Source organism: Mixophyes fleayi, chromosome 6, assembly GCF_038048845.1.
Source record: "Mixophyes fleayi isolate aMixFle1 chromosome 6, aMixFle1.hap1, whole genome shotgun sequence".
Lineage (NCBI taxonomy): Eukaryota > Metazoa > Chordata > Amphibia > Anura > Limnodynastidae > Mixophyes > Mixophyes fleayi.
This window is the reverse complement of record NC_134407.1, coordinates 164,079,968-164,140,915: the sequence shown is the minus strand read 5'-3', so window position 1 is coordinate 164,140,915 and position 60,948 is coordinate 164,079,968. Positions and strand designations below refer to the sequence as shown.

The 60,948-nt window shown below is 42.9% G+C and overlaps 2 protein-coding genes and 1 pseudogene across 4 annotated transcripts; 2 read left to right on the top strand and 1 right to left on the bottom strand.

Annotated features, from left to right (window-relative positions):
* The first annotated feature begins 7,266 nt into the window (after positions 1 to 7,266).
* On the top strand, positions 7,267 to 25,975 carry PCGF2 (polycomb group ring finger 2). Of its 3 annotated transcripts, XM_075177046.1 has the most exons (11): positions 7,279 to 7,383; positions 7,530 to 7,607; positions 16,629 to 16,774; positions 17,093 to 17,189; positions 17,975 to 18,030; positions 22,143 to 22,193; positions 22,463 to 22,574; positions 22,689 to 22,731; positions 22,886 to 22,984; positions 23,476 to 23,556; positions 25,036 to 25,975. In XM_075177046.1, the coding sequence occupies exons 3-11, from the start codon at positions 16,663 to 16,665 to the stop codon at positions 25,342 to 25,344; spliced, it is 960 nt and encodes a 319-aa protein (XP_075033147.1). In that variant the 5' UTR covers positions 7,279 to 7,383; positions 7,530 to 7,607; positions 16,629 to 16,662; the 3' UTR covers positions 25,345 to 25,975. The 3 variants fall into 3 exon arrangements, with proteins under 3 accessions (XP_075033146.1, XP_075033147.1, XP_075033145.1); XM_075177045.1 differs by lacking the exon at positions 7,530 to 7,607 and having other exon boundaries at positions 7,267 to 7,383; XM_075177044.1 differs by lacking the exons at positions 7,279 to 7,383; positions 7,530 to 7,607 and adding an exon at positions 7,467 to 7,529.
* A 7,108-nt stretch (positions 25,976 to 33,083) lies between these two features.
* CISD3 (CDGSH iron sulfur domain 3) lies at positions 33,084 to 39,240 on the bottom strand. Its single transcript, XM_075215339.1, has 3 exons — positions 39,024 to 39,240; positions 36,099 to 36,212; positions 33,084 to 33,609 (listed from the first exon to the last, which is right to left on the bottom strand). The coding sequence occupies exons 1-3, from the start codon at positions 39,132 to 39,134 to the stop codon at positions 33,442 to 33,444; spliced, it is 393 nt and encodes a 130-aa protein (XP_075071440.1). The 5' UTR covers positions 39,135 to 39,240; the 3' UTR covers positions 33,084 to 33,441.
* Positions 39,241 to 40,991: 1,751 nt separating this feature from the next.
* On the top strand, positions 40,992 to 42,473 carry LOC142095368 (uncharacterized; annotated as a pseudogene).
* The last annotated feature ends 18,475 nt before the right edge of the window (positions 42,474 to 60,948 follow it).

The window sequence follows — 60,948 nt, the reverse complement described above, 5'->3', positions numbered from 1 at the left end:
ACTGAGCTAGGTACAGCTGATATTGAAAAGGACTAATACAATACCACTAAATGTCCTCTATGGAGATGTAACAAGCACTGACCACTTTACCCTAATCACTTTTCTGTATTGTCTTGTAGTTAATACTATTTAAACTGGTAAGTAGGTACATCATAATTTCAGTTTCAGCTGACCGCATCTTAAGGTTAGCATAACACCAATTTGGCTGTACTACAAAAATATCTATAATTTAAATTATTTAATTTTTATGTATATCACAAGATGTGGATACAACAGGCAAATAGAAAGGAAAGGCCATCGTTTGTAAATGAGGAAAGATGAGACTCTTGATGGTACCATCTTATGAACTGATACAGTAGGTTTTCCTGAAAATCTACTTGCGCCATTGAAGGTGATTGCAGGCAGAGTCAGGCTGGCAAATTTTAAGACTCGACTCAGCAGTCTATTAGGAACATTTAAAAGGGAAAAAAAATGCAAGTGGCCCAGTGATTTAGCCCAAGGTAGCCCACTATGAGACCAGCCTGAGGGGCAGATGCCCCCTGCCCCCCAGCCCAGCCTGCCCCTGATTCCAACAATTCAATTTACTATGGTAGGAAAGCTTTAAGCTTTTCTACCCTTGTAAGTTGAAAACCTCGATTTGCCTTAATGATTTTAATTGGCTTGTTGCATGTATGAAGCACTATCCTGTATGAAGCACTGAGGTACTGGGTTTCATCTTCCTGAGGTGGCTCACAAAGGGGGCAGTAAGAGTGTTCCTACTTTATGTATATTGAGGTGGCTCATGAGGGGGTCAGTATGTTTCTATGTTCTGTATACATGATCCATGACCTGCATTCATCATATATGCTCCTTTTTATTGAAAATACTTTCAAAAATAACTTGTAACAGGAGAGCTCCCACTGTAAGTAAAGGCTTATTGTCTGATAGGTGTGGTAGCATGCAGATGTGACTAGTTTGTTTTACTTCATACAAACCAGATTTTTTTCCAAATGTTTTGTAAATTTTGAAGCAGGGGCACAAAATAAAACTGAATGTCTGACATACAGTATATCTCTAAAATGAGTGTATTACGCTGGCTAGCTAATACTTTAATTATTTCTTCAGTAACCTATTAATAGGAATCAAGTGACTTTTTATTTTCATAAAAATATGAATCCAACCCCTCATCCAGGCCCGGCGCTCCCATTAGGCAAGGTTAGGCACTTGCCTAGGGCGCCGGGCTCTGGAGGGCGCCACAGTATTCTAAAATACTTTAAAACTGTGCGGCGACCGCTGACCATACCTGTCACGGCCGCCGCACAGCATTCAGATGGACGGGGAGGGGGGGGAAGAGGCTATTTTGTCACCACTGCCGCCTCTCTGCTCCGTCTCCTCCCCTCCACTTACTAGTGTCAGTGAGTGGAGGGGAGGAGACGGAGCAGAGAGGCGGCGGTGGTGAGACATTTTAAAAATGCCTAGGGCGCCGTGGACCCTAGCACCGGCCCTGCCCTCATCCCATCCCTGTCTAATGGGAAATAAAAATCAATGTATTTTAGGAATATATTCTGTTATTATTTTTATTTTTAACATTCATTTTGTAATGGGTGCAACTTTCCTATCGAAACCCATTGTTGGTAAAAAAAAAATGCTGTGTGACTTTGCTGCACATTTATATGCACTTTGTGCTGCTGAAGTCATGCAAACATAATTTTCCATGCTCAAGCACGGGTTGCAGTACCAAGAGCTTAATAAACACTTTATTTGTGTATTCTACCAAATTTCCAGGCAAGACATTAGAGAATAACTTACATTAAAGTTTTACAAGAAAACTAACCACAGAATGAAAGTACGGTATGTTAGAATAACATACTGGAATATATGAGACATACAGAAAATGAATGTGTTAAAATAGCTCCTAGTGGTAGAACTCAATGGGTGCAATAAGCAGATATACTGTAAGCTATTTTTACTGCAAGTGTAGACCTGGAAAATAAAAAGAGTTCAGATAATGTAGCCCTTTGTAATATTTGTCATTCTAGTACACAGCAACCAATCAGATTTTCATTTGAAGTAGCAGAGCTGACCAAAACACACCTGATTGTTCCTGGAGGGCTATAAATAAGCTATTTGTTCCAGGATTAAAGTTTGTCAAAATTTGCATTAGTACATACAGTACATAAATCCATAGAGAATGTTCTCCATAAGTACTGAATATTGAAAACACATATCCAATGTAAAAGAAGCACTGGGAAAAATTGAATATATATATATATATATATATATATATATATATATATGACAAAACCATAAATAGACAACGGCGCTCAGTGTGACAGAAAATAAATAGATAAATGTGCCCCAAAAAATTATAATCACATACAGTAGGCTGCTTAATTCGGAGTTAACATCCAATTGCAGATGTATGACCTAAATGCATAGAAAAGAAGAAAAAAGCGCCAAACATAGTGTGATCTTGTAAATACAAATATAAATTCTTTAAGTGTGCAAATTTGTCTCGTACCACATGTAGAAAATATTCAAGCACATCTCACAGAGGTCCATATCTTCTCATGAGTAGATTAAATAATAAACAGGTGTGACAGCAGACATGCAAATCCTTGGAGAGCTTTTCTTTTCTTCTTATAAGTTAGATAAAACTTGTTTTTTTGTGTGGTTTAGACACTATCTCGTCCTTTAGTACAGAGAGACTGTGTGCTGGATAAAGCCATACATGCTTAAGATTTATTTTGTTGTTTATGTTATTTATTGAATGCTTACTAATTGGACTATCCAGTAAAACTACCTGTAAAGGTGTACAGCATGTATGACAAGAGTTATTGTGTTCACATAGCTTTTTATTCTATTTGTAAGAATACTTAGTAGTGTTTTTATCTATTGCTTTGACGGTGGAAAAGGATGCTTTCCCCATTTTCCATGACTGGATGCTGTGTTTTCTGGGTAAAAACATATTTATTATGTGTTTTTATCTTCATAGATGTAAATGAAAATTAAAGACAACTGTTGCAAATATGCAAAAAAAAAAAAAGTCTGTGTAAATGAGCCCAAGCCCTTAAGGAGAACTATGATCCACATATGTGTTTTATAGTGTATAAAATTTAATTGAATTTTGTTCTCTGGAATAGGGTTTTACAGATGTTTTGGTTTTTTTTGTAATTTGTAGCAGCGTGCCTAAAATATACTGTAACAGAATACTAAACTAAATTATGGTATATATATTTTTTTTAATTACCCACACTGCCAGGCATTCCCTACTTAATTTTATTGTTTATCAGCACTGCTCATGGGGTCTATATATTATGGAGTGGCCATTTCTATCAGCTTATCACAGCAATAGAAAATCTAATATCGCCACAGTTTACCATTAAAATTTTGCTGGGAAAACTGAGTGATATTCAGCTCCCCGGCGATACTGGGTGGCAGTAGTAAGAGGACACCAACCACTTCACCAACAAGTCCTGAATGCCTCTGCGCATGTGTGACCTGGCTTTGGTGGTTCATACATACGCAGTGGAACTGGACTTGGTTTTCCAACAACACCATGTTCCTATTACTGCAGCTAGAGCTACACTTGTATCCAGTGATGGGCAACAGACGGCCCTCTGAGGCTTCTCCTGAGGCTCCCGGGTTATTTTCTGCTCTATTGTTAGATTTGTTTGTTATAGTTTGTAGCACTTGTTTGAAATGCCTGCTGATATGTTATTACAGATAGGTGTCTCGTTCTTTCATTAAATATATTGTTTTAACTTACTACTGAGGTTAAGCAAACTGTGTAGCCTTTTTGAAGATTAGAGGGCCGCCCATGCGGCCCCTGAAGTCGTCAGGTTGCCTATCACTGCTTTAGTCTATTAATATAAATTGTAAGCTGTAAACAAGAATATAATAAAGCACCATAACATAGTAACAGATATAGGGACAGATTAAATTCCAACACAGGCAGCGCACTATTACCGTTACTGCGGTAATAGCTGGGTATTATTACCGTTGCAACGATAATTTCAATGCTAATTTTTGCTTGTGGTACAGTAGTAACAGTAATAATGCACGGCTATTACCGTAGTAAAGGTAAATTTGCAAGCAACTACATATGCAGGTATTCTGTGTAAACTATTACAGTGCTATGGAAGATATCAATTAAAGATAATCTATCTTTTAAATTTGTATAATTACAGTTTATACCACATTAACCCTAAACCAGGATTAGATTAAAAGCATCCCTAAGTAAAGTGCTTTAGTACATCTCAACCTTGCCTACAATGGCTAGGTTTGACAGTAAAAGCTAGATGATATAGATATCAAATGGGAATGTCAAAGTTGGTGTAGTCATTGGCAAAATGCCTCAAAAGGTGCTTTAATGCATACAATGACAGAGCATTGCATCTTTGTGTTGCAGGAACTAACGCAGTGGACTAACGTAGCACAATGGCGTTTTTGTAAATGAGGCCTAGATGTTTGGAATAAATGATAATGTGGCTTAGACTAGAATGGCCAAAGATGCTGTATGTGCTTTAGTTGGAAAAGTTGGGGGACCCAGATTCCTGGAAAATTTGTAAATGTTGCATCACACTTTCTACTATATCCTTACCATTCTATTAGATTATAAGTGGGATTAAACTACCTGTCCATATGCTGATTTTGGCTATTAATTTAGTTGTTTCCTGACAAAAAGGCATACAAATGGCACATGAGTGGACATCAAAACGATTGTCCTAAACAATCAAAATCCAGTTGGATTGGAATCAGAAAATCTTGTCTGCCAATGAATACTATTTACGTCAGGCCAAACCTCTCACATAAATTCACAATAATACACAAGGCTGATCTAATTATTTAGGAAACACAAAGACATTACACGCCAGTCTGTTTGCAAAACATAAAGCTCAATCCAACAATGTTTCTGGAAGGGGGACTCAGCATCTCTTAATTGTTGATAAATGAAACTATTTGTTTTGCATACAGACCGGTTTAACATATACAATAGCTGCAGTTTTAAGCATTGACACAAGGCAACATACTTTGTTTGTGTATAAGATTAAATTGTCATTTGTAATAAGGAAATAGACACTTCAGGGAGTCAATAAGATGCTCAAAAGAACAACATAAAATTCACAAGAGGAATAATACAGAAGGTTTAGAGGAACTTTGCGTCAAAGAAGGACACTCAAAAAGAAAGGCAGTTTAGATGGATCAATGCTTTGTGCATTAGAATTTATGAACATAATTGCTACCTACGCCTGTCATAATAATATGAATACATTTGTCCTAGCAAGATTATTCACACTATAAAACATACCGAAAACATCAGTTGTCATGACTGTAGGGATACTAGGACAGCTATTTAGCATCACATGCTGAGTTGCAGTTAGTTAAGATTATACTTACCCACTATCCCAGAATGTCCGGGAGACTCCCGAATTCTGGGTATATCTCCCGGGAGAGCAGGCAATTCTCCCGCTTCCTGGCCACGTCCTAGTGAAGTGGCCAGAATGGAAGCGTTAATGATGCGGTTTGCAGTGAATCGCGTCTTTTTGAGAACAGGAGAATTATGCGAATCCCCATGCTCCGCCCTCCAACTTTACACCCCCCTCCGAAAGCGTCCGGAGGGCAAGACTTCAAAGTTATTATGTATGGTTATGGTGCATTCTGCCTGCGTCTAGCTATTAATATGCAGGCTTGCATCTAAGGCCATCAAGAGGAATTTCAGGACCCAGCACAGCAACTACTTGGAGCCCCTTCCATAGGCACATAGTTACAGCAGATTAATGCACCCCCCTCCCCATTGCTGAGCCCCTGCTTGCGTCTGAGCTAATTTCTCTGCAGCTTGTGTAGTTCTTTAGGTCCTATAATGTACTTTAATGCACGGTAAGCACAGCTTTTAATGCACCTTGGAAAAGGTGCACAAATGTTTTCTTGGAAGCAAAATGGATCATGCACTTGCACTATTTTCTTGTCCTTTTGGCATTTACTCTGAACACTTATGCGCACTGTTGGAAAGATCATCATATGTTTTGAAGTGGAGGTAATACATGCACAGCTTAGACACAACAAAACAATTACCTATGTGGCTAATACATTTTTAGATTAAATTCTTGCTGTTCATGCCTGCATTGGAAAAGACGTTGGTAGAAATCTGTATTTCATTGCACCATGTGTACCAAACCACAGAAACCAATCAGCCACTGGCTTTCAATGTCTAACCTAATTGCTGACCTCTGGCTGTGGATGAGTGTAAATGATGCACCTCAATTCGATGTTAGTAAATGAGGCTGTGAATATATTTTATATTTCTCCAGCTCTTAAAGACTAACACAGAAACGAAAATGTTGTGAGAAATAAAAAGCAGGAAACATACACAAGTGTCTGGACTTATTTGCACCATCTGGTTTTAATGCCCTTCTTCATGTTAGTTAAAGCATGAAAGGCACATCAAACATATTATGACTGGATTCCAATGATGGTACTCTATTGTGTTATATATAATCCTGATATACTATTCAATTTTTCTTGTGTTTTTTTTTTCACTACCCCCCCCCCCCCCCCTCCTTCCCCAAATGAGTGTCAGGAAATAAAACTAAATTTGATGCATTTGTCATGTGCTACCCTTGAGTTAAACTCAATTTGAGCATCTTAAAAAATTTACAACAAAGACTATGATGAACAATGGCAGTGTACACCAAGGACATTAGATTAATGCATTGACATAAAGTTTAAAAAAAAATGTTTTCAAAAGCATGTTATTTTTTCATGCACTGCAATACAGAAATACCACAGATAGATGTGAAATAGCTCTCTATTGTGTACATGGATGGATAACTTGCAGAGGTGGCAAGAGAAGTGCAGTAGGTATGCTTAGTATAGCACTGTAATTCTAATTCACAATTTAATTCAGGTCAGGGACGGATGGTTCTGGAAATGTGGACAGGTTCGTGAGTGCTTAGTCCTGTTTTTCTACGTCTGGTGTTGTAAATGCAAAGAACAGTGAGGTATAAATCTAGAGAGACACACACAGTCTGGCAGTGTCTCACTCTTTGTCCTCTCTACACATCCCATCTCCTGTTTTCCATCCCTCTTCCTCCCCCTTGCTCAATCCCCAGGGAGGAGGTCACATGATCGGGGGCGTGGCCTGTCCTTGTCTGCAAAAAAAAAAAAAAAAAGCCATTTTGAGAGAGAGAGAAAAGCCAAAAAAGAGAGAAAAGAGAAGAAGGGAAGAGGGAGACAGAGACAGAGACAAAGGGAGGGGGAGACAGGGATAGGGGAGGAGAGCAGTGGTAGACTGGGCTGGTGGGAGAGGGGGGCACAGAGACGGAGGGGGAGGGGAAGAGCCATTTGGAGAAATAATCTTAGAGACAGGCGGACCACAGAGGGAAGCAGACCCAGCATCATCAGGTAAGGCGCCTGGGGGCGGACCTACGAATGATGTTCCCCTTGTGGGGGGGTTGTAGCTGACCGGGGGGGGGGGATTATTTTGGGGGGGCTCTACTGACCCCCTCTAGCACCTCAATATGAATGACTAGAGTTCCGCTTCGTTTCAGGTAAATACTGAAGTATCAGCCAGATGTGATCATTTGCTATAGCAACACCTCGTTTTTCCCCAGCACCCCAACATTCAGGTCTGTCTGTCTGTCATGGGGGTATGATCACTCTTTTCTTATATGTCTGCGTATTCAGTGCTTCCTCTGGGTGGGCTCACGTAGCACTAAGAGCCCTCTAAGCCCTCCATTTGTGTTAGCACTTCTCTCCCCTGGATCCCTGGGCCGTGTTGGGGGGATTGATGGGGGTGGTATGTAAAACACTGTTGTCCCAATATTCACCTGGAAATCTTCTCCCTTGCTGTTTTTTTTGGGTTGTTTACCTACTGCACTTTTATTTACTAAACCATCGCACCCCTCTGCCTTGTCATTTTGGGGGGTGTACAAAACACAGAGCCTCTCTTTTAGGGATCAGATAAAACATAATAGTTGCCTCTACCCTACTCTCTGGGTCTGTATCCTATATGCATTATTTTATTTCTAGATGGAGGGGTGCATTGTGGTCATGCAGGGTGTCAGCTGTGCACTTTTGTTTCCTAAATATTATTTTAAACATTTCATAAACTAGTAGGTGATTTCCTGTAAGGAGTGCCTTTTGTATCACACATTTATTCATAATTGTGTTACTACAACTTATATGTGTGTCTTCCTATGCTGATGGTGTGAATTCTCATGTGTCAGACTGTCACATTTACCCAGGACAGTGACAGAAGTGCTATTGACTACATGCAGTCAACTTACTTGATCAATAAAAGCATCCTAGAGGAACAATGACAATACCAGCATGGGACAACTGTCAGGTCAATTTTCACCAGATACCAATAGTGTAAAGACTGTAGCAATACTAATTGACTTCTGTATTTACTTTTGTGCATCCCACCTTCCACTCTGTAAATACAGTCCTCACACATATAGTTTGCTGTTGTAAGCATTGTGTTGTCATTCCAAATTATTTCTACAACTCGGCCCTATATGTGACATCTCTAACAGAGTATTGTAAAGGCTGAATAATATTTGTATATACATTTACCATATACATTTTAAGGTATTGTGTTGCTCTACTTACATGCACGTGTTAATTGTGTGTAACTTTCAAACACCAATATGATTGTTATTCATTTACTCTATTCTACAGTGCTACCACACACAGAGAAACTGATGTTATTTTATTTGAAATTGAATTAACATTCGTTATAAGGTTTATACATTTTCATTCAGTTGGCAATACAGTTAACAGTGGGTTTACATCCTGATTTAAATTCAATTGCTGGTAACTCCAGGTTGCTCTATCATAATTATCTGGTAGTTGCAGGATATTGAAGCATTGCAGGACTCCTCATATATGCATTTCAACTATGAAAACTGTCTATAAGAAGTCTAATGTTTTGCCTTTATTTAAAATGAACTCATCAGGGTACAACTTAAAGAACAACTAAACACCAACATTGAAAATATCAGCTATGATATGAACCATAAAGGTAGACATTCCACTGCCGCTCTAATTATAAAAAAAAAAAAAAAAAGTAAACAAAATTCCTCCTCACTCCAGTCCAGACCGCTGAAGCCCCTCCCACATATTTAGGACAATGTTATGATGGAATATAATACAGGTGAAATAGCTGTGAATGTTGTCATTTGAGTTACTGCATCATTGCTAGGCTTGCCCAAGTGCATGAATCCACATAGTGCATTCAGCACAGAAAGTCTACCAAGCTGCCACTCACACTCTGTCTTGTCATCTCTCTTAACATGGCCACTTGGGGCAGTGGAGTCAGTATGGTTCACATATTTAGTTAAAGCTGCACTACCACCTATTAAAATGTGGTAGAGCAGGCCCCTAACAGGAGCCCATAGCTTGTAGTATGCATCAATTTTTTTCCATGACTACATTTACAGCCTCAGTCAAAAAAAAAAAAAAAAAAGGTGAGTGGGAGTACCAATCACAGGCCACAATTGTGTTCACCCATCCCACTCGCACCACTTTTTTACTGCCATTTTTAGTTTGCTAGAAAATTTAATTTGCCGATTGTTTTGCCTGGGAAAAAGGGTTGCATGTAGCAGTCCTCGTGGCTCTGGCTAGGAGGGGGGGGGGGGGGGGGGTGGACCCTGGACTACTTGTAAATTCCTAAGTGTGTAATGCAGCCTTAAGTATAAAGCCTTCATTTATTTCATGTACATTATTTAGATCAGTAATACACAGCTTTTGCTCTGTATATTAATGTTAAATATTATTAACCATTCATTATATAGTGCTAACATATTACACAGCTTTTTAGAGAAAAGTGACTTTACTTGATTTGTAAGCTACAATTGGCTACAGATTGTTCATTATAAGCTTTGAGTCTAACTCATGCTGTATGTTCAGGCACTCAAATTGAAGAGCCATTTTTTTTACCAAGTGCAAAATGTCTTCACAATGCAACAATCTTGTTGGTTTTTGTATAGAGGATACTAAAGGGGATACGGGCAGCACAGTGGCCTAGTGATTAGCACTTCTGCCTCACAGCACTGGGGTCATGAGTTTGATTCCCGACCGTGGCCTTATCTGTGTGGAGTTTGTATGTTCTCCCTGTGTTTGCGTGGGTTTCCTCCCACACTCCAAAAACATACTAGTAGGTTAATTGGCTGCTATTAAATTATTTTTTTTTAAAAAATTGACCCTAGTCTCCCTGTCTGTCTATCTCCCTATTTGTCTGTCTGTGTCTGTGTAAGTGTGTGTCTATATTAGGGAATTTAGACTGTAAGCTCCATTGGGGCAGGGACTGATGTGAGTGAGTTCTCTGTGCAGCGCTGCAGAATAAGTGGCGCTATATAAATAAATGGTGATGATGATACCCAATTTATAATAGACCCTACTTTCTAGGTATTTATCTCTCCTGTTTAACAGATCTGGGGTCCCACCCATGAAGCCCTCATTATTACATTATAATCGGCACCCATAGTTTTGAAGCCTGGAAAAAATTAATTATTGTAGTCATGGGAGAAAGATGCCAGCAGTAATTACAGGGTATTGGTGTAGTGAGGGTCATTGGCAAGCATCAAGTATGGTATTAAACTAGACCATCCCTTTACTCTTGGGAGGCGAATGTTTGGTGGTCCATTGCCCTAAAAATGGATTTACTTCATTTTATTGTACTCATTGTCCAGACACTATGGAGGAGTCGTTTTGCGGACTCAACCATTATTCATGAGAAATTGGGCTCTCCATTCACTAGGACAGTGTTGGCTAACCTGTGACACTCCAGGTGTTGTGAAACTACAAGTCCCAGCATACCCTTCCAGCAATAAATCGCTATATATTGGCAAAGCATGCTGGGACTTGTAGTTTCCCAACACCTGGAGTGTCACAGGTTAGCCAACACTGCACTAGGAAGTAGTGCTATTGCAGTGACCTGAGACACGTTCAGCCCATGAAAAGGCTACCTTCAATAAAACATATGGATATGTTATTCTGCATAAACCATAACTAAATATTTGCATGTATTAATCAGCATGAGCCGTCATAGGATTTGCTAGGCTATATAAATTGACATATGGTCCATCCATACTGAATGTCGGCATGAAGGTCACATGGGTACAAATGTCTTTGTAGAGAAAAACAACACATCTGTGGTTACCCTCTCTTTGCTCTGACATAGCCTGACTATGCGAACTGACCATTCTTTTTCAGTGCTCTCCCCCAAAAAAATTTCCAGCTGGATGGCAATAAGGAGTAGCCAGGTGGGGGCAGTGTAATACTTTGCAGTAATATTGAAAAATGGTGGAGGTTATTGCCCACACCTGCCAGGACTGGTCTAACACACACTGCTGGCTGTAGTGATCACATAGTGCCTGTTAAAACAGGAGAAACAATGGTTTATTGTATTATAGGGATTGGGCAGGCTCCAAGAACTGGATGGCTAGTAAAAATAGCCACGTGGAGCACCTGGGAAATAGATGCTGGGGAAACACTGCTTTTCATGTATCTCCATTTTCTCAGGCAGTTTTGCCTCTGGATATTTACATACTTCCTTCTATAATTCAAATTCACACTGATTAGCAGGAATGCTATTTATAAACGACAATATCTGTTTATTTTACTTGGCATCCAATGGAAGCAAGGAGTAAAAGTTTTCATGTCATATGAATATTTGGGTTTTCTGGAATCCCAAACTTTAAGCTGCATACCTGATTGATCCTTACATTTTCACTGAACTGCTTCTCATTCTTCATAAGGATGTGACCGTTTGGACTAATGAGTAGTCACAAGCATGACGCTTCCTATTAATCCTCACACTCACACAAATTTGCAGTGGCCAATTTAGAATGACAAAAAAAACAAAAACTTTATAGTAAGTGCAAAAGCCAAATCTTTCTCTATTTTATGTTATAGAAGCACCCATTTTAATATTCAGGCTATCCATTCACTAAGAACTGGAGCACAATGAATTGTCATCGATATCGAGTAGGGGATCGGTATAGACTTCATCATTCAGTGAAAACCACAGATGTATCTTCTTGATTTCTGTAACACTCTATTGTACTGGCAGGAATTGTGCCAGAACAATCCACCTGCATAATGGTGCCATGCCATATCCTTTTAAAGTCAGCAGTTGCAATAAGTCTCAAAAATCAAGTGTGACCTAACAATGATGCAGCAAGCTGCGCACACTGACTGCTACGAAGTAAAGCGTTTTATTAATTAGTGTAGCTGATCCGATACTGTGTAACTCGGAGAGCATGTTGCTTCTCAGTAGCGATTTATTGCAGCTAAGTTGTTATTGTAGTGTAGCTCTTACAGTTGTCCAGTAGTCGTTACCGAGTGCCTAGTAGGTGTAGGTCTGCAGTGTATGTGCATGCAGGAAACTACAGAATCCACCTTTGTGCCCTCCTTTTAACTGACAGCAATGCACACTTTTAAGTGTTAGCCTCGTTTGCCACTGCTTCCTCTATTTAGAGTAAGAAAACAAGTTGGGAGATTTTTGTTTCATATAGAAGTGGTTTTGCCACCACAATCTTCCTGCATCAGTTTTACTGGAGCCTCATATTACTACTCTGAGTTGTTGGAGGACCATGCTCCATCCACTATCAAGGTCTCAGTCTGTGGATTCCTTGCCTGAATACATTTCCCATCTCACATCATGACACTTACTTTAACACATACAGCGTTGTTCTCACTAAAATAATCACCTACGGGCCTCCCTATAGATCAGCACACACATCCTGAATGCTCAGTATTGCTATGAGCATTCTGATGGTCTGATTGACCACAAGTTGTTCTATCCATTTCTGAAGAGCATGTGATGTTTGCTATCACATGCTCCTCTGTACAAAGTAAACTAATTTCAAAGTGCCGATTGTTCATTAGGTTTGTTTTCCACTAATTTCACCCTGCATCACATTGGACCATCCCACAAATATCAAATGTTTGCTTCAGAGTCCACACTCAAGAGTGCCAGCTCTAATACCCTTTCTGTCGCAACAATTACAAGTTCCCTGGACTGTGACAGATGTTCCAGACATTAAGGGACATTACAGTTATTATTTACGCTACTCTAAAAATATTACCAGCTTGTTTTGTTGAATAAAAATATGCCGTAGCTGAAAAGTGCTTTATTGAAAACCCGGTGTCAGACATTCACTAGATGGCACTGTTCTTTTGGTGATTTGTGATGTACCTCAGCAGAGCAAGCAAGTCTAGTGTACATACAATGGCATATTTGAACAGGTGCCTGCCAACTGCCCCTAATTTCAAGTGAGAGTCCCATGTTTTAAACATTTATTCCTGAAAATATCCCTATTTTCTTATGTTACTCAAAAGCATTTGGGCACGGTGGCTTAGTGGTTAGCACTTCTGCCTCACAGCACTGCGGTCATGAGTTTGATTCCAGACCATGGCCTTATCTGTGTAGAGTTTGTATGTTCTCCCCGTGTTTGCATGGGTTTTCTCCCACACTCCATAAACTTACCGGTAGGTTAATTGGCTGCTATTAAATTGCCCTTAGTCTCTCTCCGTCTGTGCTAAACACAAAGCCACCATGCTGCCCATTATATTATGTTTTCTTATTCATAGGCTTTTTAATGTAATATTTGATGTTGGTTCTAATGTCCTTTTTTTTTATTGTAAATAACCAAGATAATAAACTTTACATGATCAGAATTGTTTTGCATCAAGCTCCTCTTAGACAGTACCAAGCAATGTGCTTTGACGCTCCAGCTTCATGGAAACTATTTTAAAATGGTAACAACTATGCATCACTTGTGCACCTTTATGTACTATAAAGCCACATTCAACATTCAAAAATATGGTTATTGTGTGTGTTAACTCCAGGTCTAGAGAAATATCACATCCTGAGGTTAAATTATCTGATGTCATATCAGACATTTTGGTGCCTGGTCGGATCAGGGTGCTGGGCTTCCCCCTGACAACATGTGTACATAATGATACATAATGTATCATTTTCCATCTGAACTTCTGGGTGATCACCAGTATCACAAACTGGTGTGTAAAAGTCCTTGGACTCAGGACTGCTTGAAAATTCTGCCTGCAACTATTACCTGCTATATCTTGTGACCAACAAATAAGAGCTTACACTCTAATCCGTTCCCTGGCTGTCCTGTGTTGAACCCAGCGTCTGTGTCAACACTCTGCCCGCTACCCAGCAGTCCTGATCCATAGTAAGCGGTCAGGAGATACCAGCCAGCCCACAGCAAAGAGGCATAACAGCAGCCATACCAGCTACCCCAGAAGTACGCTGTTGCGGGTGCCGCAAAGGACCCCGGTGGTGGCAGCCGAATGCTCCTACAACTATTGCACAGATGGCGTTATTAGTTGCCGAGTGTCTGGTGGCAAGGTGTCACCTGTAGTAGCGGTCAGTTGGTTACTGACTGTGAGAAGAAAACCAATATAAACTGTGCAGGAAGAACATCCCTTCTTTCCTCCTACAGACTGGCGAAGTAAGCCCATCCAGTCACAAGGCTATTAACCAAATGTAGGAGTTTAGGGAAAAATTGCCGGGAGGAGCCTCCTGTTTTGCAGGATTTGGTAGTTGGGCTCCGGGCAGCAGCAAGAATATGAGAAGTAAGCTTTGCCGAGTGATTCTCATTTTGTAGAGGATGACAGAGGACGATGGGTCTTTCCAAACTGGGCATGGGAGGAACAAGGAGAGGAGGGTCTTGACCTTTTACCCAGAAGGAATATATAAGAATATGGCAGGGCCACCAGATATGTATAAACATTCCTGTTTTACTACAGCCTCATCAGCAGACAGAAGAGGTAGCAGGGTAGATTTTATCTAGTTTGTTGGGAGTGAGATACCATCTAAAATAGACTTTGTGCATATTCTCCTTAATCAAGGTGGCAATCGAGCTAGAGGCCACTTGAGTCCTGATCGTTTTCCAGTAATTTTCTTCTGGAGATAGATCTAGGTTCCTCTCCCAGTCCATCTCTTGTCTGTTCCAGATAACCGCAAGCTATCAAGGAGAACATTATAAAGTGTTGAAATCATGCCTCTCCTCAAGGGCTAACAGACTCCAAAGTCTTCTCAACAGCCCGACAGAAGAGATTGTATAAAGTGCCTTAGTGAAAAATACTCAAAATTGCTTTAAGGTTAGAACTCCTGAGTCTATCCACTCCCCTAGAAAGGGGGAGAGGTGTAATGGACAGGGGAGAGGAAGGTAGTGATAGGTGGTGTTTACAAGGCTCCCAGATCTTAGTCTGAAAAGTTCAAAATGGGGAGTTTGTTTGTTTTTCAGGGTGGATCTGTATGTTTTTAGTAGACCCCAAATACTCAATACGCGTGCGCAGTTTAAAGTAGTTGGACTCTGTTTCAAACTAGTTTTTGATGTACAGTTTATTGAAAATATAACCGTTTAAATTTTGACATGTCACTTTGGCAACTACCCCCCCCCCATGGTTATACTAATTGTGGCAGTGAAGTACACTTGTAGCTACTTTAGCTTTAGTTCATACATTTCCAACATATTGCACAGCAAACCAAACACACACTGGGAAGAGTACAGTAAAACACCTAAACTGAGTGGTAGGAGGACTCTATAATTCTCATTCAAAGGAACATTCTGTTTCTTCAAGGTTCCCAAGAGAGATTCCCACATAATACCACTAACCCAATTGTGGTATTAACCACTAACTGCTGCACATTTATGCTGCAGGGGCATATTATTACATTAAGGATGTCTTTATAAGGGGAGCAGAATTATAACAAATAGACATTCTATAATGTATTGTTAAAGCAAAGTTGTAATTAACATTGTTTTTAGTTTTGTCTTAAATGTAGCATAATTGTTGTGTTTTTACATTTTTGATAATACAAAACTAAAGGATCTAAGCAAAAACAATTACAAACTGTTCCAATTGCCCCTTTTTTCCCTCTCCAGTCCCAAAAAACCTTCTCTATTCTGTATAACACTGGTGCATTTTGCATGGATGTCAAACACTAAAGCTAAATTATAGTCGTTGTATCTCTTCATATTGCTGTCTTGCAAATGTTTTGCAACCTGTAGTTGTCACAGTTTCTAGCATTTCACTTTGAAGCAAATTAAATATAAGAAAAGCCATGAACATTTTATTAAAGTATTTATTATGCCGGAAAAAACTATAAAATTATTAAAAAATACAGTTTTCATCCGTGATGGGCAACCTGATGCATTTCAGGGGGCCGCATGGTGCAGATCTCTAACCTTCAAAAGGGCTGCACATTACCCTTTAATCTCAGTAATATGTTAAAACAATATATTTAATCAAAGAGACACCTATCTGTAATAACATGTCAGCAGGCATTTTAAACAAGTATTATAACAAACACATCTGACTATAAAGCAAGAAGGAGCTGGGGGCAGCAGGTGGAGACTCGGAGGGCCGCCTGTTGCCCATCACTGATTTAGATGATCCAGCTGCACAATCCAAACCTGTCCTAGCTTGTAGGCTTGTTCTAGGCCTTGCAGTACATATATTGATGGTAGGAAGGCAGTAATTCTGTACATGTGACTCCAGTTTGATGTGTAGCCCTTTTATCTCTACTGTTAACTCCTCTGTTACCGTTATTATTGTTTTACAGTGCTTTGGCAAATGTGTAATTATTTTGCTCTTTCCCTTTTTTCCAGAGTCCCTCCCCACATCCCCTCCCCCTGCTGCACAATGCATCGTACCATGCGGATCAAAATGACGGAGCTCAACCCGCACCTTATGTGTGCCCTGTGCGGAGGGTACTTTATTGATGCAGCCACCATTGTAGAGTGCCTGCATTCCTGTGAGTCTACCCTAGTCCCTTGTTTTATAAGCCTGCGTTATTTATATACTCTTATTGTTGTTGGTTTTTTCCATTATACACCAATTCTGACCTTTACAAGTAGAGATTGTGACACTTTTTCCATGGTATGTGAGCATAGTCAATGCTGCATAAACATTCCAGATAGTTTGACTCCATTCACCTTACAGAAGCCGTCCAGCTGTGATACTTTTGCAGGACGTGCCACTCTGGAGCTTGTTGTGGCCTTTACTGATTATGTCAGCCTGCACACAGTAAGACCTTACTCAGACTTGTCTGTCCCTCCCTGTCTTTCCACAGTCTGCAAGACTTGTATCCTGCGATACTTAGAGGCTCACAAATTCTGCCCTATGTGTGACTCTCAGGTGCACAAAGGACGTCCCCTTCTTAGCATTAGGTGAGTGTAAGCAGAGCTCTGGCAAAAACTTGGGGCTACAATGTACTAACCTTTGTAGGTTCCTTTAAATGCCTCTCTGAAGCCAGTGGCTCGATATGCTAAACCTCTTATGTTTTTCTTTCAAAGACGATGTTTTGCCTCTGGTTCAGTTAAAGTAAATTACACTGAGTACTAAATTTGGCACAATTGCGTGTTAAAGTGCAGTTTCTCTTTTGCATGTACTCCCTGTATTATTTTTTTATTTAGCTAACCTCCCACAATGTCAATGAAGGAGGATAGGGTGTTTTAGTTTCCCCTTACAAGTAACAAACTGCAACTAAAGAATATTAAGGATGAATCCTTTCTGTAGCTTCAGAGGTATTATATAGGCTGTCTTATCCTATGAATAGATATTTACACTGCGTTTAAAGGACATCTGAAATTCCCCTTATTATCTAGACTACTGCAGTCAACTATTAAAGGTACTAAGTGGTACTTGCTGACTGCAATACTCTAGATGACAAATCTAAAGTATTGCAGTCAGTATTCCTGATTAGATTTGTTATGAAGTCAACTTCATAACAAATCTAGTCAAGAAGTCTTTTGTTTAAAAGAAAAAATATCTTGCAACCCATATACATCTATTTAGTTCTAGCAAACTGAATCCTTTACATTTGTTTTTGTAAATTTTACTGTTGGTACATTTTATGTAAAGCAACTATTTTTAGTGGTGACTTGATACTGTATAGTTATAACATACAGGGATTTTGTATGCATGTTTACAGTATGTTCATTTGCCTGTTTAGGTCGGACAAAACATTGCAAGATATTGTATATAAGCTTGTTCCAGGGCTCTTCAGAGGTGAGTAGATGCGTGTTGTTTTGTTTTTGTATAACCTGTTCCTACACTTTTGTTTTAGAACTATTACTTTTTTTTATGGATTTCTGTTAGCTACAACTTGCATATTTAATGCTGCTGTCAGACTACATTCTGGCTTCCAGAATATTATGGGCGTTGTATATTGACAACATCTGGTGGTAGACCTTTTACAAAGCCCCATGATTCCATTGCTCAGTTATTGTATTAGTGGCCCATTTTGCATATATTCTTGATTACAAAAGTAATCAAGAATATATCAAAGCATTTTCAAAGACATTTATCGTGAAAATGATGTATAGCACTATGTAAACACATTAATAAAGTATATAATACCCTTACAGCGCTACATACACCACTGCTGCAAATCAGAAAATTAGAACTTTACACCAAAGTATAAATCACATATAGAAAATATTATAGGTAAATTACTTTTTTGCGCTGAGGTTTCCCATACAAAATAGGTAGAGTAAATCTGATGAATATATAAAACGGAAAAGAATACTTATATTGGTTGATGGTATAATGTTCAAGTTCTTTCAAGAGATCATAGGGAATTGTCTGATGAAGAATATACCATGCGGAGAAGAAAAAATATACAATAGTGTAATACTGTATGACACAACACTATAAATATCACTTTTGTATAATAACTTTTTAGATTCTCCAATCCCGATATTTAGGACTAGAAGAACTAGTTCTATAATCGGTGTTACACCATATGTAGGAATAATCCTGGTAGATATATAGTGTGGGATACCCCACAATTCAATCTACTTACACCGTAGATTCTTTAAAATTGGCACTTCAAAATATAGACCTCCGCTCCTCACTTCTTCTCCAAAACCTCTCGGTAGATATAAGAAAAAGAGAGGTATACTTTTTAGGTAGTAGCTAAAAACATTTATTAAATAAAAACATAGATGTTCCTACCGCGGAGTATAAATTCATCAGCATATTAAGTGTGCGCATTCCCAGCGGGTAGTCCGTGCACGGAGAGATGTTAGCAAAGAATCAGCAATGTCCAGATGGAGTAGGTAAGCCTGCCAGACAATCACCGAAGCATCCGTATACACGAGTCCCGTCTTGGCCGGCAGACACACAGAAAAAACACGGTAGCAGTCACCAACTAATTTCGATCCTGTTCGTTGGATCTTGATAAAGATCCAACGAACAGGATCGAAATTAGTTGGTGACTGCTACCGTGTTTTTTCTGTGTGTCTGCCGGCCAAGACGGGACTCGTGTATACGGATGCTTCGGTGATTGTCTGGCAGGCTTACCTACTCCATCTGGACATTGCTGATTCTTTGCTAACATCTCTCCGTGCACGGACTACCCGCTGGGAATGCGCACACTTAATATGCTGATGAATTTATACTCCGCGGTAGGAACATCTATGTTTTTATTTAATAAATGTTTTTAGCTACTACCTAAAAAGTATACCTCTCTTTTTCTTATATCTACCGAGAGGTTTTGGAGAAGAAGTGAGGAGCGGAGGTCTATATTTTGAAGTGCCAATTTTAAAGAATCTACGGTGTAAGTAGATTGAATTGTGGGGTATCCCACACTATATATCTACCAGGATTATTCCTACATATGGTGTAACACCGATTATAGAACTAGTTCTTCTAGTCCTAAATATCGGGATTGGAGAATCTAAAAAGTTATTATACAAAAGTGATATTTATAGTGTTGTGTCATACAGTATTACACTATTGTATATTTTTTCTTCTCCGCATGGTATATTCTTCATCAGACAATTCCCTATGATCTCTTGAAAGAACTTGAACATTATACCATCAACCAATATAAGTATTCTTTTCCGTTTTATATATTCATCAGATTTACTCTACCTATTTTGTATGGGAAACCTCAGCGCAAAAAAGTAATTTACCTATAATATTTTCACTATGTAAACACAGCTTCGTGTAGAGTAATTCTACCATCGCTAGGAATGTGCTTACATATTTATGATTATGTACTTTTAAATAGAATGCCTTTATTTAATTTGTTTGTAGATGAGCCTTATTTTTTTTATTTTAGAACTGGTAAAAGGTGTAAAATACCCTCAAAAAATAGACGTAACAGGCCTGGTTCATTAAGGAAAGTAAGGCAAACCATGTTACAATGCAAGAGGTGCAAGGTAGTTTATTATTTTGCACATAAGTTAAATGCTGACTGTTTTTCATATAGCACACAAATACTTAATAGCTTTCTTTTTACATTAAAACTTAGGGGCAGATTCAATTCCCTGCGTTGTTCTTAAGAATAATGAGAGCTGTGCAGTATTACCATTACTACAGTTATAGCCGCGCATTATTACCGTTACTACGGAAATTGCAACAGTGATTTTTGCTCGCAGCTCTGTGAGCCGTGAGCAAAAATCTGCATTAAAATTACCGTAACGGTAATAATGTGCGGCCAAAACAACGCAGGGGATTGAATCTGCCCCTTAAAGTTGACATTCTCTGCACCAACTATAAATCTGTCCCCACATTTTAAATTTACATCCTCCTCCAATGTAACATGGTTTTGCCAAGGTGCAAAGTTACTCCTTTTTTTTTTGTTTTGCTTTCCTTGATGAATTAAGCCCAACATGTCTATTTTCCAGCAAATCCACCTGTTTTTTTGGGTAACCTTATGGGTTTAAGCACCAGATGACCAAAAATAGTTTACTCTGTGTCATGGGCTAGCCTAAGCATTCCTTGTTGAGTATGGATCATGCAAATGAGTGTGCCTACTGTGGGAAGATTATTGAAATTTGATAAAGGAAGGGTTGAGAATGGAGGGGGGTACATTTAAAAGGGAATTCCCTGTTTGGCAGGAATGTGCACAGTCCTTTTCTCCCAGCAAAAGGACTTAATTTTACAACACTGCTGAGCTGGAGCAGTTTGGGTCTCATGCTGTACTTTCAATAAGCTGCAGTTTGCACCTTCTAGTAGTACATTTGCAGAAAAGTGCCCTTTGACCACTGTAATACAAGTATTGAAACACAAAAAAGTGACACGTAATAAGACACAAGTGAAACTGAAAAAAGTATTTTTGAGAAATAAACAGTAAAGTTAAAATGAATTAATGAGGGTATAGTCCAAATGCCAACGTACTGTTTTGCTTTTTTTACCTTGCTCATTATCTGATGAATCTGCAAAACTAAGCGCACATTGATGTTTTTGGGGGCCAATGTCTAGAACCAGCTAATGAACGTATACCTTGAAATGTGGTTGGTGGACAAATAAGTGCACTTGGGCAAAATAAAGAAGTTGTGTGGGTTTTCATTTTTGGGGTGTGCAAATAAGCCTTGAAGTGTTTGCATTGCCACAAGAGAGCTGTTAGTGTCTTGATTCGTGATTGAGTCATAAAATGAATGAGCTGAATTACATTTTACCATCACTTACTCGCTTTGAAACAGTGGCGGATCCAGTGGGTGGGGGGGGGCGGGCGATCGGGGCAATTGCCCCCCTAGCAGAGACATGCTGCAGGCGGCTGCACAGTATGTGCAGGTCCGCTCAGCAGGGACAGTGTGCTGTCCGGCTGCTCTGATTGTGTTTTAAACACAATCAGAGATGCCGGACGGCACACTGACCATGCCTGTCACTGCTGAGCGGACCTGCACATAGTGTGCAGCCGCCGGCAGCCTTAGGTGTCAGAAAGGGTGTGGGGCCTAAATCACCCGGGGTACAGCAGTTTTCTAGATCCACCCCTGCTTTAAAACAGTTTTGTGCTCTGACCAAATATTTGAGAATGTAGTTGTCTAGGAACAAGTAACATCGCCGAGGTATTGGCCACAAAGTGGTTGAACTTTCATAAATGTTGTTTTTGCTCACAAAATGGCCGCCTCCACTATGTGTAGTGACGGGTACTTTAACTAAACATGCACAACTAACTAACCTATCTATATGAGAATGGCCATACATCCATGCAGACAGGGATTCCTAAACAATTAAAAGTTTTGGGTGTGCCAAAAGTTACTATGCTATTTGCCCCATATTACTATACAAATGTAGGCTTAAGCCCCAAATACCATTCATATTTGCCATTACAGAAACATATGTCCAAAAGAACTGTAAATTTGAATAGTTGTTTGTCTCCACTACAGATGAGATGAAGCGAAGACGAGATTTTTATGCCTCTTACGCACGTACAGATGGTGAGTGTTTCCACGGGCTCTTCATGCACAATAACTATTTTGCAGCAAAAATATATTGATACAGTATGGAATTGTATCTAGTAACAATTACTTACGTGTATTTTGAGTTCTCAAAATATCTGGACATTTTTATTTATGTGAATGTTGCAATTGCAAATGCTTGTAAACCTGTACCTAATACATGGTTACCATTTTAAGTATGGTGTTCTCCACTTGTAACAGCTACTGCTATCATGTAATAACTAGTGCGGGCTTGGAATGTGTTACAGCCAACAGTGGTTCCAGTACTGAGCAAGGGGAAAAAGTAACTGAGAGCGGAGAGGTGCTGGTACAGGAGGAGGAGAATATCAGTCTGTCTATCCAGTTCTCCGAAGATGCCCGGTAAGAAGGGAAGACTGATGGGTCATGTACATTCATTTCATTAATGAGGTCGCTGATGTCAATCACATTGGTAGCTTGCTGATATTTTATGTTTCTTTTTCTTTATTTTACTAGGGATGAAACAAGGGATTCGGTGGAAAGTGAAGACTTAGAGAAGGTGACATGTCTCATCTGTGGTTTTCCATAAGATTACTATGGTTTTATCACATGCAGTTAACCTTATCTTGCCACAATGTTCAGGCCAAAAAAAAAAATCTGTTTAGAGGTGTTGAATAATTTGTGTGATTGACTTTCCACCTCTCTCCTGACAGAGGAACAGTCTTCGGTTCCTGCGCTGTCCCGCAGCCATGACCATAACGCACCTCGCTAAATTCTTACGGAACAAGATGGATGTTCCCAGCAAGTACAAGGTACCAAGACTGAAAAAACAGCTTGTTTTACAGAAACTGTTAGAAGAACTTAAACTTTGTCATGAAGGACTGATTAAGTAAATCTAGCATTAGAGCAGCGTATTTTACATTGTCTGCGGTGTCAATCTCATGCTCAATATGTAAATGGCAAATGCGGCTCCAGATTGAACTAGAGGTTATTCCCATCCCCACCCTAGATGCTTGAAGCACTAGGATGACTTGAGCACACCTGCTATACTGCGGGATGTGCATTCTAGTAACAGTGGGATGTCCATATGGTACATGGAGGTGTGGATCCCCTAATTACAAGGGATTGAATACTTATGAAAACATAACATTAAGATCGCATCTAGGAAACATAAACTAAACAGAGCAGGAAATGGCACACTTACTTTTTTTTGTAGGCTTGTGTCCAAGTGAACACAAAGATGTTTAGTAGAGTGCTTGTTTCCTGCTCTATGATAAGCAGTCGCCCTCTCTTTTGGTTGCAGGTGGAGATTCTGTACGAGGAGGAGCCACTGAAGGATTACTACACACTAATGGACATTGCTTACATATATCCCTGGGGACGGGTAGGTGTTCTGGTTACCTGTGAAATCTATTGCTCTGTCCGATCATGCTCGCTATTTCTTAAACAAATGCTGACATAGTTTAGTTGTTTAAAGAGGACAAATAAAGATAGCAGGTCCTCTTGTGATAAGTACGGGCTATTATATTCAATCTACAGGGGGACAGAGCACATTTAGTATGCTAATAGCCAACCTAGCAGCTCTCTGTCAGCATGATTGGCTGGTTGATAGGCCATCACTTGAATATATTCTTTACTCTTAACTTAGTAAATCCTGACAGCTTTTTTTTTTTTTTTTTTTTTTATTATACCAAAATTTCCTTTTGCAAACTACTAGCTTATGTTACTGACTTTCTGGACTGCTTAGTATGCTAGTTGGGTTGATTTATTATGCTAATTGCACAAGTCGCAGCGCCTTTCCTGAAGGAGGGCATGGGATTTCCCTTTTCCCTGCTATGGCTTCATCAAATTCAAATCCTTACTTAAACAGAGGACACCAATAGGATTTTACACTTTCTGGTTGAGAAAACAAAGTATAAACCAAGTGTGTAAAAAAACAGCAACAAAAGAAACCTGAGATTTTCTATATTTCCTCCACCCTTGCGAGAGCATAGAAAGGCAGTCAGTGCTGCATGAACTGATCCGGGCTTTGCTCGAGAGGCCGTCTCCATATTACTCTATACTCACTCCTGGGTGACTTCCTTTATTCGGGTGCTCAAGAAGCAGAAGAGCTGTAATGTTGGGAGGAAGCTGCTCAGGAGCCGATTATAGATCAGTAAGTGGTCGGACACACAAGCAGTATTATAACATTTTCGTACAACCCGCCCTGTGTTTTTCTGTGCTCACTCCTGGGGCAACTGCTGCCTGAATACAATTGCGTCCATTTTACAGAACACAGCAGAGCTGTGTCTTATCCCAGGTAACCCCCTCCCCTTGATGTTGTGTGTCTCTTTCCTCATTGGCTGGCAGCTCCTTATGTGGCCAGTGGCATTCTATACATGTGTAAGAAGACAAGATTCAGCAGGAATTCTAACTGTGTAATAGAAATGGTTCACTATACATTATTTTCAGTAGAAAAAGACAGTTACAATAGTTCTCTTCTGTTTTTAACATGGTCCTTAAGACAAATCATTACTTGGTTTAAAAACAACAATATATTTTTATCTGAGGATGGTGGATTAAAATGTTTTAAGATGTATTTGGTAGTTAAAAAGGAACAACCAAGCCCCACATATTTTAGTATTTTGCCACTGGAAATTTTTAACTTGAAATATTTATTTTTCTAGAGTTCAAACTCCCAATATATAACAAAAACACAACAATTTGGGAGAACATGTTGGGTTGTCATAAGAGCTTTGCTACATTTGGTTCCCAAAAATTGCATGGGGTGGCTGCTATAGACTGATGAAAGTCATGTGTTGCGTGTGTGCTGGTTTTCTGTATTGGGATGATGTGATACTAATACTTACTTTTTACTCCACAGACTGGTCCTCTCCCTCTCAAGTATCGGGTGCAACCGACCTGCAAGCGTTTACGATTCAGCCGTCCAAGGAGCCTACAGGAGCCAACCCGGGGAATAACCTCAGAAGGGGATTCAACCAGTGACAAGGCCAGCAGCCCAGCGCCAATTCCCTCTACGTCCTCCTCCCTCCCCAGCCCCGCAACTCCTGGCCAGGGCTCTCCAAACCCCAACACTGAACTTCCCCCCGCCTCTGCCCTCCTCAATGGGCACTCCGCAAGTCGAGGCCGTAAAGTTACACTCAATGGGGTTCCTGGGCCACCCCTCACCTGAAATGTGTATACCCAGAACCTTTTATACATATGTATATAGGAAAAAAGGACTTTTTTATTTTCTATGGACAAGAGTAATTTAATCCCTCCTTATACCCAAAATCTTTTTGTAATGTTTCTTATTATAATTTATAAGAGGGTAGGGAAAAACAGTGCATTCTAGTTTGGATGCAGCCCCTCCCTGTCTCTCAACTCCATTTTAATCTCTCATCTTCTTACATGTTTGTACTGTGAATGAAGGGACAGTGTAAACATTAGTCTATGGTTGAGACATCTCTATTGGATCTTTCCGTCTACAGGAGACCTTTCTACAGCGTGGTTAAATTATTTTAATTGCTCGGACTTTGAAAGACAGGATTAGGCAGTACTATGACCGGAAGTCTTGTTTAATGCTGGCCATTTACATACAGTGTGCACTCCAGGGGGCGTCACTTTGCTTGCTGCTCTACTGAATGTATATTTTACAAGTGCCCTCCATTAAAATAGAGGTTGGTCACCACAATAATATGGCACAAAGGGCCCCTCCCCTTTTTCATACTAACCGCCAAACATTTTGTGTCCAAGGTGTGGGTGGGATTTTAGGGTTGTGGGGTGTCTATTTCTGTGAATATTAATAAAGACATGCAAACTTGTTTTTTTTTTCTCTCTCAAATTATGATTACTACAAACTGCCCTGTTCGCTTTATTATATGTTACGGTATGCCTTTACCTGTTTACAATGTAATTATTTTTCTTATTATCAGAATATGGTATTGTTGCCATTGTCATGCAAACATTGTTGTCAGCACATTTTTTTTCAGCTGAATCATTATGGTAAAAGGTTGATGAAAAAAATAAGGGAATTGCTGATGGCCACAGCACAATGACGTTTGTGGTGGAGAGACATATTTGGACAGTGCCATAGTTGAAATTTAAAAAATGCTGCACTTTTCCAACTGCTATAAAAACTAGACACAAGTGTTCTGCAGCTAGAAAAGTGCTAGTGTTAAAAGCACCCATGTAAGACTACCCTGAAGGGGAAATCCAGTTTTGGAAATCCCATCCCGTTTATTACATGCCTTTACCATGTAAGAAAAAAAAAAAAAGATGTATCATGCTGTAAGCTCTTGGGGCTGGAGGTCTTAATCCATCCATCCAGCCACCTTCAATGCAGCTGGGTAGAAGTGATCGATTAGAGTGGATGGGTTGTCCACTGGGAGCTGTCGGCATGATCTAGCTTTAGATAACAGAATGGAGAACAATATGAAAGCTTTTCAAAGTCTGAAGAAAGGATACATTATGCAATTCCCGGAGATAAACTACAGCATCAATGAAACAAACGTTTAAAAATTTGCTTCTATAATAAATATATATATGGGCCAAAGATCAGGTTCTGCGCTACTGTTAGGCAAACCTTGTAGGCTGCTATTTATTAAGAGGCACCTAAAACTGAATAATGTTTTTAATGTCCTGCGTCAATCTCACACATTGCACCAGCTGCTGACATGAGGGAGAAACAGCTGCTTACCTGTCAAGTTGCCAGCTGCTCCTCCATGTCTGTGATGGGCTAGGTGCATGGCAATGGGCTATGATGTCATTGGCAAGTTGGCATAAGGAATTTTGGGTATCAATTACAAATTAAGAAAAAATTGAATATGAAGTTCTGAAGCCATTTCATCTTATTTTTCTACAGTCTGTGAGCCTTTGGATTGATACAATAGGCACAGTTCTGCTCAGTACAAGACTTCAATATCTGGAACAGAGCTGAAATTGGGGTTGCTGTACCCGCTCCTCATTGTACTAGCTCAACATTTTGAAAGGAAATGTGAAATTAGACTAATATTTATATATAATTAACACTGGTTAGGCAACTCCATTAACTATAAGGATTTTTTACTCACCGTAAGATCCATTTCTCGGATTCTATTGGGGGACACTTTGACACATTAGGATATCGTAAGTAATCTGGGCTAAAGGCACTTTTTCACTTAAACATTTTGCTATCTCTTCCCCCACTATGTCCCTCCCACCTGGAGCCATATTCAGTATTTGTATAGCAAAGCTCAGAAAAGATGGCCTAACAAAACGTAACAAGAAAAACAGCTTGCGGGAAACGCCAACACTAAGAAAACACCAGAGCAAGGGCTGTGAACGAAGTGTTCCCCAATGGAGTCAGAGAAATGGATTTTATGGTAAAATATTCCTCTTTTCTATTTTCTGCCATTGGGGGACACTGTCACACATTGAGGCTGCACTGGTAATAGCCCAAGGGAGAGATTGGTTGAAAAAGAGGGATAGGCTGCGCTTCCTCCAAATATATGAAGCAGCCAAATGCGAACCTGAGAGTGTATGGGGGACCCCTAAACTCTCAACAATGTTAGATACGTATAAAAATAGTCAGGTTCTGGGCGCTTGTAAAGGAAAGATATATCAATTTAATATGGATAGGTCCACAATACGCTCCGGCCGGAACGAGATAGCTTAGATGTGTTAAACAATTAACATGCATCAATTGACACTGCTGAAAACAATGATAATGGTAAAAAACACTACAAACTCAGTGTGATTGCAAATATGGTTAGAGTGCACTTGCAAGCTACTAAAATATGAAATGACAATTGATATGAACATCTAAGCTGTCTCGTTCCGGCCGGAGTGTATTGTGGACCTATCCATATTAAATTGATATATCTTTCCTTTACAAGGGAGAGATTGCTCTGAAACAGCTAACCGTAGCACCTTGCGCTCAAAGCTAGCATCATGAGACGCAAACCCTGCACGTTGTGGAACAGAACAGAAAACCATTCAGTCGGCATCGCATCAGAGGGCCCGGACCACGCCCAGAAGACGCAAGGACCTATCAGAAGACTGGGACTGAGGCCAGAACACTGGAACGACAATCTTCTGATTCAAGTGAAAATAGACCACTTTTGGCACAAATGAGTGTTTAGTGTGAAGCACAGCCTATCACAGTGAAATATCAGAAAGGACGGGTTTAAAGCACTATGTCCCCAACTGAGACACTCGACCGGAGGAAATGGCAAGCAAAAATGCCACCTTGCAAGTAATGTAACAGATGAACAGAATCCAAGGGCTCAAATGGTTCTTTAGTAAGAGCCCTGACCACTAGATTTAGATCCCAAGGCTCTACCAGAATTACAAAGGGGAGTTAGGCATATAGAACTCCTTGGAGAAAAGTCTGAACATTCTTCAATACTGCCAAGTGGCGCTGAAAGAATATCAAGCACACCAAAACCTGTAGTTTCAGAGGAGAGACACGGAGACCCTTGTCCAAAGACTAAAGCGGGAAGTGGGAAAACTGACCTGCACACAACCAGATATAAGCTTTCCACACCCGATAGTAATTGGCAGAGGAAGATGGTTTCCTCGCCTTGATCATGGTCCACACAACCGTGCATGAGAATTCCCAGGCCCAGAGAATCAAGAGTTTCAGCCACAGAGGGTCTCTTATCGTAAATCTGGACAAAGAGGCAACCAGTAAGGTGGAGCTACCGCCATCCCAAGAATGTCAGAGTACCTCATCCAATCTGGAACGGAGAACCTGTTCTTGTTTGAGATTCTTGAGTACACATGGGAGCATGGAAAATGTAGAAAACCGGCACACCAGACAATACCGCCATGGAATCATTATGGCATTTGTTTACCCTGCTGCCAGTTCCCTAGATTTAATGCAGAATAGAGGGATCTTGAAGTTCCAATGGGACACCATGAGATTGATCTCTGGCTGACCCCAACGTTGAACCATTAGCGCAAAGACCTCCATGTGAAGGGACCACTCCCTGGGGTGGATCCTGTTTCAGCTGAGGAAATCTGCCTCCCATTTCTCCAATCCCAGGATGAAGAGGTCATTAACACCAAGCCATAATGCTTTGCCCAGGCCATGATCTGCGCAGTCTCCTGCATCGTCATGGCACTGCGTATTCCTCCCTAATGGTTCAGGTAGGCTACTGCTGTAGCGTTGTACTATTGAATCTTGAGGGGCCAGAATTCTGCGACTCTGTCTGTCCAGTTGCAGTGTGGTCATATCTAGTTCCAGGGCCTCTGGTATCTGCAGGAGTCTTCCCTGCATATCACTGTTCTGGAACTCAGGGCACTCGTACAGGCGTATGTGGTAACCAGGGTCCAATCCCACGCATGGAAGGTCTGACCTTTCCACAAGATTTGCTCTGGACAACCACCACATGACGGTATCAAGCATCGCTGTGGACAGCGAAATGATCTGCCTGTCCAGATGAAGGGGGAACTTGGACCATTTGTAGAGAAGCTCCCTCTAGAGTGTGCGGGAATGGAACTGGGTGAAGGGCACATCCTCGAACATGCACACCATGTTTCCAAGTAGTTCCATATAGCGGAGAAGAGATACTTTCATTCTGGCCAGAAGGGACCTGGTCTTGTGCAGTAGTAAAAAAACTTTGACTGCCGGGAGGAGCACCTGTAGACACACAGTGTCGAAATCCAGGCCCAGGAACCGCATTCGTTTGGCCGAAATCAAGGCTGACTTCGGACAGATTGAGAATCCAGCTGTGAGACTCACCAAAATCGGATATTCAATTGAATGTGCTGGAGGAGGACAGCCTCAGATCATGCCTTTAAGAGTAGGTCATTCTAATAAGGCATAAGACTGCAGGATGCCGGCCATAATGGTGAAAACACTCAGGCAGAAGCAAGACCAAAGTATAAAGCCCGGTACTGATAATGCTCCTGCCTGACCGCAAAATAAAGGAGACACTGATGTCCTTCCCATATAGGGAAATTAATGTAAGCATCCTTGATGTTGAGGGACGCAATGAACTCCCCGTATTCAATGCCCACTAACACTGATTGCAACAACTCAATCCGAAACCCCAGAACCCGAATATTGAGTGTTTTTAGATCAGACAAAATGTGCTGTTCAGCTTTCAGACCAGAAAAAGGTTGGAGTAGAACCCCAATCCCCTTTCCAAGTATAGAACCAAAACAATCACGCCTGAGACCAGAAGCTTATGCATAGCCTCCTGGAGCGTCGGCCTCATAAAACTGCATCAGGGTCTGGGATGAAGAAGCACAGGGGAAAGTATACAAGCTTCATGACATAGCCTCGGGTCATGATCCCCCCCCCCCCCGAGCCCAGGCATCTGAAGTAGAAGCTCGCCATAGGTCCCGAAACCCCAGTCGACGGGCCCCCACCACCGAATTGTGGCGGGATATCCCATCATGCCGTGGGCTTGTCTGAAGGCTTGGGATCCCCGTCTCTCTCAGAGCTTCTGCCCCTATGGGAACCATCCCTTGGAGGAGGAAGACTGACCCCTGGAGGAAGCTGCCCTACCAAAAGGACTGGAACTGGGGCTGTTTCGGTTTAGCACTGCTCACAGATAAAAAAAAAAAAAAGCTCTTACTGCCTGTGGCTACTTATATAATGTGTTCAAGCTCAGACCCAAACAGTAACCCTATTAAATGGCAAAGACTCCGGCATACACTTTGAGATCGTATCACCTGACCAAGTGCGCTGCCATGACCACCGGTCCGCAAAACAGAGCAGAAAACCTGGAGAGAACTGAAACTGCATCCAGAGAGGCCTGACCCAGAAATTCAGAGGCCTTCTGAATATGTTTAGTTAGTATCAACAATTCAGCCCAAGGTCGGAGGTCTTGAGGATCCTTAGCCAATAGTTCAGCCAATGCTTGAATGGCCTTGTTGCCAGCTTGGGTCTAAACAAACTGCCAGCCACCGTGTATGCAGAATGAAGAATAAAGTCGCATTTGTTATCTCTAGCATCCCTGAATGAAACCTCACCCTGAACAGGAAAAAGCAGTGGTTCAGTTCGAGCAGGCAATGGGATGATCCACTTTAGGAGAAGTCTCCAATTTAACAGGAGGCAAAGGGTTTCTGCCAGGCCTCAGCCACAAACTCTAAAATCTGACTAGACAGAGGGGAACAAACAGTCTGCCTTTTTAAAGCGGAGAAGCCAGAAGAACCCACAACTTTGGGTTCCGCAAACGCCAAGGTCTATCTAATATCCAGGTGTAAGGAGGGGAGTGCTAAGAAGGCTCTACAATGCAGAAGCAGTCTTAGCAAGACTCTGGGCAGACTTTGTTAGAGTCAACACCAAACACCAAAAGACTGTAAAAGTGGAATGTGTGGTAAGTAAGAGAAGAGTCACCTACTTTTTTGTGAGAAATTACCCGAGTGAGTTTGGCTATGGATGTAGCCTATTTGTATGGTTATAATTGATTTATAATGTATTGATTTTGATATTAAATAATTATTGTTTTATCTATTTTCTTGGATTTCTGGTCAAATCTGTAAGTGAATGAATTACACTTTGAGAGGTCTGTAATTTTGCACTGTTTCTATTTTTATTTAGGGTTTACAGATGTCCCAGTAACACTGCCCTCCCCCCTAAGTCGGTTACATATGATGCCGACACTCCCTTGATGCTGCGCACAAGTGTAGACCTGCATGGTCGCCTGTCCAAGATGTACTTTGCTTTAAGGGAGATCTGCTTCAGTGTCCATCGCTGCCGAGGGGTTGTTGTTAAGGGGACGAGCAACCTACCTATCGGAGCTCCGTGAGAGCGGTGCTGCGGCTAAGTATTGCTCCTTGCTGTTACCGGTGACAGTGATGAGCTGGTAGGCTGCAGGGGAGAGAGAAACTCAACGGCTGCTCAGGGACCCAGGGTGAAAGTGACCGACTGGGGAGACATCTGGTAAAAAATAAAAAACTATCAAAGAAAATATAAAATCATAAAGCACAGGACAAGAGCCCACTAAAAAGAAACACCTGACTGCAGAGGGCACTAAAACTGAATATGGCTCCAGAGGGTCATAGTAGGGGAGGAGATAGCCAGTTTAAATGTTTTAGTGATATAGTGCCTTTACTCCAGTCCTACCCACTATATCGCAGTGTCCCCCAATGGCAGGAAATAGAAACTTTACTTAAAATGGACACTAAACCACAAAAACATGTAATTTATTAATAGTGAGCAAAGCTGGATTTTGTGAAAACTAGATGTAGGAACAGGTGTCACTAGAGCACAATTATGGTACCCATTGGGATGGTAAAAACATGTTTGATATGAGCAGAATGCAGCATTCCATACAAAGTGAGGATAAAAACACGAGGAGGTCATATTCGGAATAAGATTTAACCTTAGGGCTCGAGGAGCATTTTGAAAGAAAATGCTCATGTAACGTCATGGAACATGATATAGGTAAACCTCTCAGGCAATGCTGCAGGCATCGGAATTACTGATCCTAGTACTTTCACCCGCCTGTTGCATACATGGTTAAAAGTATGAATTGTGGTTCTAGTGAATGCTCTAACTCATGGATTACAATGAGCAGCAGACAGCAGGATAAATGGTCCCAGGCCTGCAGTATATTTAGAGCAATTTACTTGCGTCAATTACCTTTGGAACACGAAAGTAAAATCTATTCTGTCCGAAAGAGCTCTAAACAAAATAGTTGACTAGAGACTGCATAATTCTGTTGGTTACAGTGCTAGAGGGACCAAAGCTCAGTCTAAAAATTCCATCACCTCATTCTTCATTTTCATGGAAAAATTAAGACAAAAAGTTTTAATTTTCCACAGTAAAACTCACATGGTTTTGACTATCCACAAATTGCTCAAGGTTTTTTGCATTATTGACATGTCACATGTATAGGATGACTACAGAGCTACACATATATGCCTATATAAAACACATCAAAGTTTCCTGTATGCAATTTTGTAACTAGTTTATTTTTCATAGCATTTTACACAATAAATTGACATTCGAACATTTATTATGTGCTAAATCAAAATGTTATCATTACAGATGTACAGTAAACTGAAAAATGTCACTTTATAAAGTGACACTAAAAGTAAATAATGTGTGCAAGATGTATACATAGAAAAATCCTACACATACAGATTAACATATAAGTAGATCCTCTGCTGAGGGAAACTCTACTTCACATTTATTAAAACAGATCAAAGTGCCAATTAACGACGGCACATCCTGAATAATTAAGGGAGTTAAATCATGGTTTAATTCTTGGCTGCTACAATAGATAGGCACTAATTTAATACACCCAGATAGCAGCCTTTCTGTGTCATGGCCCTGTAGTCATTGGCGAGGTTACCGAGAAGAATTCTGTACATAGCTCTCTTTGTGCGTCCCATCACAATATGGAGGTGTTTTGGTCTGTTTACAGCCACAGAGCCACATTTCTTTATCCTCTGTTGGTGTAAAACGCAAAGGTGAGAGGCCAGGGGCTGCCTTCAGATGGGAACCGTCACAGAAAGGCTGGAGGTTAGATAGAGAGAGAGCAGGGTTATGAAGATGTTCCACAGAGACTACATCAATTATACATTTCTCTGTTCCAGGATGTAAATGCAAAATTGTGACTGAAGAAATAGACAAACTGTTCATCTTATTGGTCATCTTATTTTAATATGTAGTAACACCACACTTTTAAAGTGAGGCTTAATCAGCACATCAATGCCCATTTGATCCACGTGCTGAACACACTAATCTTTGCCACCACATCAGCACAGTTGTGCCAAACTCACTTTTCAGCATTACCCCAATAATAAGTCTTTATTTACTCTCCTTTTTCCCCCCTTAAAACTACAAGTGCTTATTTTCCCCCAATTCAGACTCCTGCTGCATCCAAATGAACAGGAAAAGTGGGAATAGATCACTATAACTACTTTGCCAATTTCATGAACAAATTTCAGGTCACATGTGTGTCCTGGTTTTTCATTCCTAAATTAACCACACAGAACTGGAAAAGCAGAGGCTGGTAACGGGAGCAGAATAATCAAAACATTGCATTGAAACTATTTAACATTGTTCTTCTACCTTGCAATCTGCTGCAAAATCAATGCTCCTTTGCGATCATCGGATTCTTTTCATAAGCAGCCTAACGCTGCGGCAAAGGGCTGCAAACACCATCCACTTATTAATCTTTCTATTGGGCATATACGACTAAACATCAGCTCAAGGGCAGTTTCATGTATACTACGGGCGTACTGCAAACGTCAAGACATTCTCTTGCTTACATACTGTCCATTATTTAAATGTGATATTTAACCCTTTTATTCCTAGAGTTGGACAGACAAGCCTCATAATTTTGTTAGTACAGCTGGCACTGGTTAAACATTTAACTCTATAAAGCTAGAATACTCTTTATTTTTATATATAGTATGTTTAATAATTATTAATGTATTGTTGTTACAGGGAAACATACAGATTTGATTGGCAACTGAATACATTGAAGGGGAGGAGCTCCAGTCAACCAGGGAAAGATGGAGAGAAGCTCCTGCCTCTCTGATCTCCAAGCAGGGAGGCTGACAGGCAGATCATGTGACTAAATCCATCCTGAGATGGTGTTAGGTTTTAAGGGTCGGCTTTTCTCCACTTGATAAATAGAGTCAGATCGTAGTAATGTGCAGTAAATGGGTTAAGGAAGGAGAAATATCTAATTTCTCCTGCTGTTAACCCGTAGATTATAAATAAATTATGCAGATGCTATGACCATTCTCAGGCGAAAACTATTTTCTCCGGTCTTATGGCTGATCGCACTTTTGCAAATAGACCCCCTAATGTGGTAAGTCATCCTACCCACAACATAAGAGATGGCAACACCTGAACAGATGGCTTCAGCAGTTGGTTCAGTTAAGTGCCACCTTTCATTTTACAGCAGTGATAAGCAGACTGGGGCAGTATGGGTAGCCCTGTAACTTCAAAAGGGCCGCACATTACCCTTAATCTCAGTTAAAGCAGTAAATTTAATCTAAGAAAGAGACACCTATCTGTAATAACATATCAGCAGGCATTTAAACAATTGTTACAAGCGATAACAAGCCAAATCTGATAGTAAATCAAGAAGAAGCTGGGGCCGCAGGTGAAGGCTTGGAGGGCCGCATGTTGCCCATCACTGTTTTACAGTGTCTCTAAACCATCGAAAAACAAAGTAATTGCTGGTAGCGATACCTGCACGGGAGAAACATCTGTCTGGAGGACAAAAGGGAATGGGGTTGTGCAAATACTCAAAATATAAACTTTATACTGAGAACAAGAAGACACTATTTAAAACCAGTGGTGGAAAAGTTTAGGAGCAAAGTTGGAAAGAACTAATGTCCAGCAGTATTCTAAAAGCAAAAAGTAATGGAATGTAAATATAAAATGGAATTAAGAGAAATCTAATCACAATGTAAGTCAGTAGTAAATGAATCAACAGATTCTTTTTTTTTTATCTGCCTTTATTATATTATTTGACCTGGTGCTTTTACTATAAATGCATCCTAAGTTAGGATGCAGCGAGACCAATGGTGAATGAGATCCTGGGGCTCATATGTCCTCTGCTGAAGTCTCCTCCAGTCTTGCTGAAAGTGAACTTTGACATGATAATGGTAGGTGTACAGTTGGGGGTATTGGTGGAGGACAGCAATTTATGCACACACACACATATATATATATATATATATATATATATATATATATATATATATACACACACACATACACACATACATACATACACACACACTTTTTTTTTTTTTTCCTGTAAAGGTTTAGACCTTTAAGCCATCCGGCCTGTACAAAATTCTGATTTCCCTTGAAGGAAGCATATGTATCTTCTTGTCATTAAAATACAAAGGAATTCTGTCCATCAAATAATATCAAAAAGATTTCAGACTGATCTCTCCATTGAATAAAGGAAATGTCTATGTACTGATATGCATGTGTTTTATTAAGATGGATGCACTGTATAGGTGCTATACACTTACCTGTTTCTTACTGTATCCACAGCTACACCATGGGTATAGTTTCCCTGCCTTTAATTCCACTTTAAAAGGATGTTTGGCTGCGATGACCGGAGCTGGCTTTGAGGTGCTGCATGCCTGTTGAGAGAGAAAAGATCTTTGTACCCAGTCACCCTCACTTTCTCTGTTTGCCATACAGGACCTTTCTGCACAAATGGCCACACTTAGAGGCACAAGCACAATATTGGAGATGCCCCCAGCATTCCATTATACTTGCTCAGAGCAGTATATAATGGCAGAGGTCATCAGAAAGCTATATATGCAATCACAATGCAGTATATTGTAGTATAGCATGTGAAAGAAAATCTTTATTATTGCACAGAAAATATTCAGTGGTGCTTGACGACAGAATATATTTACAGAGATTCACATTTGGCCCCTAGTTGTAGGGTAGCATCAGATCACATTATAACATGAGATCACTATTGTGAAGTATTCACACAATATAGGCAGAAGGTTAGCCTATGGTTGCTGATAGGAATACCAGTCGTGGGAATGCACTGCACCTACTCTATGGCATCAGATTAACCAGGAAGATGACTAAAGAGAAAAAAATATTCTGGTCAGTAGGCCCACATGTAACCTGTGATCGGCTGTATGTTGCTGCTGGCACAGTTGCCAACCATGGTATACAGCCTGCAAGGGCTGATCTGGGAAGGGGGGGGGGGCAATTGGGCCCCCCATAGCACACTGCCGGCGATAGGACAGTGCCTCTCTCCTGCGTCCTCCTCCTCAATGACTATCGGGCATGATGCCATCGTCACATCCTGACGCTGTCAGTGAGGAGCTGTGCTGAGAAGCAGGGCTGCCTTCAGAAAAAAAATCGGGCCCAGTACGGGCCCCCCCCCCATGAGCGGGCCCTCCCCCATGAGCAGGCCCCTCCCCATGAGCAATACATACTTACCTGGGGGCCCGCCGCTGGTCTCCGCTATTCTGTCTTCAGCCTGGCTGTCACCGTGACAGCCAGGTACCGATCGCAGGGGTGGAGGAATCATTCTCCCTGTGATCATGTGATCTGTCACAGGCAGAGCACATGATTGCAGGGGAAATTAATCATCCACCCCTGCGATCGGATCCTGGTGCCTGGCTGTCACGGTGACAGCCAGGCTGAAGACAGAATAGCGGAGACCAGCGGCGGGCCCCAGGTAAGTCTGTGCTGAGCTGTTGTACCGAGCCCCCTGGTGAGCCCGGGCCCGGTACAACAGTACCCCCCGTACCCCCCTGATGGCGGCCCTGTTGAGAAGAGCAGCTGATAGAAAAGAAGACAAAACAAAAGAAGCTCATAGAAAGGTAAGCAAAGAATTGTGTGATGAAGGGGGGCAGTGTGATGAAGAGGGGCATCAGTGTAATAAGAGGTAGCAGTGTGATGATGGGACAGTCATATCTATTATGTGTTGCTCTTATTGTTGTGAGTTTATATACAGTGTTTTACTTAAAATAAAGCAAAAAGCAAAAGACAGCACGGTGGTTTAGTGGTTAGCACTTCTGCCTCACAGCATTGGGGTCATGAGTTCGATTCCTGACCGTGACCTTATCTGTGTGAAGTTTGTGTGGGTTTCCTCCCACATTCCTAAAACATACTAGTACGTTAATTCGCTGCTATCAAATTGACCCTAGTGTCTGTTAGGGAATTTAGAATGGAAGCTCCAATAGGGCAGGGACTGATATGACTGAGTTCTCTGTACAGCGCTGCGGAATCAGTTGCGCTATATAAATATAATCATCATTTATTTATATAGCGTCAACATATTCCGTAGCACTTTACAATTGGGGACAAACATAGTAAACTAATAAACAAACTGGGTAAAACAGACAAAGAGGTGAGAAGGCCCTGTTCGCAAGCTTACAATCTATGGATAGCTAAATAGCTGACTATAATGATGAAAGGACCGACCTGACTGACTTGTATCTCCCCACCCTAAAAGAAAAGATCCACCTGGGACCTAATAAATTTGCAGATATTGCATAATGTAGACAGCATCTGATACAGATAGACATGATCTGAATAATATTAACACAATAAACAGTGGCTCTGCTGTAATGAGACTAAGAACTGCTCCTGATGAGATTAACAATAATAAGACAAAACAGACTGTGGATAATGACACACTGTGTACTCAAAATTGAAAGCAAGAAAAACAAATCATTTAAAATCTAATTAAAACAGATATCTCAGGCATGACAACACAGCCATTTCAACAATGTGATAAAGTTCTGCTCCTGTATTCCATAAGTCGAGTTGATTTTTTAAAACATTCAGCATGTTAGAAAGTAGCGTATTATCCTCAACCTGAAACTGCAATTCAGTATAGGCTGCTGCGATTAAAAACAATTTGAGGAAAACCAAATAACATTATCAAACTAGTCAAAAGGGTCCACAAACAAATCAAGTTTAAATTTACTGTAACTGCCTCTTTAAAATAAGATCCAGTTTACGATTTCTATATTTTTATGTTGTTTTTGAAGACTTGATAAAATAATTATAAAAAGGGGGAAATCACAAACATCAACATTCCAAAAGGTCATCCACAGGGAAGGATTTGCAATATTTGGACCGAGGTATTGACACAAGTAAATGGCAATACTAACCACTGTTTCTTACCCTTGAAAAATATTTTGTAAATAAAACAATATAATAAAATCAGCTGCATGCTAGAACGTAATATTCCTTTTAAAAGGGAATAAGAAGTATGTTCGTGCAATGTACAGTAATCACTGTAGTGCCTACTATTGACCGGCAGAGAGCGCAAATCTGCAAGTGATGATCTCTATATATATTTGTAACAACGACATGTTCAATGTCCACTTAGCTGAGAAGAGCTATCAGCTGCTTGTGGAACAAGGCTCGGTAACCCAAGGCAGTGATACGAGGGTATAATATATATTTACCCGAGACACTATGACTTTCAGTCCTTGCACGGACCGCATCTTGTGGTTGTTGTCGTCGATGTATAAGTTCCCCGTAAACACTTCCCTGACATCAATGTTCCGCCTTACCATTCAGAACTATGTGTAACTTGCTATGGTTAGCCTATGACAAACGAGAGTTAATCATTATGGGCAGTATGTATAAGTGACCACGTTACTGTCAGAGCGACCAGTGATATCCATTAAACTGTAAATCTTAAACTTAGGTCTGAGGTAAGTGGGGAAGAGTTTTCATATGCACACCTGGTGCAGTAAGCCTTTACAAGGTCAACACTTAGGGCTAGATTTACTAAGCTGCGGGTTTGAAAAAGTGGGGATGTTGCCTACAGCAACCAATCAGATTCTAGCTTTCATTTATTTAGTACATTCTACAAAATGAAAGCTAGAATCTGATTGGTTGCTATAGGCAATATCCCCACTTTTTCAAACCCACAGCTTAGTAAATCTAGCTCTTAGCATCTGAATGATACAGATAATAGTAGCTTACACTAAATTGTCAAAAATCGTAACTTGCTTTGGTATCTGGTTAAAAATAATATTATATATATATATATATATATATATATATTATATAGCATGATTGTGTTTGTGTTTATCACTAGTTGATAAAGTAAATTAAAAGTGTTATGTCATGTAATATACTATTATCAAGTTTCAACATGGTTACATTGTTTCACCATAAGTGGCTTGAGCTTGTTCTTGGGACTTGGCTTAAAATGTAGTGTAGCAATGTGGGTTTTTGTATATATGAAAAATATGGAAACCCCAGATGGAACAGTAGTATTCGGTGCCGATCGCTTCTCGGCCTTTTGGCTAAGATCAAATGAGTACCTGTCTGAGTAGGGTTTGCCTGTGCCTGAAAGGACCATGGGAAAGCTTGGTCTGGCCAGAAGGCGGTGGCTTTGAAAGCCTGGGCTAGTGCCCCTGGAGTGGTGACCCAGGGGTGCCATAATCACTTGGGGCGTGGAACCCTCACTTGACACGGCACTTTGCACAAACCCCACTTTCAAGCCACACACCTTTCCTCGCCCCGGCCTTTTGGCTAGGCAGGAATAATTTTTAAACATCTCGGCCGAAAGGCTGGGGCCGTTATACACGGCACTATTTATTTTTCTCACTTGTTTTGTCACTCCACTTTTTTCTATGTTTTACTCACGGATTCTAGGGTGCGGATAAGGTCCTTATGGGCTCTATACCCCCGAAGATCTAGGGGGCGCTGTGTGGCCATCAGGTTCCGGTCCCCCTGAAAACCCCATCGTTGGTTCACCCTCCCGGGGGTGAGCTAGTTGTCGAGCCCTGGGTGAAGCCTCGGTGGATCCCAGGGCCAAAGGGACCCCCCCTAGCCTCGCAGCGAAGGGGGGTCTGAAGACCCTTGCCCCCTAAGGGTCCTTATGGATCCGGGGGTCGGGGACTAGGGCCTTTCCTTTATTGAGGAGGGCCAGTTCTGCATCCCTTGTGCACGTTTTTTAAGTTTTCACTTATTTTTTCGGACACTTGGGCACGAGAGCACTGATTGGAGTCTTTCAGACTACCTAGGCTTTCAATAATAATAAAAAAAAAAAATCTGTTCTTATCAGTTTACCAACTACCCGGTGGAGGTTATGTTGAGTGTGGCTCATCCGATAGCGCACTCTAACATCGGTGAGGGGCTGATGTAAACTCTGCTGCATGGTGCACTTGTCTCTCTCCTGCCCAAAACCCAGAGGACATACCTGAGTGTGGCTCATCCGATAGCACACTCTAACCCTGGTGAGGAACTGTTTGAGACTTGTGTTACCCGATCGAAGCCAGCCAGGAGGAGCAAGAAGACCGACCCCGGGGAAGAAGCGCTGCCGACCCCTGCCTGCCGGGAGCACCTCCAGCTGAAGAAGCCCTCCTCTCCTCGGGCCCTGCTCCAGCAGAAGAAGCGCCTCCTCTTCAGCCCCTGCTCCTCTCTACCCAGCGGGAGGATATCTGCACTGCTCCCTCCACCCCGGAAGACCAGCCTCTCTGCCCCAGGAAGAGCCAGGACGATGGCCTCAGCTACTGCAGCTCCTGCCTCCACCCCTGCTCCTGCCCCTGGGAAGAAGGGAGGAAAGACCACCGCCCCGAAGCCTCTCCCCGTGGCCGGAACCTCTGCCTCCACTGCCCCTGCTACTGCTGGACAAGGCCAGCCCAGCCAGGACACCCCCCAGAAGACCCCCACTCTGGAACCCTGGATGAGGCAGACCGTGGTCCTGAAGTTGAAGGAAGTGGAAGGAAGGGTCCCAGACATGACGGCTTAGACTTTCGGTAAGAAGATGATCCTCGATCAGGGCTTCTCCAAGGCTGAAACCCTCAGCGTGCAGAATTACCTGAAAGGGATCTGGTACATCACCTTCGCCTCCATTGCCATCTGTAAGAGGTACTGGGAGGCAGTGAAGACTGCGAGACCGGAGTCTCCCTTCTCCCGCTTCGTGGGGAACTGCCCCATCCAGAGAGAGGAGAGAAGAGTCACGGTCTCCATGAGAAATCCTCACACCCCTGGTAAGGACATCACTACCTTCCTGAGCCGCTTCTGCTCCGTGGTCAAGGACCTCTCCAAGATCCTGGATGTCAACGGCTTCTGGACAGGCAAGTGGTCCATCATTATCAGACTGAGGAAAGACAACACGGCAACTGACGGACTCCAACACCTGCCATCAAGCTTTGCCCTGGGCGGCTCTGCCGGCCTTCTTCACTATGCCGATCAGCCGAGGAACTGCAGGAAATGCGGTGAAGCTGACCACATGGCGAGAAGCTGCAAAGTCTCAGCCTGCAGGAACTGTAAGGTGGCGGGGCACGAGACCAAGGATTGCCCACGAAAATTGTCCTGCAACCTCTGCGGCCTGGCCAGCCACATCTACAGGGACTGCCCCCACAGGGCCAGAACCTACGCTGCAGCTGCCGGGATTGGACTGCCGGAAAGCGGACTTGCCCCAGCCCAAGCCAGCCCAGAGGAAGCAACAGAAGCCCACACCGCGGCCAAGAGCTGGTAAGATATCTCCCACCCCTGTTGTGACACCACCCCCCCCCCTGTAGTAGCACTAACCCCCTCCACCGCTACTGCAGCTCCCTCTCTTTCCCTGGAGGATTTCCCCCCCCCTCCCCCCTCTTGTGTCTGCAGGTGATGAGAACAAACAAAGGAGGAAGCGGAAAGAGCTAGACAGCCCAGCTGGCGACTCTGACCCTTCCAAGAAAAAGGCAATCGAGCTCAAAGAGGACCCTCTCCCATCGGAGGGGGTCCTGGTAGAGATGGTGGATGAGTTGCTAGATTCCGAGCAGGAGGAGGAAGAATTCCTGCAACTACCCCACATCTGCCTATTCGACCAGCTAGAGGAGAAAGGTCTGCTCCCACCCGAAGGGGACACGGGCAGACCGGACCAAGTCCCACCGGACGAGGAGTGTAACTGATGTATTGACTGTGCTAACTCTCTTTTTTCTTACAACTAATGGCTAACTTTTCTCTTTTTACCATTAATGTGAGGAGTGTGAAGGATAAGATTAGACGTCAGTCTGTGTTTACCTTTCTTGACAGTCAGAAATGTGATGTTTACATGTTGCAGGAATGTTCTCTCCCTTTCTCTAGTTCCTACAGGCATCTGGGGAGGCAGTGGTCTCACGGGCCCTCCTATTGGTCTGGGGGGAGTGACTGTAAGTCTGCAGGGGTCGCCATTCTTATCAGGGGAAGCCTCTTCACACTAGATTCCGTTCAGGAGTTTGTCTGCGGCAGATTGCTTATCGTAGATGGCTCCTGGGCGGGTGAGCCTATCAGGCTTATCTGTGTGTATGCATCCCCGGGTAAGAATGAGCGTTTGGAGCTTTTCCAGACCCTGCGGGCCCAGCTCGCAACCACCAGGGCGGTAGTGATGGCTGGGGACTTTAACTGTCCTATAGAGGAAGATGGTAGGAGTTCCTGTACTAATGCTAAACTTGATGTTTCTTCCAGGTTGTTGCAGGAGATGGTAGCCGAAGCATCCTTGCGGGATGCAGTGGGATCCACGGGGACCGGCTGTGTGAATTATACTTGGAGTCGCCCTGATGGCTCAGTGCGTTCCCGGATTGACTTTGTGCTTACATCGAGAGCGGTAAGACAAATCAGGCATGTCATGGTTCCCTGCTTTTTCTCTGATCATAGGGCCATTCTCTTTGAAGGTGTTCTGGGTCACGGGTTTCCTCCCGGCCCTGGCTCTTGGAAGTTGAACTGCGCTCTGCTGGGAAAGGAAGAGGTGATGGTTGAGCTGAGGGATGCCTATGTAATGTGGAAAAATGACAAAATGTATTTTGACTGTATGTCTACTGGTGGGAGTATGTCAAGGGCAAGTTTCGCAGTTTCTTTCAGGCTAAAGGCCGCCAACAGGCGTGTGAGAGGAAGAGAAACTTCAGGAGGCTTCAGCGTCAGCTGCAGTCCCTGCTGGATCTCCAACTTTGCGGCTGGGACGTGAAGGATGATCTGGCTGAGGCCAAGGGGGCCTGAAAAGGCACTTCGAGGAAGAGGCTAGACGCATCATCTTCCGTTCCAAGGTGGAGAATCTGGAGAAGGGTGAGAAATGTAATTCTTTCTTTTTCAGAAAACTCCACTCCGGCCACACGCCCCTGACTGAACTGCGGGACGAGTCTGGCACCCCCAGGAGGGGGAAGGAGGGCGTCATGGGAGTCGTCACAGACTACTACGGCAAATTCTACTCTCCTAAGACTACATACGACGACGACGCGGCTGAATCTTTCCTGTCAGGTATCACTAACCCTATTGATCCTACAGGTAGAGCAGCTATGGATGCCCCCCTCACCTTGGGGGAGCTGCACTCTGCCGCTAAATCTTTTAAGCCGGGCAGGACCCCGGGCAGTGATGGCCTCCCAGCCGAGCTCTATGTAGCGCTGTGGGACCTCATTGGCCCGGACCTGCTAGAGCTGTATGAGGAGATGGTGGTGGAGGGCAGGATGCCTCCTACTCTGAGAGAGGGCTTGATCACGATTTTGTATAAGCGCAAGGGAGAGAGATGTGACCTCAAAAATTGGAGGCCTATCTCCCTCCTGAACGTGGACTACAAGATTTTGGCCAAGGTACTAGCCAACAGGCTAAAGGTTGTCATTGGGCGAATTGTTCATCCTGATCAGACTTGTAGCATTCCTGGTAGAAGGATTGCAGACAGCCTTGCGCTGCTGAGGGACACGGTTCATTATATCAAAGACCGCCATGCACATGTGGCCCTGGTTAGTCTTGATCAGGAGAAGGCCTTTGATCGTGTCTCTCATGGTTTTATGCGTAAGGTTCTGTGCAGGTTTGGATTGGGTGATATGTTTTGTTCTTATGTTAACCTGATGTACCTTGATATTCACAGCTCGGTGTTGGTGAACGGCTGGAAGACTGACCCCTTCTCCATCATGTCTGGGGTCAGACAAGGCTGCCCTCTTTCACCTCTCCTTTTTGTCTGTTGTATAGAGCTCTTTGCGATGTCCATCAGGCGAAACCCAGAGATCAGAGGGATCACTGCACCGGGTCCAGACCGACTAGAGGCCAAGTTTTCGCTCTACATGGACGACGTCACTGTCTTCTGCGCTGATTAGCGTTCGGTGGCAGCACTCGTCCAGACCTGCAACAACTTCAGCCAAGCTTCAGGGGCAAAGGTCAACTGCGGGAAGTCAGAGGCAATGCTGTTTGGTCAGTGGCACCTGTCATCCCCCGCTGCATTCCCCTTCACAATCAAGCCGGACTTCATCAAAATCCTTGGAGTTTGGTTTGGTGGAGAGGAGGCGGTCCTGAAGTGCTGGGAAGAGAGACTGGCGACAGTCAGGCAAAAGATTGGACTGTGGAGCCTCAGACTCCTTACCATCGAAGGGAATGCACTGGTGCTGCGCAACGAGATTCTTCCCGTTCTTCAGTACACGGCCCAAGCATGGCCACCTCTTGCTGCCGTCTGTAAGACCATCACGAGGACAGTCTTTCACTTCATCTGGGGCTCCAAAATGGACAGAGTAAAGCGGTCAGTTATGTACAAGGAGCCCCACAAAGGTGGGAAAGGGATCCCTGATATCCCCACCATGCTGCGGGCCTTCTTTGTTTGCAACTGTATCCGCAGGACACTCCTTGAAAAGAACGTTTGCTCTGCTGGGAAGTCCATGTCCCGCTTTTTCCTTCTTCCTCTTTGGAGGAAACTTGGTTGGGACAAGTGGGACAGCTCCTTCCCTTACAACTGGACTATACCTTGGTTTTACCTGGATGTTGGACAATTTGTGAGGGAGCACCATCTGGAGGGACTTAAACCAGACTTGTGGAAACCTAAAACTATCCACAAGCTCATCAGAGCTAAGGACATTATGGAGTCTGTTCCAGGGCTCCCTGTGACCACGGCCAAACATGTTTGGGAGAATGTGGCCTCTAAGAGACTGACTAATGGACATAAAGACATTGCATGGATGGCCATTCAGGGGGGTTTGCCTCTCAGGACATTCATGCACTCCGGGAACCTGTGCAGATATGTTCACTGTCCCTTTTGTATTACCAAAAGGGAGACTGCTCAACATATCTTTTGGGACTGTCCCACTGCACAGGCATTGTTGGATGCCCTGGAACATGAACTTAAGGACAGTGTGCCCAGGACTTGCCTTTCATACCATTCGGTATTTTATGGATTATTTCCTGGGACTCACACCGTTGAGGCAATCCAGGAGGCCTGGCGCCTTATGAACTGTTTTAAGGACGCTATGTGGCTTGCCAGGAACCGCCTCATCTTGAAGCGAGAGAAGATGATCATCCAGGACTGTCGCAGGCTTATCCATAGCCTGTTAAGAGACTATAACACCCTTGACAGTCCTGAGGAAGATGAAGACGACGATTGATTGTAATTGATTGATTGTTGTCTCCTCTTCTCCTCCTCCCCATTGTGTCTATTTCCAATAAAAAACTTTGGTTTGTGCTCCCCTCCCCCCCCCCCTCTCCAACCCATTCCCCTTCACAGCATGAAGTATTATTGAATGTCATGTCTATTTATGCACCCTTCCCTTTGTGTCTGTTCTCAATAAAAAACTTTTTGCTCGTGACTCCATCACCCTACCCCTCTCACCCACCTCCCCCTCACATCCAATGTTATTTTATTGCACTGTGATACGCTTTAAAGTTTGAATGGTTAGTGCAGTACTTGATGTATATAGTGTAGGATGTCATGTCTTGTACCTTATGCCCTGTATTGTACTAAAACGTATGCATGATCATGTCTTACGGTGTACTGTGTACACTTGAATGAAACGTATGAACTGTGTTTTTTGTACTTTATACAAAATAAAGCTACTTTTTCAATCAAAAAAGTAGTATTCGGTGCCTCAAAAATGCCATCATTCGTCATTAGCAGGTCTTAATACTGTACATGAAGAAGTCTATCACACTTGTCAGAAGCTCTTAAACTCAGAATTTTGTATATGCAGTGATGTCCTTGGATTGTAGAGGATAGTCTTGTACTTGCAAACCATACTTACAGATCTGTATACACCATGCCCCTTCAAGCAAACCTAGACCAATTGTGAACCAAGCAATGACAACATACCACAGTGTTGTAGGAAGAGAATAGCCACAGTATTTTATTGTATAGTATGTGAGGTGAGGGCTGTACCCCTCAACTTATTACAGCAGGGTCATGGATACCGTTCAGCTTCCAAACCATAAGTCCATGGATACCATCCCTATTTCACATACTCCAACAATCATGGATACCGTGACATCCCAGTAGTAAAAACGAAAGAGTTAATACCCCGCAGGAAGGAGAAAGCTTCAGGGCCGAAATCTCTTCAGATAATCAGTTGACAGTACCTGTTGTCTGTTCCTGATTTCACATATGCAGGGAACAGCCACCAATGCCTCCTCCTCTAAACACCCATTCCAGGTTGTGGCAACAAGAGAATTTGGTGGGCTGATGCCAAAATTTAATCAATTCTACCCATATAAAAGGATCTTGATTTATTATTATTATTATAATTTCCAATTGTTATTCTGATTTTGTGTTTTTGATTTTAGTTTTTTTTTATATTTTATGTGTGTTTTTTTTTAACAAAACTCTATGTAGAGGGATCTGGGGGCTGCTCTTATTAGGGGTGTGGTCTCATAAGTAGCCTGGGCCATGTCAGGTAGAGATTACGGACACAGTAAGCCCTCACAAGGCACCGATTTGAGGGGGCCGTCCTTTAGGATGGCAGCCATCTTAGTGCTTTTACCTCAAAAAGTGGACCTTTTGCATTTCCCCCTTGACATACTATCTCGCTGTGCGTGAAGCACTCAAAAAGCAGCAGACATCTCCAGTCCAGCTCTCCTTTTCTATACCACTTGTGTCATGATTCATGCAGGTTGTTTTCTGAATGATTTTAACTCGTGTACTGTGCTGGGTCTTCTTTTTTTTTTTTATTGTGTTCTGCGATGTCAGATAAGGGGGAGTTCTTCCAAGCTAAGGCTGGGAAGGTGGCTTCCATGAAGAGTTTTACATTCCACATTAAATTACCTCTGGGACAGTCAAGCACAATTGTCAAATGTGTAGCCTACCAGTCTGAGGATCAGGTGCAGGGTACACCTAGGGGCACTGGTGCTGATGTGCTGGAACTTACCTGGGCTAAATCGTTAGCCTACTCGATTGCTGAAGTTGGACTGTTCTCATGAGGGAAGCCCTTCTCAGGTTCCTTCAGGATTTGGGAGTCTTCAGGACATGGGTCCTCTTTGCTCATGCCTAGCCAGGGTCCTGTGGGTCCATTTCAGGAGGATCATGCATGGGCTTGCAACTTAAGTGCAGGGGCTAGGCAGAGTTTCCTCCTCCTTTCGCAGCCTGGGAATGAGTCAGATTCTGACTGTTCTTTCCAGGAGGAGGTTGAGTTAGCTGGAGGTTTGGATCTAGAGGATTCTTCATATATTGAGGAAGATTCTTTTAGCCAGCACTGGGTGGATGATCGGATATGGGCTGTATGCCAGGTAAACTTTTTAAAAAGAAGGGAAAAAGAATTGTTCCTTTTACTTCTCCCCAGCTAACTTGGAGAGACATCAACTACACTGGACCATAATTACCAGTTGTTGCATTAGCTGCAGAATGTGTATCCTTTTTCTAATGAGGATACAGTTAAATAGGAATCCCCTCCCAAGGTGGATGTCACAATAATGAAGTTGTCCAAGATAACTAGTAGTCCCATACACAATACAGTGAATATTAAGGGTGGCACTTATAGTTAGGTTGAAAGTATCATTAAGTCCATCTTCTTGGCCGCTTGGGCCTCCTTGCAACTAAATTTAGCCTCTCCATGGGTTAATGGACCTGTGGAGAGGTGGTATAAACAGTTTTCAGAGGGCTTGATAGCTAGCAGACTGGGACCTGAATGGCAGCCTTTGGTGGAACAGATTCCGTGAGCTACAGACTACTTGGGATATGCAGCTCTAGTTGCTGATTGGGGCTAGGATTTCAGCTTCAGCAGTCTTGGCTCATCAGACTCTCCGGCTTAAAGCCTGGGATACTGATGTAGGGTCTAAGCGGGCTCTAGAATCTCTTCCATTCTCTGGAGGTGTCTTATTTGGTCCAAAGCTGGATAAGATTATCAGCCAAGCTACAGCGGAGTAGGAGTATTTATCTTCTGGTTAAAGCTCTAAAAGCAGCAAGCCCCAGGTTTTGTGCCTTTTTTTTCTCAAGGGAGGCACCTGCAGGGAAAAAAAGGAGTTGGGACCCCAGAGATCAATCTTTTGCCCCTAGGGTAGGTATGCAGCTGGGGAGACGGACTTGAGCAGCTAACCGTCTAGCAACCAGATCTTCAGACAGCTATCAGCATGATGGGCCTCTCTGGTGGAGTTCTGTCTACTCTTCTGTTTGGGACCAGTGGTTAAATTCCATTAGATTCCTGAGTGAGAGGGATTGTGGCTTGGGTGTTACAAGCCATGGTGGCTGCAGGCACCGCCGCAACTCGCTTTCCTCTGTCCCAGGCGTCCCGGCCGTCTCCTTGACTGCTATAGGCGAAGACCTCTATCGCTAGTTTTGTTAGTTTATTACAAGACCGGCAGCCTAACATTGGGGATACCTGATAGATCTCCTCAAATCTCCACCGATTAGATTCTTCACCATGGGGCTTCCCACAGATAAGGCAAAATGTCTTGCGCTGCAGGAAGTCGTTCGATCTCTGTTCATCAGGGATGGTTGATCGGGATCACCAGAACGATTTGGGGTTTTACTCAAACCTCTTCTTGGTTCAAAAAAACTGATTGTTTGTTCAGACCCATTTTGAATCTAAAAACCTTAAACACCCAGCTTCAGATGGACCAATTCAAAATGGAGTCCCTGGGTATGGATAATGGCGTCTTTGGACGTATATCTGCAAGTTCTGATCTGGAAAGGACATCATTGTTTTCTCAAGTATGTTGTCCGTCCCATCATTACCAATTTTGGGCTCTTCCATTTGGCCTTGTAATGACTCCAAAAGTATTCACCAAGGTCAATGTGGCCCTGCTCTGGTCCAAGGAATTGAAAGTCATTCCATACTTGGACAATCTGTCGATCAGAGCAGAGTTGGCAACTGTGCTTCAAGCTCAAATTGTCCAAATTGACATTGTCAAAGTGGATAATCTATTTGGGTCTTTTCTTCAACAGCCAAAAATGGAGGCTGTTCTTATTATCAGACAAGATTATCGGCTTGCAGAGTATAGGACATTTCTGCATAAGAGTACTGGGCAAGATAATCTTGACTTTCGAGGTGGTCCAGTTTGTTCAGTTTCATGCGACAGCGTTCCAGATAGAACTCATCTTGAATTGGAACAGATTTCACCTTTGCCTTTCCAGTTGGGTTTACCTTTCCCCAACCCGACTGGAAAGGCTACAGAAGGAGAACCTCAGAAATGGTCGCTATTTGGGAATGTACTCTGGTCACTATGAACAATGTCTTCAGGGTTGAGGGGCTGTCACTCTTCATGCCCACATTGAGTATTTGGAGCATGGAAGATTAAATACTACCATTCAATCTGTTCGAATTGTGAGCTGTGTTCTGCGCTCTAGTCAGCGAAGAACATTTGTTGCTGGGAGGAGCAATGAAGACTCAGTCAGACAATGCCACAGACATGGCATACATCGATTACCAGGGAGGCACAAGAAGTCCTCTCGCCACGCAACTGACCAATAAAATGTTACATTGGGCGGAACAAAATATTCAGGCCATCATGTCAGTCTTCATCCTAGGGTTAGAGAACTGGGAGGCAGACTTTCTGAGCAGGCAGACTGTTCACCCACCAGGGGAATGGTCTCTATACCCAGATGTGTTTCACCATTGTGGACAGGTAGAGCCAATCAGACATCAGTATGATGTCATCTCAGTGGAACTACAAAGTGGAGCTATTATTTTCAAAGGCAAGAGACCCAAAGACTGTCTTAATAGCTGCCATGACAGTCCCTTGGTGGTTCTATCTTACTATTACCCCCACCCTGGTAACAATGCTTCTGTGATTCTAGAAAAAGGTGAAGAGAGGCGATTCAGTTCATTATTAGGGCTCCAGATTGTCCACGAAGATCCTGGTACACGCACTTCCTCGCCATGTCAATAGATCCATTGTGGAGTCTGCCTCTGAGACCAGACTTACTAAGTCAAGGCCCATTTCTGCACCAAGGTTTAGGGCAGGTAGCTTTTTTTTTTTACGGCATTACTGCTGAAGCTGATTCTTAGAGCTAAAGGTTTGCCTGACAATGCTTCGGGACGGGAAACCAGTGTCAGCCAAAAATTACCACAGATTGTGTGGGACATATTTTTTTCTGGTGCAAGAGGAAGAGGTTTGTTACCTCGTCCTTTAGGTTGCCTAGGTTTCTTATGCTCTTACAGGATGGGATGGACTTCAGGTTGAGCCCGAGCTCCCTGAAAGTTCAGGTGTCAATTCTTTCTGTCTTCTTTCAAAGAATTTTGGTTCTATTGTTTGATATTAAGACGTTTTACATTTGAACCCTTGGATTCAGTTAAAATTTCTGATTTGGAAAACCATTTTCCTTTTAGCTATTTTGATTGCTATAACAGTTTCATAGCTTTGTCTTACAAGCCTCTGCGTCTTATATTCAATGAGGATAGGGCAGTCCAAGCTTTCCTTTCAGCCTATAGTGGTTTCCAGGTTTCAAGACATAGTGATTCCGGCCTTGGACTAGGGTTGGTCCCCAGATGAAGAGAGCTCTCTTCAATCTCTTGATTCTTATTTTTATTTGTAAGGCGCCACAAAGTGTCTGCAGTGCCGTAGAGGGACAAACAGTAGGACAGTTCAAGGTATAAAATTAAGGTGCAATAAACAAGCATCACAATAACTTGGGTAGTTCAGAGCACAGCTGATAAGAAAGGGTGAGGGAAAGTCAGCACAGCAGGAAAGAAAGGGTGAGGGAAGGTCAGCACAGCAGGGAGCCTGCTGTGCCCAATAGTGAGGGCACAGTAAACAGGTTAAGAGCAGCGGAAAATGTGCAGAGAAAAGCAGGATTGGAGTCAGTGGGCAAAAGGCTCTAAAGGTAGGAGGGCAGAGTAGCTGTAGAGCAGAGTTAATAGTGGTGGAAACAGGAGGAGAGAGGACCCTGCTCAGAGGAGCTTACAATCTAAAAGGAGGAGCGGACAAACCGAAGACACAAGAAAAGTGAAATGGGGACAGGGTCAAATGGAGCGAGAAGGAGGAAGAAAGGGACAGAGGGAGAGGTAGCTAAGAGGTGGGTTATACAGGGGAGCCGTCTGGTTGTGACAGGCCAGGGTGGATAGAGGTGAGAGAAGAGTTTCAAGAGAAGAGGACAAAGTTGCAGGATTAAGAGCGTCAAGGTTTCATCTAGTCTGGGTAGATTTGGCCGTGGGGAAGGGTCCAGGAGACGAGTAGAGGGTGAATGAGAGGAGACGGTGATCTTATAGTGGAAAGGGAGAGATGGAGAAGTGAGAAAGACCACATAGGTGGGAGAAGACAAGGTCAAGGAAGTGACCAAGGCAGTGGGTAGGTGAAGAGGACCATTGAGAGTGGACATGGGAGAAAGAGAGGACGAGCAGCTTAATGGAAGCGGGGTCCGTGGGGTTGTCAATGGGGATGTTGAAGTTACCTAAGATGATAGAGGAGAGGTAAGAGGTGGTGGCCTCAAAGTTGTTGAGGAAGTGAGATGGTAGATGACAGAGACACGGAGATGGATGGGGTAAAAAAGATGGATAGAATGGACTTCAAAAGAGGAAAAGTAGAGGGAGGGTTGAGGAGGAATAACTCTAAAAGTGCAAGTGGGGAATAGAAGTATGCCCACCTGGACAGTCTTCAGGTCTGGGTGAAGGAGGGACCACCGTAGGAGTGAGCAGCAGGGGGAAGCAGTGTCTGAGTTGAAGAGCCAGGTCTCAGTAATGGCAAGAAGGTTAAAAAAAAGTTGGATAAGAAGAGGTTGTGGATAGAGGGCAGTTTATTTCGGACAGATCTAGCATTCCAGAGGACACATGAGAAGAGGAGAGAGGAAAGTGGGGAGATGTGGATTAGATTGGCAGGGTTTGCAGTGCGTGGGGGCATGCTGGGGTTAGGGCGTGATACGGGTCCAGAGGACAGTATGAGAATGGAACGTGAGCAGGGAGGCATGGTGGGGGGAGAGAAGGAGTAAAAGAGTAGGCAAATAAGAGGTGCAAAAAGGGGAATAGAGGGAAAGTGTAGCGATGGAAGGAAAGGTAGCAGAAGGGAATAAAAGAAGAGGCAAGTTAGAATGTGGCGGTAGGTAGACAGAGAGTGAGGAGGTGGTAGGGAACATGGGGAGAGGTAATGAGGAAGGCAGTGTCAGTTTGCAGTGAGGCATGGAGAAATCAAAAATGGCAATAGGATAATGAAAAGGATGAGATAATATGACATGAAAATGAGAAAATTAAAAGTATGGCATGTAGGCATGGCAAGCGGTGTAATATAAGAAAATGTTATGAGAAATGCAAACAAATAAGATAAAGTAAGGTATAGGAAGCAATGCATACAGGAAAACCGTGTAACAGTCTGTACAATCCAGAAAGATCATATGGTATCTTGATGTGCAGACATGGGTACTATACCAGCATAGGGGATGAAAATAGTCCATGGGGGAATGTTTTTGAAGAGTGATAAGTGCTGGAAAGAGTCTGGGTGGCGTGGGAGAGATCCAGAACTTATGTGGAAAAGGAATGGGCGTCCAGAGGTCAGGGACATCAGAGGAGGGGGGAATAGTAGAAGCATAAATGTCACAGTTTCGGGGACATCAGTGGAGGGTGAGTAGAAGATGTAGGTATCAGAGCAGGCTGGAGAACAACAAATGAAGGGGAGAGCTACAGGTCTCGTCAGAGTAGGGATGTAGATCGTGGTGCAGAAGAGCAAGATGAGGCCTGAAGACTAAGGGACAGCAGTATGGAACAGGCGGCTTGAAACCCAGGGAGACTGCAGCAGTGGGGAAGTGAGGCAACAAGCAGTGGCAGTGCATCCAGGCAATGGCACTGGTAGTGCATCCGGATAGTGGAAAGACAGCAGGAGTGAGGAGAGTAGCAGCAGTGGAGGTAGTCAGTAGGTAACATCAGTAGCAACATGGAGATGTGCGGGAACCGAGTCCGGGGATACAACTGGAAGTAGACCGCAGTGGGGAGAGGAGGGGCATCCAAGACCGGGGACTGGAACCAGAAGTAGGCCGCAAGAACAGACCAGGCAGCAGGAGGACCAGATGGAATCGCCAGGTAGAAGGAGAGGAGTCCTTGGGAGAGAGCAGAGCAGGGCCAAGAACACACTGGAGACCGAGGCGGGAACGATGGAGGAGAGTCAGGCAGGAATCGGTGCACGTAGCTAGGTCGGAGTCGGGGACTCGAGAAGAAGAAAACGACTGAGGGACTTGTGGAGAGAATCACCAGCAGAAGCGAGAAAGTGCCTCAGAGGAGTAAGTGCAATGGAGCAGAGCCGGGACTACACCACTAGAATTCGGACCCTAGTGGAGAGCTTACGCAGTACTTCCGTGCAACATGGAAGCCAAAACATTCTCAATGTTGTCAGAGCTTTGAGGACCTGTGTTTATAGGACTTGCAACATTCACAAGACAGAGAATATTTTTTTCTCTATGAGGCCCATAAGAGGGGTTTGCCTGCGTCCAAGATGTCAGTAATCCATCAGGCCTACAGTGGCACAGGGCAAAATCTAAGGGTTCATAGGCGGTAAAGACACTAGGCCTCAGCAAAGTAGTGGTGTCTTGTCAGCTACCTGGTCCTCAGTTCACACATTTACACTTTTAGGGATGCCAGTTTTGGAAGGAAGTTGCTTTGTACTGAGTGTACCCACCTGTAAGGGCAGCTTTGAGATGTCCTTATGTCTCAAAAGTCCCACAAATTTTATGCAGATTAAAAGAGGATTTTTATAAGAATGTTAAAAAAAAATTCTTAATCCATTGGGAGATATGGACACACACCCATTTATGCTCTATTTATCCTGGTCTGTTTTGGAAGGACATGCTGTTCTTCTCTCCTTGTTTATGTGTTTTTCCTACACTGTCCTGTGGGGCTTAGTTATAAAATAACCGAAGCTCCAGCAGGGGAGCAGTTTCAGACTAAATCAAATAGTTAAAGTGCCTGCACTCCTGGATGGACCTCTATACCCTAATATACAAAGATTAAACATAAAAAAAATACATCTTTTCAGTCTTTTTACTTCTCAGGAACAGCTAGGAGTCCTAATTCCAAAGGACAATCCCACACTCAGCATAGGGCAACATAGAGGGAAACTACGACCAGCCTCTACTAACCATCAGATAATCAGTCAGCATGAAGAGCTCTCTGCCCATGCAGGAACACAGATGGAGGGAGCCCGCTTTTTACTCTTCTGGGATCAGTGGTACAGTTCCACTTCAGATATTTGGGTGAGAGGAATCATGGCTGAAGGCTATATCATAGATCTACTGCAGTACCCATCCAGATGTTTTTTCAATACTGGTCTTCCAGGAGACAAATCAAACCAGCTTCTGGGGTGTACGGGTTCAATATGGAGTCTCTGGAGTTCAGTCATAAATAGCATGGTCTCCTTGGACATCAGAGATCCACAATTGCATGTCCCATACTGGGAAGGTCATCAATGTCTTCTCAGATTGACAGTGCATTCTCGTCATTGTTGTCAGGGCTCTGAGGATCTACCTGGATGGGACTTTAGAAATTCAAAAGATAGATGACGTATTGTTTTTCTATGATGTGCGAAAGAGAGGTTGGCCTGCATCTAAGCATTGCTGGATGGATTCTGTAACTTGACAAACATAAATTGGCACAGGGAAACCTGTTCCTAAAAATGTGGGGTACATTTTACCAGTGCCTCCTGGGTAGTGTGACACAGGGCCTCGGTTGAGCAGCTACTTGGTCATCTGTCACTACAGTCACAAAATTTTACAAATTCATTTATTAAACCTTCTAAAAAGGATCAGATTCTAGCTATCATTTTCTACAATGTAAAAAAATGTTATATAGAACTTAATCGGTTATTATGGGCAACACCTCCATTTTTCCTTTTTTGTTTGAAGGTTTATTAAATCTACCCCAAATAGTTTATTTTGGACAAAACGTTTTCAGACTTTGTGTGTTAGATTCTTAAAGTGCTCTCCTGGGTGAACTTCAATATCACCAATGTCCCAGTGTCCCATAATGGGTTCAGAGGATAGTACAAAAATCCTGTTATCGGTACGTAATAAAACATATACAACTATTTTGTTTGCTTTTTTTTATTATTATTATTTATTACAAGTTTTCTACAAAAGGAGCATAAAAAAGGAAATATTTAAATTAAAAGAGGGATAACATATAGACATAAGAAGGGTAAAAGAGAAGGCTCAATTCTATTTAAATGCATATCAACATGGACTGAATACAGGATCACAGAACAAGTGCTTGACCACTCAGGACATAATAAGAACTCAAATTAGATAGTTTATGAAGAATTCTCCTGTGTTTCACTGAAAGATTATAGACAAAGTTGAAGTGAGGGCCGTGACTTGGACGCCAGACTGAGCAGAATTCTGTTCACATTGCTCTACTAATTCTCACAAGCTATCTGAATCAGAGTATCCCTCCCCATAAAAATGAACTTTAACAGCTACCTTAGTTCACTTACATCTTGAGGACCTGTCTCTGTCTAGCATAGACACACAAATCCCATCTTTCCTCTGGAGAAAACAATTATGACCTACTCCACCTCTCGCTCTCACTCTGCTGCCAGGCCCAAATAGCTCCTGAAGGAGCTTGACGTTGCTCCGCAAATCAAGGGTTTCCAGAGGTCAGTCCTCCTGATAGAAACATCAGCTAATCACCAGCTGTGGAGACACAACCCATTGTGGCCCCTCTTCTCAGTGTTACTGGTGCCTGATAACGAGCGCGAGAAAGAGTACCACTACATTGAGCAGTTTCACCCCACCTGTCCTGAGCTTCATCAGAGACTGAGGAGTGTCCCAAGCAGTGGAGTTCACACAGAAGCCTCCATGCGATGATCTCTGCGACACGGGGCCTACTTCTGGTCGCATATCCCTGGACTAGAGCTTGCATAACCACACCTCTGTGCCATCACTATACCCTACTCCAGCTTGCAAGCAGTAGGGAATGGGGCTCACAGAAAACTCCTCTTCAGCCCTACTCCACCTCAGACTTACTGAACGTCTGCAAGCTGTCTCCTGGTTTACAACAGCACTTGTAAACAGAACATTGCATGTATCACTGTCCTTGCAGGTGTTGATATAAAGCTGCAGCAGTGCACTGCTTCTTGAGCACATTATTCTGTACCTGCCTGCTTTAGTAAGAACATCAAACTAATTTTTTTTCTGCCTGCTTACAATCTACAGCTATGGATTTACATGTACTATGGATGTACATCTTTAAACCTACACTGACTTCTGGTGGCAGCATTACAATGGTCATGTAATCTCTGCTCAGATGGTCTCAGTTAATATCTAACACTGTCTTCCCAACTGACATTAATTTGAGCAATCATGCCATAGCCTCTACCACACTATTTCTAAACTGAAACTTTAGTGATAAACTCACACCACAAACAACTTGCATGTATCTCATAACCTACCTTCCATAAATCTGGACCTCCGATACACTTTTTTGGCACCTCTGCAACCCAATCCTTTGTAAGTCAAAGCAAAACACATACTACCTCAAAAGTCACTCAATCCTTGTTGTCTCCACTTTCAGACACCCAACAAGCAGCTTCACCTATACATGAAGATACCACTCCGATAGAAATGGATGGTCCTGTTTCCTTACTCTTCTCGCTGAAGGCAAACATATCTTCAGAATTTCAAGCGACAAAGAAATAAAATCAGAAATTGCAGAACTAGGGTCACAAGCAGACCACTTGGAAACAAAAATGTATATATGGTCTTGTTCCACAACAATCTGATTTCTGTTCAAGACTCGCTCCAACGCCGACTTGTATACTACCTCACTATTCCATAAGCTTCTACCATCATCCTCATCCGCTGATCTCCTTATCGATAGGATTCACAGACTACCAAAGTCCAAACAAGCTTCTGAGTCTTCTCCCAAAGATACCCTGATTAGAGTATATTTTTTTCACATCAAGGAGCAGCTCCTAAAAGCGGCACTGCCTTCTTCATCAACAACAGAAGTTCTTGGGGATCTCCAGATTTTCCCAGACATCTCTCCTTCCACCTTAGCAAAAGATCGACTTTTCTGCCCCATTACTATTGCTTTGTGGGCTGCAAAATCCAGTACAGGTAGGGCTTTCCAGCAAGGATTATCATCCAAACAAATGGCAATGTCACGGATCAATGTAGAAATACAGCTAAGGAGCCATGGATAGGTGAAAAAACAAACAATATTTATTGCTGGAGAGTATGAACAGTTGATGACATAATAGCTTGCAGAATTTACCCGATATACAGCAGTTGCAGGTAAATGGGAGGTGAGGTAATATTCTAGGCAGCATGCACAGGGAAATGCACAGATAAGTCCCAGGTTCACATAAGGAACAGGTCAGCAGGTTGTATGTTGAAATAGATCTCCAGCAGCATAAATCCAGGAGCACAAACAGGAGGAAGTGACCACAGAGAATAACCTCAGGATGTGACAACAGGATGGGATAACAATAACCAGCAATGACTGCTGGGAGGAACAGGTATATATAAGGGAAAAGAAAACACAGCCAAGTGCATGGGATAATTGGAGAAAGTGTTAACCCCTAATGCAAACATGAAAGGCAAGATAGCAGCACCTCTGGTGGTAGCGAGGAGGTAGTGAGAGTCAGCGGTCTGCGTATAGCAAGTTGTACCGCTGTCTAGGTAAAGGAATGGAATCCAGGTGAAGGTAGATAACAGGGAAGTCAGTGGTCTGCGTATAGCAAGTTGTACCACTGCTATGTGAGAGGATACTTGAAACTGGTGTCACAGGGAACTGGAATCAGTGGTCTGCCTATAGCAAGTTGTACCACTGCAATATATATGTGAGGAGGGCACGAGGAGATGAATGCTATGCAGAGTATACACGGGTACACAGAACTTGATCCCACGATGATATCACAACACAATGATAACAGAGAAGCACTGCTAAAGAATACAAAGTCACAATAACAATCCAGGCAAATAGGAGACTAAGTCAATGATAGCAATAGTCCCAGTGGAAAGAGGACTCTGGAGGAGAACACAACACAGTCCAGCTAGATATGCAATACACCAGCAAAGTCAATGAGAAGTATGCATACCGCGGTTCAGGAGAGCAGGCTGTCAGAGAGGCGTGCAGGGATACCTGAGAGTTGAAGTGGTCTGGAAACCACAGTAGAAATAACAGGAATCAGCAGGAGCTGAATACACGAGGAAACACAGGAACACCTTCAGAGGCTCATGGGAATGAGACTCCAAAATCAGGCAACGAGGTATTGACCACAGGTGCTTTAAATAGGTAGTGTTGCCTGATCAGCCAATTAATGAAAAGCAACAGATACTGAAGGCTTGAAAGGGCTGCACATGCGCAGACCCTCAGGATGGCGGACGGCCACGGTTCCTAAACAGGGCTGCCAAGAAGAATTCAGGGCCCGGGTACAACAAATTCATGGGGCCCCCCTCATAGTGAAGTAAGCCCCAAAATTTTTTTGCGCCGCCTTACGGCGGCGCAAAAAAGATTGGGTATATGGTCATATATTCAGGGGCGTGGCTAGCCAAACGGCAGTGCAAAAATTTTGGGAGGTGCGGTCATGCATTTGGGGGCGTGGCAAACGTGCCATTGGGGCGTGGCTAACATAAAAACCACTAGGCTCTCAATTCGCCGGAGCGTCACATATGTTTAAGCACTCCTGACTTTCAGGACATCTACCACCACAGGGTAGTATACAAACAATGCAGTGTGTACACAAACAGTTCAGTCTTGGCCTACACCTTACATTGGACACAACATTCACCAAAAATTGGTATTGTCCCTACTAGAATCACAACATTTCACACACTGTGCTGCTCTCTCCTACCTGTTCTTCTCACTTTCTCCACCTGTGGCTGCTGCTTTCTTTAGTTGTGGCTTGTCCGGATCCAGAAATGTTGAAGGACCTATTTTGAAAAAAAAATGGCTACATTTAGAAAATTACAGCCAGCCCCAGCGTTAAATCAATAGCACCCACGATTAATAATTAGGCCTTCCTCCAGCTCCAATATTACAATAATGTGCCCCTTCATCATCGCCATGCCTTATGATCACACTGTGCCCTCCATGCTGTTTTTGCCCCCTTCATCTGGCTCCCCTTCATCAGACTATACTATGCTGCTCCCCCCCTTTTTCAATCCCACTGTGCCATGCCTCCCCCCCCCCCTTTGTAACCCCACTGTGTCATGCTGCCCACCATTTTTTAACCCCACTGTGCCATGCTGACCCCTGTTTATTAACCCCACTGTGCCATACTGCCCCGTTTTTTAACCCATCTGTGCCCCTCTCATTTTTTCACCCCCTCTGTCATGCTGCTTTCCCATTTTTTAACCCCTCTGTGCTCCCCCCTCAATTTTTAACCCCTCTGACATGCTGCTTTCCCATTTTTTAACCCATCTGTGCCCCTCTCATTTTTTAACCCCTCTGACATGCTGCTTTCCCGTTTTTTAACCCCTCTGTGCTCCCCCCTCAATTTTTAACCCCTCTGACATGCTGCTTTCCCATTTTTTAACCCCTCTGTGCCCCCACTCATTTTTTAACCCCTCTGACATGCTGCTTTCCCATTTTTTAACCCCTCTGTGCTCCCCCTCATTTTTTAACCCCTCTGACATGCTGCTTCCCCGTTTTTAACCCCTTTGACATGCTGCTTCCCCGTTTTTTAACCCCTCTGTGCCCCCCCTTATTTTTTAACCCCTCTGTCATGCTGCCCCCCGTTTTTTAACCCCTTTGTGCCCCCTCATTTTTTAACCCCTCTGTCATGCTGCCCCCCCGTTTTTTAACCCCTTTGTGCTCCCCCTCATTTTTTAACCCCTCTGTCATGCTGCCCCCCCGTTTTTTAACCCCTCTGTGCCCCCCTCGTTTTCCTCCCTTCACTTACCTTTTCTCCTCTCTTGGTCTTCTCTGCTGCTCTGTGCTCCAGACTGACTGAATGCTGGGCATGACATGATGACATCACACCCAGCATTCAGACAGTCTGAATAGAGCACAGAGCAGCAGAGAGGAGGGATGCCGGCTCCGCGATCAGGTGAGTATGTTTTTTTTTTTTTTTAAACTAGCCTGCTCCCCCCACCAACGACCGAGCCCCCCCCCCCCCCCCCCGCCAAAAAAAAAAAAAAAAAGGAAAGGGAAAAAAACGTTTTCAAAAAAAAAATTAAAAAATTAAAAAAAATCAGCAGCGCAAGGGCCCGGGCCGGGCCCCCTGACATGCCGGGCCCGGGTAATTAGTACCCGCTCCCCCCCCCTCTCGGCGGCCCTGTTCCTAAACACACGAGAAGTAGCACTCACAGTCCGG

Coding starts and splice junctions, on each gene's coding strand:
- PCGF2 (XM_075177044.1), top strand. CDS start 7,504: ATGACTAGAGTTCCGCTTCGTTTCAG. Junction 7,530..16,628: donor AGAGTTCCGCTTCGTTTCAG/GTAAATACTGAA, acceptor CCTTTTTTCCAG/AGTCCCTCCCCACATCCCCT. Junction 22,575..22,688: donor CAGTTCTCCGAAGATGCCCG/GTAAGAAGGGAA, acceptor TTATTTTACTAG/GGATGAAACAAGGGATTCGG.
- CISD3 (XM_075215339.1), bottom strand. CDS start 39,134: ATGGTAAGGCGGAACATTGATGTCAGGGAAGTGTTTACGGGGAACTTA. Junction 36,213..39,023: donor TGAAAGTCATAGTGTCTCGG/GTAAATATATAT, acceptor CTCTCTCAACAG/GCATGCAGCACCTCAAAGCC. Junction 33,610..36,098: donor GTGGATACAGTAAGAAACAG/GTAAGTGTATAG, acceptor TCTAACCTCCAG/CCTTTCTGTGACGGTTCCCA.